Source organism: Apium graveolens, unplaced genomic scaffold (assembly GCF_009905375.1).
Source record: "Apium graveolens cultivar Ventura unplaced genomic scaffold, ASM990537v1 ctg4371, whole genome shotgun sequence".
NCBI classification, from domain to species: Eukaryota; Viridiplantae; Streptophyta; class Magnoliopsida; order Apiales; family Apiaceae; genus Apium; species Apium graveolens.
In genome coordinates, this window is record NW_027418512.1 from 1 (window position 1) to 57,643 (window position 57,643).

Sequence of the window (57,643 nt, forward strand, 5' to 3'; positions counted from 1 at the left end):
AAATTTCATCAACAGTCGTTGACAAATAACTAAATAAGACTATATATCTACAAATCATATGGGCCAATTAGGAATCTGAACAATTACTAAAGCGGAAAGTATTCAATTGGGAATATGAACAATTGTCGAAAAGGAAAGAAAGGTATACTTAGTTCTCTAATATATTCGCGAAAAGGTAATAATAGGGGCTTTAGACAGAAATTAAAGGGACTAGGGTAATAATCTTTATCTTTTGCTTTCTACAACCATGTATTATTCTGGGAATTACCAGATCCAGTAGGTGCAGCTGCTCTATAATATTTGGACTCGGGTACACAGAGTCATACATATCCAAGTATCCATCATCTACCCACATCTGCAAACTATACAAAGTCACCTTCAAAGCACCGGTAGATCTGCGATTATTACCGGAGGGATGATTTTTACGGCAAATTTGAATATTTTTTGGTGAGGTACAATTATTTTCCAGTAATGACAAAGAAAGAAGGATTCGGTTTCAAGACCATGAATCTGGCACGGATTCCGCGCCGACACAGGTACCGCCTATTGAATAGCCGAGTCGGAGCAACACAGCCAGCAATGGGTATGAACCCTTATCAAAGGATTAGAAGAGGCTCAATCTATCATTAATCCTCATCCCAAATAATGGAGTACAAACACTATACTCGCTCTCAACAAAATGTTTTGATTTTACAGGTGATTAGATTTAGGTTTCCATTTTAGGGCTTTCATTTTAGGACTTTCAGTTAGGTATACATCACTAACTGATCTAACTGATTACGGCTTCAATTTAACTTTCTTCCATTTAGTCATAGGTTTTGCATTAAAGGGCGAGTGTATCCTGTGATTCTACCTGTTGAAGATAAAAAAGTTACCGGAAAGGTTTGTTTAATAATCCATCTTGACTTTCAGCCTGAATAGCATTAATGATATATAGCCCGCTATAGTATTAATAATTTCCATTCTTTATCTAGTCATGAACTTTTAGATATAATCTTCAAATTACTTACTTCCATGTGATGATTCTCTTACTATTATCATCATAGAACTTTTGAGCAATTTGCATGTGTGCTTTGTGACATCGGGTAACATAGGTTTCTATAGCTTATCCAATGTAAAAAATCACATACCCGTTGTTTTAATAACTGAATCATCAAAAGCAATAATGCTTTTCATATGCATAGCCTCACTATATACTAATCTGTAAGTTGTAATTATATTTAGGAATTTCAAGTTGCCTCACTTTCTGATGCGGATTAAAGAAAAGAAAATGAAAGAAATCATTTATGAACTTGATTCGTGAAAATTCCATTATCTGCAAATTTACAGTGAATGTGTGCATTGCAATTTGTTATATGAAGTGATTAGTACATGGTCAACATGTCTGCTTCTTTATCTCTTTGTTGCTTCTAGTTAATGTATGCACTAGCCAAAAAGAAGTAACTAATATAAACATGCAGATTCATTTTACACAAACAAAGTTGTAGCCAATGTCCTACTTACCAAAGCATGTTGCAGACGGGCATTCTCTTCTTGCAACACGTGCAGTTCCGCTTCCAGATCACGACTATAAGCCTAGCCAATCATAATACATAAAAACAAACTTTAGAAACAGACTTGGTGCGGCCCTCTCAAAGACCACGGTTTTAATCCAACATATTTACATAGTCATACTTATTTTTTGTGATTATTTCTTCGTAAATAGAAATTATTAACAAAATTATTTTTCTGCAACCACTTAACAAAGCACTAGGTATCACTTTGCACCTATCATATTAATCCTTCACTATAATCATTTCACTGTAAATATACCGTAAATGCCTCATTGCCCTCCGATAAAGTTAAGTATTAACATTAATTTTTCAAATTATACGGGTTTACGCCTGGAAATTTCGACATTTCAACGTGATCCGTTTAAATAGAAAGAACAACCAAAAATGAATGTGGCCGGATCCATTCTAGATTTCTTCTTCATACACTTTACACACACACACAATTACACAAAACTAGATCAACTTGTTGTATGTAACAAAAATAAATACTATTATATATCTCGCATTAATTTCGAAAAATACGAAGAATTACCTGGAAACTACACGTGAACAGGAGCGGAATTCGTGGAGCACTTTCTTCATTGTTTCTGCAAGTAATTCAGAAATTCAAACAAGAATGAAGAATTAAATAATAATAATAAAAAATTATCCTCATAAAAGATTGTATAAGTGAATAGAGTCTCGAAATTGACACCTTATAAATAATAAAAAGGGGCGATTGAGAGATTGAATATGTTGAGACAGCTTCGTGTACAAAGAGAGATCGATCGGATGCAACTCGATTTCACCTCTAAAACCATGCTTCTATGAAATTGCTTGTATATGTAAAAGATATAATCCCTAAGCCGTATTATATAGGCCATGCCGGGGACGAGCCCAAGTCCACTGCCCATTTCCTTATTTTTGAAGCCTGTTAAGCAAAATATGGGCTTAGTAAATTAAGTGGCCCAACTAGCCCAAGTCCAACTTTAGTATGTCCTACTTAATTATTATTTAATCAGTTTTATGTAATTTTTAATTTGTAATATAATTAAGATATAATATATATATTAATAATGAAATGATTAAAAAAAGATTTCAAAAGAAATGAAAATATTAAAAAATGAAAAAAAAATGAAAATTTTAAAATTTAAATAATAATAGGATTGAAAATAAAAATTGAATACACTCGGATTTTGAAAAACTTTTTCTAATCTCTATTAAATACCATCAGATTTTAAAATATTTTTTAAATTCAAATTCAATGCCTCTTTATTTCAATTATCTAAAAAAATCCTTTAAAATCTTGATCGAATACATTCCCGGATTCGGTGCCCCACTCCCCCGGCCCCAGCCCACTCATTGTCTACTTCAATATTTCTTGCATATGGCTATATCACAGACTTTTTTCAAGTATGTTTTGACATTTAAAGTCATATTCTTTAACAAAAATATTTAAAGAATTTTAAATCTGAGTGACAGTTCATGATTTAATAGTTCTGAAATTTTTCTAAAGTAATTTACATAGTTTTAATACAACGTTGATTTTATGGAGTTCGAATTTCGGTGACCGAAAATATGGGTTAATCTGTAATAATCTACTTAAATATCTAAAATAATTATATCAACTATTAAATATTACATACATGATTGCATGTCATTTCTTATTATAATAGGAGTTAAAAACCTAACAAGACGGAACCAGAAATAAAATTTATGGGGACCGACTAATATTTGGAGAAACCAAACTAAATTATTTTATATTTTTTTCAACATTTTACACTAAATTTTTTGTGAACTTAGACAGTCGGCGGATATCAAGACTTTCTCCCGGTGCCCTCTAATTCCGCCTCCTGAGGTCAGATAACAAATAAGAATATCTACTTTTTATCGATGTTCCATGTTAGTATATATAAAAAATCTGGTTAGTGCGTATCTTCCAATCAAACTTTAAAATTTTAGATTGATCCGTTACTCGTTATTATGGCAGCATTTTCTGACATAATTGGTGGGGGAGGGGGTTTTGAGCTTGTCCGAAACACATGTTAAAAAATTATTTTAAGATAGAATAATTAAGCCGAAACAAATAAACATTACTATCTAAGTTTAAATAAAAAACTTTACAATCTATAATGTTAACTGAGGATATAACCTTTAGGTCAATCTCTAAGAATTCTAGCAGAATTAGAATCTGATGACTGCTTCGGAATAACGCATCAACCATATTCACGTCATCATCATACTTACATCTTTAACTATATTTCCTTCCATTGCACTTCTAAGCTTTTCATGACGACGTTGAAGCATTCTTCACGAAAATTAGTGCTTGTACCACTCTGTAGTTAAAAGGAAAAAATCATTATAATCAAAGCACATGCTATAATCAGGTGTGTATACATGATCCAATACTTCATCAAATGAATTTTTACTTTATCTTCCCGGATGATGTTTGAAGCGGCCGTACAACTACAACTAATTTTGACGATACAAGTAATACTATACACATAGCGAAAGAAAAGATGAAAATGACCTTGCACCCTTTTATTACGTTCAATATACTTCTGTTCATTTCATATGCATATACATAGGCAACTTCAGCAACATATCTCATGGATAATCACTTTTTTCATTAAGACAGACCATGGGGCCCTTAAGTTTTTGGCCGAGCAGAAAGTGAGTAATTGGTTGCAGCATAAATGGATAACAAATTGATGAAGTACCATTATACTAATCTTTACAGAAAAGTTCTGTTGCGCAACATAAGGCCTTGGATTCCTGTTTTAAAGAAGATCCCAAGGGCATGATAGTTTTGAAGGAGGGGCTAAGGACAAAAAAGCTAAAGTATAGCAAGGGTGTTGTAATCTTTTACTTGAAGTAGAGGTTTAGTATAAACTGACCATCAATATTTTAATTACGTTCATGTTTGAACTATTATTCAGAAAATAGAAGTTATTATTCCACCAACGTCTCTCTCTATAACTGAATCCTATCTGATTCTCTTGCATTTCTAGCCTAAACTTTCTATTCCTTAACTTGTATACTATTCTAAGAAATCAAACACAAACAAAAACATCAGAAAAACAGAAAACTACATGTCAAGGCATGTCACTGAATTTAATAGTGTTGTCATTGATTTAGTATTTTTATAGCAGAAAATATTTAGCCAGAGGAATATTTGGTTGGCATATAATAGAATTACTTCATCCAAGGTGAAACTCGATAAGTTGTAGTGGGAAAAGTTTCCTCAACTGTATGCACATCAATATCAGCATACAAATTCTTCAGTTTAGTAAGCTTAAGACCTCCAAATTACAATTGTAGGCTGAAATTAATATAAGCACTTTATGGACTCAAATCATCATTTTAACAAATCATACCTTGGCAAACTTTTGTCTGTTGTAAATTAAAATGTTTTACATCTACATTTTACAAATTCAAATTCCAACATTGTCAATTACTCTATGAATTGAAAGGTGTTTATTCAAATACCAAGTATAACAAGAAGATGGAAATTTCTATTTAATTTATTGCATTGTTAGTTTAATTTTACATTAAACAAATACTCCAAGTCCATATTCGACATGAAAGTTTATTCTAAAAATATTGTACGGCCATCATCAGGGGATAGAGTAGCATCTAGATCTGGTACAGGAAGTTAAGAAAACGGTAGAGAAACCAATCAGAGAAGCACATTTATTTAGTGAACATTGTTCAAAAGGAGCCTGTACACATTTAATATTTCTTTGTTGTCTACAACAGAAGACTAGATGGTTAAAATTAAGACCCTGATTACAAGCTAGCAAGGCATTATATTTGAGACCTCATTTATCCACCAAAGTAAATTCCTTCAAAAGTTGTGAAAAGGTTAGACTATATATCTACAGATCATATGCCAATTAGGAATCTGAACAATCGCAAGCGGTATTCAATTAGGAATATGAACAATTACCGCAGAGGAAAGGAAGGAATATCAAGTATTTATATACTATATATGCAAAAAGATAATAAATAGGTCTTTGAAAAAGATTAAGAGACACCTTTTGTTGTCTGCACCCATGCATGTACTATTCCGGGCATTACCGCATCTAGTAGGTTGCAGCAGCTCTAAATAATTGGATGGACATTAATGAAGAATCCACAGTAATAATATTTTGAGCTTCATCTGAGCCAATCATGGTCAGATGCTATGGATTTAGATGGCCTGCAACAGCTTCCTCAAGCAATTGCTGAAAACCAGGGCACTTGTTAAGAAAATTATAAGAAAAAGTTTATAACATGATCAATAATATGATTCTAAAGTAACTTATTATTAGACCTTCCCGTGTTACAGTAAAGCACACCACTTCCATGAATAAGTAAAATATCTATGATTTGATATTGCCGGTAAAAGATATAGCAGACACTAACTATGTACAGCATTCAGAATGAGCTGTGACCAGTCTCCAGTGGAGTAATCTGGAATATGTAACAAAAAAAAATTGATACCTCAGAGAAGCAAATGACTAAATAGGTATTCTGAGTCTCCATATGAGATTTATGAATCCAAATGTGAATATTTAAAAGGTAAAAATTGACTACTTTTGCATCTACCAAATGACGTTTCTTAACCTCCCAATATGGTTGCACGATGACATCAGTAATATGTTGGGTAGTATTTCATTCTAGGGATTTTTTTTTTTGCGAAAATTCTATTGATTTTAGTAGAGCATGAATTTCTATAACAAATTTAAAATAATAGCAAAAAATAAAATCCTAAAAAATAACAACTGCAACAAATATTACAAATCTTGCATTAATTAAAAAAAAATGAAAAAATTACCTGGAAGCAAGATGTCAATGACTCAACAGGGGAGGGGAGGGGAGTCATGGAGCATTTTCTTTCATTGATTCTGCAAGTATTTCAGAAATTTATGAAGTAGACGTTGAAGTTCAATAAAAAATCTAAAAAAATCACAGATAAAGATAGTAAAATAATTCAGTCAATTGTCTAACTATGCCACAATATAATCAAGATTGTATAAGTGAATAGAGTCTGGAAATTGACACCTTCTAGTTCTAGCATAACAAATTACAACTTCAAATCAAAATGAATTGTGGAAATCGTAGGCAATAGATATACATTTATATTTAACTTGTTGTAGGAAAAGTCATGACTAATTAGGCTACTTATAGGACTAATCTTGTGCATCTGTTTTACGTTTAACCATATATATAACATGCATTCTACTTGTATTGATTTGAAAATATAGTTTATTATTTTCATTCCAACAAAATACGGCCAAAATCTTACCAGCATCTTGTAACCCTTTTATTTATCTCAAATTTCTTTCCGTGATCGATGACTGCAATACAATCTTCTGTAGAAAGATAAGCCCGATCCACCTGAAAAATAGATAAGATGTCAACTTCTAAGTCAGAGCCTTCATCTACAAGGCAGTAGATTCAAGTTTTTAAAAAATTGACATGATATCATTCACTTGAAGCTGCTCCATAAGCAATCTAATCTTCAGAATTGTCACACAACAGATAGAACTCAATAGTAAAAAAGAAATGATAGTTATATGCGACCTTACATCAGTCAAAACAAGTTTTTGCATATTTGGCACTTAAAAAAAAGATGTTTAGTTTGGGCTAAGAGACACTTGCATCTATATTATCTACCTTAAAGGTTTCTTATATCTGAAATTGTTATATGTTTTATGAGGAGATTACTGCACCATATTTTCCTCCACTTATCTTAGTTATAATTAAGTTTTTACATCCCTTATTTCGAAGAAGAGTGTAATAAACGGCAGATGATGACAGCTATGCTCATTTATTGTGCACTATGTAGTACAAACTCAAGGAACCCACCCCATAAGACTGTATACCTCATAATCAAAAGTAATTGCATCTCCCTTGTTCACTGAAGCATTTTCGATCAGACAAATTGTCAGATAATTCAATGTTTCCAAATCTTCTATCCTCACTTCACTGTAAACCACATGAATTTGGTCAGTCCAGGTAGCAGAAACAAAAGAGGAGGAGCTAAATACTGTAAATTTCACTACGGAAAAGCTTTCATAGTATCAAGAAATCTAATTAACTAACAGATCGCAAAGTATACATTCTTTCTCTTTTATTATTATGTGGCAAATGATCAAAATAACAGTGAAAAGGGGAAGTGTCTAAATGGCACATCTGAAAAGGCTCCAAGTTTTTGGGACGGTATATCTCATGGATAATCGCTTTTTTCATTAAGACGGACCACTGGGCCTTTAAGTTTTTGGCTGAGCAGAAAGTGAGTAATTGGTTGCAGCATAAATGGATAAAATTGGTGAAGTACAATTATACTAATCTTTACAGAAAAGTTCAAGAATATATTGTTGCTGATGCGCAACACAAGGCCTTGGATTCCTGTTTTAAAGAAGATCCCAAGGACATGATGGTTTTGAAGGAGGGGTTAAGGACAGAAAAGCTATAGTAGCAGGGGTGCCAACCCAGTTTGTTACATTGTTTGATGCTTGTTAACGTGCCCTGGTGCAGCTTCCTTGTCAAGTATAATATCAAATTTGATGATATTCCATAGTAGCCCATCCTTTCAAATATCTCATACACTGTTACATTAATATTTTCATTGTCAATTAGTATTAATTGTTGTACTATTAAACTTTATACTCATGAAATTACTATTTTAAAATGTAATCCCCTGCTCATTTTCTGGCTTCTCTGCAAAACTGGCTATATTTACTACTATATAATATTTTTTATTTAAATACAAAAGGGCACAAATTAGTTGGTGCATGATATTGTAGTTGCTACAACATGAAGATAAATGAGGGTAAAAACTCTATACGAACTATATTTTTATATTACACAAAAATTCTTTTACTGTAAGTAGAGGTTTAGTATAAATAGACCATCAAAGCCTTTTGCACAAAAATTCTTTTACCGTAAGTAGAGCTTTACTCTCTCTCTCTATCTCTCTCTCTATATATATATGTATATGTATCTATGTATATGATAATTCCTACAGCCTGTTTTGAATAGTATCTTCACCCCCTTCCTAGCCTTTTACCCTGAAAGTTGCAAAGAATTACATCTCTTGCCATCATGCTTTCCTGTGCTGCAGAGCTAAATGTACTTCTTTGAACTCTCACATGTAAACAAGCTTCCGCCGGAAGCTTTAACTTTGAATAAGGTTTCTCAAGCTCTAGGCTAAATATTCTACTTGACTCATTAATTTATTCAACTACAGATTCGACTCATTAATATTCAATTGAACTAAATAAAGTAAAAATGTTCAAGCCCATAAAACATAAATTGCTCCCACCATAACATTCAATTAATTACAAAATCACGCTGTGTGTATAAATAAAAAATAGCAGTTAAACCAATAGAACAATATCAGATCAAACACAAATTTATATTAATATATATATTTATATGACTGTATTTATATATTTTTATATATATATATTAATGTATTACTTGGTTTTAAGTAGTATAAGTTTGTAGATCTCTAAATACAGGAAAGAGTGAAAGAGTTTCAGTGGCAAAAACAGTAATTACCCATGGCTAATGCAATCGATATCTAGTCTATATTCTTGAGCATAATAGAAAGATAAGTATGCTGGAGGAAGTGTCACCTGAATAACATTTACAATATATGTAGTTAGATCGCCATTGAACAAAATCAATTTGTTAACACTGAGTTTATAGTTTATACGTATCATTTCAGTGGCAAAAACAGTAATTACCCATGGCTAATGCAATCGATATCTATTCTATATTCTTGAGCATAATAGAAAGATAAATATGCTGGAGGAAGTGTCGCCTGAAATAACATCCACAATATATGTAGTTAGATCGCCATTGAACAAAATCAATTCGATAACACTGAGTTTATAGTTTCTACGTATCATTACGAAATAGTCAGTACCTGGATTATTGTTGCCTTTAACACTTCACCATCTAATCCTAAATAAAGACAGGCAAGGCCCCAACAAATTGGTCCCATGATAAACCTCCAAAGGATGCCGGTAATAGGGACTCCAATCGACCAATTTTCATCTATCTTTTTATTAATTGCCATGAATAAACCTGAAATATGCATAGCAGTAAGCAAAGCATATATATGAAGAGAATCTGGCTATATGTAAGGATGTCTACAACAAATTCAGATATTATATCTAATCAGGAAGAGTCACAGATTAGATTATAATGTGTAATAAATCCGTCCTAAATAACCTTAATTATTTTTTTAATGAAGGCTTGCAGACTTGCAACTGCTATCATCAGGTAATAAACCACTTTCCTTATTAGGCACTGATCTGTTTTTTTACTTGGCCTAATGTCCAGATAATGTGTGTGTGTATGTGGAATTGTATGTAGCTATGAAGAAGTTACACGATGGACTCGGGAATTAGTGCTTTGAACTTACCCAAGCAGAACATGTAAGTGCCCACAGCTGCTTTCGACACAATCAAAATACATTCCTCCATAATGCTTGGCATCTCAAAATGCAACCTGAAGCATAATTTCCATCCAGAAGTTAGCATGATGATAACATAAAAAAACCCATTAATAATATCTAATTTTAATTGTCAAAGGTTCACTGGTTGGCATAATTCACGAAAAGTGTCTATATTTGAGTGTACGCATGTGTATAAGGTATGGGGATTATAGGAAAATCTCTATACACAACTAACAACGATAATTAGAGCTACTATTATCATAGAACTTTTGAGCAATTTGCATCAGGTTACATAGGTTTCCATAGCATATCCAATGTAAAATTCACATTACCCGTTGTTCTAATAACTGAATCTTCAAAAGCAATAATGTTTTTCATATGCAAATCATCACTATGTACTAATCTGCAAATTGTAATTTTATTTAGAAATTTCAAGTTGCCTCACTTTCTGTTGGGGATTATAAGAAATAAAAATATGAAAGAAATTATTTATGAACTTGATTCGTGAAAATTCCATTGTCTGCAAAATTACAGTGTCTGTGTGTATTGCATTGTTATATGAAATGATTAGTATGTGGTCAACATGCCTGCTGCTTTATCCTCTTTGTTGCTTCTTGTATATGTATGCACTAGTCAAAAAGAGAACTAATAATAAACATGCAGATTGGTTTTACAGAAACAAAGTTGTAGCCAGTGTCCTGCTTACCAAAGCATGTTGCAGGAGTGCATTCTCTTCTAGTAACACGTGCAGTTCCGCTTCCAGATAGCGAGTATAAGCCTAACCAATCAGAATATATGAAAACAAACATTAGAAACAGACCTGGCCTGGCCCTTTAAAGACATGGTTTTAATCTAACAAATTTACAGTCATACTTATTTTTTGTGAAATTTCTTCTTGATAGAAAGTACAACAAAATTATTTTTTCTGCACCCACTTGACAAAGCACTAAGTATCACTTTGCATCTTCCATATTAGGCTCAATCGATCATTAATCCTCATCGCAAATAATCATACAAATGAAAATATGATCATGAAGAAATTTACCATTAATAAGGGTCGCTCGCTCCTTAAAAATATATGAGTTTCCACCAGAATAGTCTACAAAAAAAAGGTAATATATCCTAATAAAACTAAGCGGACTCGATCCCTATGGCTTATATAATGGTTAACTAGACACCTCAAGAGAGGTCCCCAAATTCTATTCTCTTTTCGAATAAGGTTTCTCAAGCTCTAGTCTAAATATTCTACTTGACTCATTAATTAATCAAGTCTAGATTCGACTCATAAATATTCAATTGAACTAAATAAAGTAAAAATGTTCATAAATTGCTCCCACCATAACATTCTATTAATTACAAAATCACACTATACGTATAAATAAACAATAGCAGTTATACCAATAGAACAATATCAAATCAAACACTAAATTCTTCGAGTACAACTAACAACGATAAATAGAGCAATAAATCCATGTCGAATGAACATACTCAAGCGCAACAAAACAACACAGTAAGATCGCAGTCAATAAAACAAACAACGTACATGTATATATGATGATCGCATTCAATTAATTAAATCGCAATAAAATGAAGAATTACCTGGAAACTACACATGGACGGGGTGAACACTTTCTTCATTGTTTCTGCAAGTAATTTCAGAAATTCAAATAAAAATGAAGAATTAAATTAAATAAAAAAACATAAATTATACTCAGAAAAGATTGTATAAGTGAATAGAAATTCGAAATTGACACCTTATACTCGATTTCACCTCCAAAACCATGGTTCGATGTTTGGTGAACCTGATAACCTTATAACCTTATAACCTGTTAGAAGTACAAAATGTTACAAGTACAAAATACAAATTAAGATAACAATATAACTTACTTAGGGTTGACAAAATGTCTTCGTCTTGTTAAAGTACAGGCATATCTCTTACAACATAAAGTATTATTTATATTCATAATAAATGTAAATATATAAAAAAATATATTAGAATAATCAAATTTTAACCGGGTTTTTAATCGGGTCAGGCCGAGTACGTCAATATACATATAATTCTGAAATTATTACTTTATATTTTAGTTGGGCCCTTGATAACTTTCTAATTTTTTTTATCTGATACTCTTAGCGAGAATATTACTTTACGACCGTGCCCCAAATTACGATTGACAAAATTTATACCTAAATAAGGTTATAACTTTATCCGATATTACTTAATACAGGTTTAAGTGTAGATATAACAAAAAGATTGCGGTTTACATGATCAGCCTGTACAAATACTCATGCTGGCCGGTGAGCATTTTTTCTGTTAATTAGCTGCATGTCATAACTAAAAAGTTTTAAAATCAATTACAGAAATACCAATTCACATTTCTAAATCCATAAACTCTTCTCTCTCTGAAATTACAACATTTCTATGGTCTATGTTGTTTCAGCAAACACCAAACAAAATATGTTTTCATCAACTACATCTTTCCGAAATATTGCATGCAAATCAAAAAATGTTGTTGGTAACTAATAATATCCATGACAAAGATCTATGTTGGACAATTATTGTTGAAGTTAATAGTAACCAATAATTAAAATAACTTCTCTCTCTCGCATGAGAGTCGGCCGCCCTAATTTCACCTAACCCTATCCGCCCTACCTTCTTTTTCACCCTTTCTACCTATCTCTATCTCCATATTTATCTTCATCCCCTACTTTTATTCACTTTTTCTTTAATAAAATCGAGATTTGTTTTACAAAACTCGAAAAATTCATTACAGTTATTCACTTTAATTTTCAGATATACTAAGGTAAGAGCTTGGATTTTATAATAAAATTCAGTTTTTGCATTCAAAATCTCTGGTCTAACAACATATTACAATTTGGTGTTATTCTGAGATTTTTGAAGACAACAGTCATTTAAGCCCAATATTGATGCCTAAAGTCTAAATTGGATTCAGTGCCCCACTCCCGCGGCCCAAGCCCACTCATTGTCTACTTCATTATTTGTTCCATATGACTATATCACATATATTTTTCAAGTATGTTTTGAAATTTCAAGTCATATTTTTTTTGACAAAAATGTTTAAAGGATTTTAAATATGAGTAACAGTTCATGATTTAATAGTTATGAGATTTTTCTAAATTTATATAGTTTTAATACAACGTTGATTTTGTGGAGTTCGAACTTTGGCGCCCGAAATATGGGTTTATTTCTAATTATCTACTTAAATATCTAAATTAATTATATCAACTATAAAATATTACATACAGGAGCACCCACGTGTAATTTACATGTCATTCTTATTATATAGGAGTTAAAAACTAACGGGACGGAACCAGAAATAAAATTTTCGGGGGACCGACTAATATTTGAAGAAACCAAATTACATTATTTTATATTTTTTTTCAAAATTTAACACTAAAATTTCTGCGAACTTAAACAGTTGACAGATACCGAGACTCCCTCCAGTGCCCTCTAGTTCTCCCTCTCAAAACTAGGTCAAGCTTCTTGCACTAACAAATTGCAGAAGATAAATAAGAATATTAACCAGGTCAAGCTCAATGCAATGAGTGACAGATAAGAATATCTACTTTTTATCGATATTGCATGTTAGTTAATTATTTAGAAAAAATCTGGTTAGTGCGTAATTTCGTATCACACTTTAAAATTTTAGATAGACTCGTAATATGGCGACCCTTTTTGATATAATTGGCGAAGGATGGGTTTTGGGATTGTCTGACACACATGTTTATTTTACGCTATAATAATTAAACTGAAACAAATAAACATTACTATCTAAGTTTGAAAAAGAAAACATTACAATCTATAATGTTAACTAGAGAAATAACCTTTAGGTCAATCTCTAAGAATTCTAGCACAATTATAATCTGACTGGTTTGGTGGTTTGGAATCACGCATCAACCATATTCACGTTTCATCAATATTCACGTCTTCAACTATATTTCCTTCCATTGCGACGTTGAAGCATTCCCCACAAAAAACCGTGCTTGTACTTGTACCACTCTGTAGTTAAAAAGAAAAAATCATTATAATCAAGCACATGCTATAATTAGGTGCAGTATACATGATCCAATACTTCATCAAATGAATTTTTACTTTATCTTCCCAGATGATGTTTGAAGCGGCCGTGCAACTACAACCAATATGACAATACAAGTAATACTATACGCATAGCAAAATGAAAGATGACCTTGCACCCTTTTATTACGTTCAATATACTTCTGTTCATTTCATATGCATATACATAGGCAATTGGGACAGCATATCTCATGGATAATCACTTCTTTCATTAAGCCGGACCACTGGGCCCTTAAGTTTTTGGCTGAGCAGAAAGTGAGAAAGTGGTTGCAGCATAAATGGATAACAAATTGATAAAGTACAATTATACAAATCTTTACAGAAAAGTTCAAGAATATACTGTGCGCAACAGAAGGCCTTGGATTCCTGTTTTAAAGAATAGTTTTGAAGGAGGGGTTAAGGACAGAAAAGCTAGAGTAGTATAGCAAGGGTGTTGTAATCTATTACTGTAAGTAGAGGTTTAGTATAAAAAGATCATCAATATTTTAATTACGTTCATGTTTGAACTATTATTCAGAAAATAGAAGTTATTATTCCACCAGCGTCTCTCTCTCTCTAACTGAATCCTATCAGATTCTCTTGCATTTCTAGCTTAAAATTTCTATTCCTTAACTTGTTTTACTGTTCTAAGAAATCAAGCACACACAAAAACATCAGAAAAACAGAAAACTACATGTCAAAGCATAACACCAAATTTAATAGTGTCGTCATAGATTTAGTAATTTTATAGCATAAAATGACAAATTATAGCATTTAAAAAAGAACTCGCATAAATATTTAGCCAAAGGAATACTTGATTGGCATATAATAGAATTACTTCATCCAAGATGCAACTCGAGAAGTTTTAGTGGGAAAAGTTTCCTCAACTGTATGCACATCAAAATCAGCATACAAATTCTTCCGTTCAGTATCTCTAGTAAGCTTAAGACCTGAATAATAGACATCGACTCCAAATTACAATTAAGCTGAAATTAATAGAAGCACTTTATGGACTCAAATCATCATTTTAACAAATCACACCATGGAAAACTTTTGTCTGCTGTAAATTTATACGTTTTACATCTACGTTTTACAAATTCAAATTCCAACATTGTCAATTACTCTATGAATTAAAAGGTGTTTATTCAAATACCAAGTATAACAAGAAGAAGGAAATTCCTATTTAAATTATGGCGCTGTTAGTTTATTTTTACATTAAACAAATACTATCAGTCCATATTCGACAAGAAAGTTTATTCTAAAAATACTGTACGGCCATCATCAGGGAATAGAGTAGCGTCTAGATCTGGTACAGGAAGTTACGAAAAAGGTACACAAACCAATCAGAGAAGCACATTAATTTAGTGAACATTGTTAAAAAGAGCCTGTACACATTTAATATTTCGTTGTTGTCTACAACAGAAGACTGGATGGTTAAAATTAAGACCCTGATTACAAGCTAGCAAGGCATTATATTTGTGACCTCATTTATTCACTAAAGTTAATTCCTTCAACAGTTGTGAAAAGGTAAGACTATATATCTAAAGATCATATGCCAATCAGGAATCTGAACAATCGCCTAAGAAGTATTCAATTGGGAATATGAACAATTACCGCAGAGGAACGGAAGGAAAACCAAGTATTTATCTACTATATATGCAAAAAGATAATAAATAGGGTCTTTGAAAAAGATGAAGAGACTAAAGTAATTATGTGCACCTTTTGCTTTCTGCACCCATGTACTATTTTGGGCATTACCGCATCTAGTAGGTTGCAGCTGCTCTAAAATAATTGGATGGATATTAAAGAAGAATCCACAGTAATAATATTTTGAGGCTTCATCTGAGCCAATCACGGTCAGATGCTATGGATTTAGATGGCCTACAACAGCTTCCTCAAGCAATTGCAGAAAACCAGGGCAATATGGTTGCACTGATGACATCAGTAATATGTTGGGTAGTATTTCAATTCTGGTGGATTGTATTTGTTGCTGTATATATTTTGTTGAGATTGTTTGACGAATTGATTAAAAGAAAGGTCGGAAAATGCTACAAATGCGGACTGAGTTGGCTCATGATCAGGGAGAACCATATTCAAAACTCAATTTTTTTGAGAAGCATCTACAAGAGAGGCGGTGTTACTTATACCAATTTACAGCAACCTGAGCAGCATGTCTTAAGGGATGAAAAGAGTTCACAGCATTCAAGTGATGGAGAGCGCCTTATACAGGAGGCAGAACTCGAACAATTAGAGAGTGATACCGACAGGTTGAGGACTGAAATTATGAATATCCAAAAGGAACAGGAGAATGCAGATAATTATCTGTTATCTGTTAAAGAGAGGCTGAGAAGGACTGAACAGAAGCAACAGCAGATGTTCATTAGCATGGCCAAAGCATTTCAGAACCCCTTATTTAGCGAGATTCTTATGCAGCAGCTCAGGCCGAAAGAAGCACTGGAGACTGCTGGAACTTCAAAGAAACAAAAGCTGATTGCTCCACAGTGCAACAAAGGTCCAGCGGAGGCATCCTATTATCCTATATATGCAAAAAGATATAAATAGGGTCTTTGAAAAAGATGAAGAGACTAAAGTAATTATCTGCACCTTTTGCTTTCTGCACCCATGTACTATTCTGGGCATTACCGCATCTAGTAGGTTGCAGGTGCAGCTGCTCTAAATAATTGGATGGACATTAAAGAAGAATCCACAGTAATAATATTTTGAGGCTTCATCTGAGCAAATCACGGTCAGATGCTATGGATTTAGATGGCCTGCAACAGCTTCCTCAAACAATTGCTGAAAACCAGGGCACTTGTTAAGAAAATTATAAGAATAAGTTTATAACAAGATCAATAATATTAATCTAAAGGAACTTATTACTAGACCTTCTCATGTAAAAGTAATGCACATGAATGATTACTGAACATGAAAATATGCAAGATATAAAATGATGGTCAACATGTCTGCTGCTTAATCCTCTTTGTTGCTTCTAGTTTATGTTTGCACTAGCCAAAAAGATAACTAATAATAAACATGCAGATTTGTTTTAAAGAAACAAAGTCGTAGCCAGTGTCTTACTTACCGAAGCATGTTGCAGACGTGCATTCTCTTCTTTTATCACGTGCAGTTCCGCTTCCAGATCACGAGTATAAGGCTAGCCAATTAGAATACATGAAAACAAACTTTAGAAACAGACTTGGTGAGGCCCTCTCAAAGACCACGGTTTTAATCTACCGTATTTACATAGTCATGCCTATTTTTTGTATATATTTCTTCATAAATAGAAATTAAAACAAATTTATTTATTCTGCAACCACTTAACAATGCATCTTCCATATTAATCCTTTACGATATAATCATTTCACTGTAAATAAACCGTAAATGTTGCCCTAGGATAAAGTTAAGTATTAACAATAAATTTTCAAATTATATGGGTTTGAGGCTGGAAATTTCGATAGTTTTAACGGATCGGGATCCATTTAAATAGAAAAAATAACCAAAAATGAACGTGTAACGTATCCATTCTAGATTTCTTCTTCATAAACTTTACACACACACACAATTACACAAATCTAGATCAACTTGTTGTATTTAACAAAAATAAAAATATAATAGAATTACCTGGAAATTACACGTGAACAGGAACGAAAATCATGGAGCACTTTCTTCATTGTTTCTGCAAGTAATTCAGAAAATCAAATTAAAATGAAGAATTAAATATAAAAAAAAAAAATTATACTCATAAAAGATTGTACAAGAAGAGGACCTTAAGAATCTCTGCACTCCATGAAATGGTGAGCAGTGAGCCCAACAATTGCTTGCAGGAAACATAAAAACATTTTCAAACTTGAGTTGAAACTGTACGGGGACGGGGACGAGATTCGTGGAGCACTTTCTTCATTGTTTCTACAAGTAATTCAGAAATTCGAATAAAAATGAAGAATTAAACTAAAAAAAAACATAAATTATACTCATAAAAGATTGTACAAGTGAATTGAGTCTTGAAATTGACACCTTATAATTAATAAAAAGGGGCAATTGAGAGATTGAATATGATGAGACAGCTTCGTGTAGAAAAAGAAATCAATCGGCTGCAACTCGATTTCACCTCCAAAACCATGATTACATGAAATTGATTACAATAAACGGGTGCTAATCCCTAACCCTAAGCCGTATTATATAGGCCGAGCAAGTGCCATTTCCTTATTTTTGAAGCCCAGTAAGCAAAACATAGGCTTGGTAAATTAGGTGGTCAACCAGCTCCTATTCAAAGCCCAAGTCCAACTTTTAGTAAATCAAGTGACCCAAGTCCACTGCCATTTCCTTCTTGATGGGCTTGGTAAATCAAGTGACCCACTCCGACTAAACGTGTTTAAAATTTAAAATTTAAAAATTAAATATTAATAAGATTAAAAATAAAAATATTACTTATTATTAAAATACATTACATAATTAAAAAATAAAATATTACAAGAACATGACAATTTAAAATATTACATCTGAAACAAATCTATCTATTATATATCTAATACAGCAACAGGGGTTCGCTGAGCAAATTTAATCATAAATACAATAATTAATGTTCATATAATATTTGTTTTAACCATTAATGTTCATTCATTATTTAATCATAGATACGGTAATTAATGAGCAAATTTAATCATGAATATAATAGTTAATATCCATACAATATTTGTTTTAGCCATTAATACTCATTCATTATTTAATCATAAATACATTAATTAATATCCAAACATTATTTGTTTTAATCATTAATACTCATTCATTATTATATAATTAATACAGATTCATTCATGTAATTTTTATTACCTCAATTAAAACATCATTAATATGTAAGTCATTAAAAATAATTTCTTCATAAAATTTACATACTCTATTAAAAAATTAGTATAAAAAATTTAAATGATAACCATTGCATAAGAATTCATATAATACATAAGTTATCACATCATTAACTTATTAATATCGATTAGTTGTTGCATACTTAATATATATATATATATATATATATTTATAACTAATTATTATAGAGATATATGCATGGATCATATAATACCTAAGTTATGACTTACTAATATAGATTAATAATTGCATACTTAATATATACATATTCATTTATAACTAATTATTATAGAAATACATGTACGCATGTATACATACATACATCCAAACATATGTACGTATGTACGTATATATGTATATATATAATAATTTAGTTAGAGATGTTATATTTTCAGAGCAGGTTCTTAATTATCAGAGCAAGACAATAAAAAATATTATATTACCCTCAGTTTATTTTTCTATTTGGCATGGCGTAGTATTGTCTTATCCTTTTTATTTGCTCCGAAAATTAAAAACCCTCGTCTTCAAATGAAATTTTCCTTAAATTTCCCTTTTAGTTAATGATTCAAATTTTTTTGTCTACAAAAATTGTCCTTATTTTTAACGTAAGTTAAATTCTAAAAACGAGAATACATACATTATTAATTATCAAATTAATAATATAAATAAGTGAATTTTAAATATAAAGTAAAATTAAATATTAATATTAATAGTAATAATTTTAAATTTCATTAAAAAGAAAAAATATTTCATTTTAATAGCAGGTTTATAAAACATATATATTAAAAATTCTAATAATAATAATAATCATTATTTATATTATATTAATAATAATTATAATAATAATAATAATATTATTATAACAAAATAAATAATATTAATACATGAGAAACTTGAGTACAAAATCATGTTATTTATAAAAAGTGGTAGTACATTTAAATTATAATAAATTTTATTTGTACAAAATATTATTGTTCGTCATTAATTTTAATGATATTATCACAGCCTACCAGTGACCTTTAATAACACAGTTGACTGACATATACCATATTTATCACATTAACACTAATATTTAGATCTATTATAAACATTTGCGAATTAAATATTACAAACAAATGAACTAGATAAACTTATATATTAAATATGATTATGTGGATCAGAACCATTGATACCTCTAACTGAATATATATTTATATCTAACCATGTCATACTTTAAGTATTATATTTTTGTATTTACACAAAAATAAATAAATTATGGGCTTTCATATATATATATATACATACATATATATATATATAAATACACACACATATATATATATATGTATATATAATATATACACACACATATATATATATGTTTATGTATGTGTGAATTTATGTAAAAAAAACCTTTAACTTATGGTCTTCATAATCATAAAATATATGATAATGTTGGTTTATATTGGTATTTTACTGCGTCATTATGGCATGAACGGATAATATTAACTAAAATAAATAATCTTGGTAAAGTTTACATATTAAAATACAACCCGAAAGCGCCTAGTATGCCGTGAGATGTGGATTTATTAATATTTTTTGAGAGAGGGGAAAGAGTTACTGAGGTCGGAAATTAAAATTGAAGAATACTAAAATTCAAATAACAATTATAAAATAAAATCTTATGTAAACAAACAACTATATTATGTAAAATTACTAAAATTTCTAAAAAAAATTCATGGATCGTCCTTAACAGTAAAAAACAAGAAATGTCACTACAAGTCTCTACGTTAATTGTAGATAAACACTATTGCACCAATGTCATCAAAATAAAAATCTACTCATATACAAAAATAAATCCATCATCATTAGGAGGGGGGACAACATGAAATATTATCAACAAGAATAACTAAAATAATATCGATTCGCCCAATATAGAGCATGTCCGTGCATTGCACGGGCTATAGAGCTAGTTAATCATTATTATGGAACATTGTGATATGCTCAACCAGATCGAATTGTAGTTGACAATGTTTCTGCCTGTCACAAAGTTGGATAGTCCTTCCGATATACATTTCATTAGAGGCTAAAGATTCTTCGCCTAAGTTTGGAGGCGGTAAGCCATATGTTGCATCATCGTAAGATGGTAAAGCGCCAAAGGGAGTGGCGTATGTGTCTCTCTCATCCTCAACGATCATATTATGTAGTATAATACACGCTCTCATTATTTTAGCGAGATCTTCTTTATCCCAAAATTGTGTTGGATCATGTACAATTGCAAATTGAGATTGCAACACGCCAAATGTCATTTCTACGTTTTTTCGATGACCTTCTTGATATTTGGAGAACAATTTTCTCTTTTCACCCTGTGGGCGTGGAATTGTTTCACGAACGTAGCCCATTCAGGATAGATTCCATCTGTTAGATAGTACCCCATGTTATAGTTGTTACCATTAATATTGTAATTTACCTCAGGAGCACGACCTTCTAGTACATCATCAAATATCGGTTATCGGTCTAACACATTCATGTCGTTATTAGAACCAGCAACTCCGAAAAATGTATGTCATATCCATAGGTCCGATGAGGCAACAACATTAAACAATATTATTGGAACTCCTTTATGACCCCTCATGAACATCCCTTTCCATGCTTTAGGGCAATTTTTCCACTGCAAATGCATGTAGTCAATACTCCCCATCATTCCGGGAAAACCGCGAGCCTTTCCCATTTTTATAAGACGTTGTACATCATTTGAGTTTGGCTTTCGCAAATATTCACTCTCAAAAATTAAAATAATATTGGTAACAAATTTTTTCAAGCATTCAATTGCAGTGGACGTACCAATGCACACATAATCATCAACTGCATCCGTTCCAATTCCATATGCCAACATGCGTATGGCCGCCGTGAATTTTGTAAAGGTGATAGGCCCTTTCTTTCCAATGCATCAACCTTCTGCTGAAAATATGGATCAAATTTTGAAAGAGCATCCACAATTCGAAGGAACACGTGTCTTCCCATTCGAAACCGTCGTCGGAATGTATCTAGAGGGTATACTGGATTTTGAGCAAAATAATCTCTCTCCAATAGTTCATGACCCGCTTCACGGTCTTTGCATATCACTCGTTTAGTCGTGGTTGACGAGCCTTCTTCAATAAATTCTTTAGACATATCAGAGTTCTCATCCGTAGTATATATTTTGATTGCACTGTGAATGAAAAAAATGAGTTGCAGACTATCACAAAGAACAGACATGTTTTATAGGAGATAAAAATAATAAAAGAAAATGGCTAGTTCGAACTAAAAATAAACAAGAACTAAATTACAACGGCTAGTTCCAAATAGAAACAAACAAAAACTAACTTCCAAGAACTTATTCCAAACAGAATCAAACGAACAATTAGTTTCCAACAACTAATTCCAAATAAAAATAAACAAGCAACTAGATTCCAATGGCTAGTTCCACCTGCGTCTTGATTTGACTTCCTCAATAATTTTGGCATAAATCTCTCGTTGAGCCTCTTTCATTATACTAGTATCAAGCGTAAGAAGTTGCATATCTGATTCATTCTCTTTCCTAGCCTCCTCTTTTTCTTAAGTTCATTAAACTCTGCCATTAGATCTAATCTCCTGCATAAACTAGCTTTTATTTCTTCATAATCTTTTTTTTAAGATCATTAAACTCTGCCTTTTTTTCCCCTCCCTTTTAGCTGCTTTTGTACCTTTAGGACGAACCGGTGATTCAACAACATTCTCATCTGTTGGTGTTTCATTCATCAATGATGAGTAGTTCCCAAAATCACTAAATTTAGTTCTCTTTGCACTTCCATTATTTGTCTCTTTAGGCTGTCTCCATTTAGGATGTCTCTTTAGATCATTCCAATGCTTGTCAAAATTAAACTTCTTATTGTATTTAGTTTTATGGAAACCATGAGCTGCCGCAATTATGTTGTCCAAATTTGTACCACTCCCCATTTTTGAGACAGCTTCCTCATAACATGTTCTATATTGCTAAGCCCCTTCATTTATTCGTTGCCACCTTTTTTTGATAGATATTACCCCTCTTTTGATAATACCGTGATTACTTTATTCACAATAGTTACAAATTTGATCCCAAAATTCACCTTTTTTATTCGCCCCGATCAAGGGATCAATCGACACATTCAACCATGCGCTAATTAAGAGTTTATCTTCAGGAGGTCATTTCACTTGTTAGGGGAATGACAAGGGTTTGGAAGGTGGTACTGGGTTAACGATATATGAAACTAATATCATATGACGTATGTTTAGTTGATTGCTATAATTGATATTGATAGTATATTAATATCATGTTTGGTTGATTGTTGCAATTTATATGAGTAATTTTAAATATTTTTAAGATTATAATTTTAAATAATTTAAATAATAAAACATTTAATATTTTTTTTATATTTTTTAATTGCTAACTTAATTTTGTATTATAAAATTACACGTAGTATATAAATTATTATAATTATTATTTTAAATTTCTTATTGTGTGCTATTTTTCGGCTGTAAATATCATTTAATATTATTTTTTCAATAGTCATTTTTAAATTAATATTTATAAACTTAGGGGTGTATCCTTATTTAATAAATTTTTTAGGTTCAATAATTCACTTTGGATATTAGAAATATTTAAAAACTAGTTGCCCTCCTATCTCTCTCTTTCGCAAAATCTTAATTCTTATTTTTTCGATTGGTTAATGATAAACACTGTTTTGATAATTTTTCCTAATTTTTATTTACTTCAAATAAATCTATCTCTTCATTAAGAGTTTTAGTTCTATGTATAGGTTTTCTTAACTATATATTGTGTTTTGTTCTCTCTCATTGTGAGAGTTTAGTTTGTTTGTTTTGTTCTCTGGAATCGTACATCTACAAAATTTCGTATATTGGTTCATTGATAGGGGTCCTATCAGATTACGACTATTATTAATTGTTCGAATGCGTTTCGACACGTCAAATTTCTGTGTTCTCACAATTTCAACAGATTGTTGGATTGTCTTTATAAAATGATGTATATGTCAACTATGCGAGCGAGAAATATACAACAGTGAAAGATCCGATCAACGATCGTAGTTTTGTTCAAAAAGACTATGATTTGATTTATCTTGATACGTATTTATTCAGTTTTAATTATTATTATATTTTTTTTTGGATTTTAATTAATAAACTAATTGAATATCCAATTTTTTTTAATAAATGACAGCTAATTTAACAATCTTGAACATTTTTTTTTAACGTAGGTAACCGGCGGCCGCTACCCATCGGGTGCGCACTAGATAAACCTTACGGGCTCCTAAAGTTCAACAACTTCCATTTAGATTTTTGAAATATTAAAATAATAAATTAATAATTGGTACACTGATATAGAATTTAGGATTTTAGAAATCAAACTCCAATTAAAATTCTAATATCTAATTTAGCAGTTTTTAATTTTGTAGGGTTCAAAATGCCCCGTTAAAATTTTAAAAATATTAAAACTTAGTAAAATGCACAACAATCCAATTAGAAAAAATTGGGGAAAGCGTTACTTAAAGCGATCTAACTTAAGTAACGTTTAGCATAACAAAAAAAAATTAAAAACCTCAAACACAAGTTCATCTAGCGTCATGGACAAAAAAAGGAAAAAAATAGTATTAATAACAACCAACACGCTAAGCAATTTAGTGTTTTAGCTAAACATTACCATTTTCTGCGTTTCTACATACTATTTTGGGCTGTTTTTACATGCGTGCCATTTTAGACATTTTTCTACGCATGTACCATATAGGGCTAACAACAAATATACTTGGTGTTATTATTATCTTTACATTATGAGAAGCAATTTGTACTTCAGGAATGTGAAAGAAAACATTATACTTGAACAAGGTACATAATCTGACTGCAGGTTGGGTTTTTAAATCTTGTTAACTTTCTTGACTTTTAATTGTCAATAGGATTGTTGATTAGTGAGTTGAAGACTTTTACTTGGTCAGGTAAAACGCCGTTCAGGTAAGAATAAATTCTACGAACTTCAGCAGAATTGGAATTTGACGTAGGTTCAGAAGGAATATCGTCTATGTCAAAATCTCTACGAATCCGCAAAATAACATTTAGTTCAATCTCTAAGAATTCTAGCAGAATTAGAATTGATGACTGCTTTGGAATAATACATAAACCGGTCCCAAAAGTCCCCCGCCTAGTATGTCGACATCATCGTCAATATTCACGTCTTCAACTACCTTTCCTTCGATTGCACTTCTAAGCTTTCCATGACAACGTCGAAACATTCCCCACAAAAAATAGGGATTATACCACTCTGTAGTAAAAAAGAAAAGATCATTATAATCAAGCACATGCTATAATCAGGTGGTGTATATATGATCCAATACTTCATCAAATGAGTTTTCACTTTATCTTCCCTCATCACAGAGACCAACTAAAACTAATATGGCAATACAAGTAATACTATAACCAAGCGAAATGAAAGACGACCTTGCTCCCTTTTATTACGTTTAACATACTTGTGTTCATTTAATATGCATATACATATGCAGTTTGGACATATATCATGGATAAGCACTTTTTTCTTTAAGCCAGGCATTAATCCCTATTTAATTTATGGCGCTATTAGTTTAATTTCATATTAAACAAATACTCTCTAAGTCCATATTCGACAAGAAAGTTTACTCTGAAAATACTGTACGGCCATTATCAGGGGATAGAATAGCGTCTATATCTGCTATAAGAAGTTAAGAGAAAAAAGAAGTTAAGGCTTATGAGAATATGTGGTCACATGGAATAACATAAGTTTTGCTACAGAAACTTATGAGACCAGTTTTGTACCCAATGGGAACGTTAACCTTTTACAATGGAAGAAAGTGAGAACTAGGCCCAGTACACTGGAAAACTGCAATCTTACTATCTGTTGTTCAGATAAAATTAAATGAACTTTAGTCATGGTATCTGGACTAGGAAAATGAAGGAGCCTGTACACATTTAATATTTCTTTGGCTACAACAGAAGACCTCACATATCCAGTAAAGTAAATTCTTTCAATAGTTGTGAAAAAGTAAGACTTTATATATCTACAAATTCTATGCCAATTTGGAATCTGAACAATCTCCAAAGCGGTATTCAATTGGGAATACGAACAATTACCGCAGAGGAAAGGAAGGAATACCAAGTATTTATCAACTATATACGCAAAAAGATAATAAACGGGGACTTTGAAAAAAATGAAGAGACTAAAGTATTATCTGCACCTTTTACTTTCTGCACCCATGTTTCTGGGCATTACCGCATCTAGTAGGTTGCAGCTGCTCTAAATAATTGGATGGACATTGAAGAAGAATCCGCAGGAATAATATTTTGAGGCTTCATCTGAGCCAATCACGGTCAGATGCTATGGCTTTAGATGGCCTGCAACAGCTTCCTCAAGCAACAGCTGAAAACCAGGACACTGGTTCAGAAAATTATAAGAAACAAGTATATAACAAGATCAATAATATTAACCTTAAGGAACTTATTACTAGACCTTCTCATGTTACAGTCATGCACACCACTTCAATGAATAAGTAAAATATGTATGATTTAATATTGTCGGTAAAAGATCTAACAAACATTAACTATGTAAACCATTCAGAATGAGTTGTGACCGGTCTCCAATGGAGTAATTTGGAATACGTACCCAAAAAAATTGATACCTCAAAGGTACAAATGACAAAATGATAAATATGGTATTCAGAGTATCCATATGAGATTTATAACTCCAAATGTGAATACTTAAAAGGTAAAAATCAACTACTTTTGCATCAACCAAATGTGATTTATGCGTCTCGATGATGGGTAAGACACTATGTTTCTTAACCTCTCAATATGGTTGCACTGATCACATAGGTATTATGTTGGGTAGTATTTCAATTCTAGTGGGACTTATCTATTTTTTTTTGCAAAAAATCTATTGATTTTAGTTGCATGAATTTCTATAATAAAAATAAAATAATAGCAAATAATAATATCTAAAAAAATAACAACAAATATTACAAATCTTGCATTAATTTAAAAAGAATGGACAATTACCTGGAAACTATATGTCAACGGGGGAGGGGATTCATGGAGCATTTTCTTCATTATTTCTGCAAGTATTTCAGAAATTTATGAAGTAGAAGTAGCAGTTCGATAATAAAATTAAAAAAAATCACAGAACAAACTTAAAGATAGTAAAATAATTCAGTCAAATGGTCTAACTGTGCCACAATCATATGTATACACACACAGTATACACACACACATAGATAATCAAGATTGTATAAGTGAATAGAGTCTGTAAATTTCATATTCCTCCCTTCTATATATCTAAAATTGATATACGTTTTATGAGGAGGTTTACTGCACATATTCTCCTCCACTAATCTTAGTTCATAATTAAGTTTTTACATCCCTTAATTCGAAGAAGAGTGTCGCTAAACGGGAGATGATGACAGCTATGCTCATTTATTGTGCACTATTGAAGTAAAAAACTAAGTACTAGGGAACCACACATAAGACTATACCTCAGATTCAAAAGTAATTGCATCTCCTTGTTCAGTGAAGCATTTTCGATCAGACAGGTTGTCTAGATAATCCAATGTTTCCAAACCTTCTATCCTCACTTCACTGTAAAACCATATGAATTTAGCAGAAACAAAAGAGGACGAGCTAAATACTGTAAATTTCACTTCGGCAAGCCTTCATATATCAAGAAATCTAATTAAGCAACAAGATCGCAAAGTCTACATTCCTTCTCCTTTATTATTATGTGGCAAATGATCAAAATAACATTGAGAAGGAGAAGTGTCTAAATGGCACATCTGAAAAGCCTTCAAGTGTCACTTATGTAAAACATAACGCACACATGTGTTTCAACTATAACTTAAATGTATTGTGCATGTACTAAAATGTGGCAGTAATTTACACGTGTCAGTATGATCATTTTTCTCTCATATTGTGTTGATAAAAGGTAAACGCACTTAACTTTATTTCACCTACTTAAAACAAATGAAATGCTTTCAAAGAATATTAAAACAGCGTTTAGCATAAGCCTCTTCTACTTTTAAGTAAGTAATATATTCCCTTAGAAACTAACAGTGAGAGGGAGTTGAAAATGTAGCATTGTACTCAGTAGCACCATTTTGGTGATATGCAAAAGATTACTAAATGACATACATACATAGCACGAAAACGTCAACCATTTACAAATAGCAGAGGTTTTAATAGGTACTTAAATGTCACTGCCAACTTAGCCCAGTCCTGTTTCTATGATCTTTGTTTTATTTCATGTCACAACACATTACAACCAGTGACAGAGTATTTAGGTTCAAAAATGTCAGTGCATACCAGATATCCGAAACAGACAAATATGTATGGTAGCCAAATGAGAAACTAAAGGCTGCTGTCAATGTTCCGGATGTGCGATATCATGTTGAGATTCCCACAAGATGAAAGAGAAACCCTAAGTCAAAACTCATAACTATGGAAGACAAAGAAAGAAAGCTGTCAACAAATTCATATTAATATATGTGGATTGATAATAATCACCAACATTCATGTACCCAAGAAACCATTTGCCTACAATTTTTACTGTCCTGCCATTTCTATACCTACAAATATGATCTTAGATGTGAAAACATATACACAGGCAAACTACAAAAGAGATAATACAACTTCACCAAGTACGAAATGTTTCTATAACCATAGGTTCATATCATCTCAAAGTTATCAAACATGTGGAGGCGTCCAAGGATCCAATCAGCATATAGCATTTGGAAACTTGCAACACAATCACTATCTTTTGCTGTCATATAATTTATTTATTTTTAAATACCGATTAAGGCCGTGTTGGTAAAGGGAAAAAAACAATATATCTGCAAAAAAGTACTTTTAAATAAACCGTGCGTAACTAGGATATACTTGTCATGTAAATTAATAGGAAAATACATCAAAAGTTAACCTGTAGGGCCACTGCTTTAAATCTTCCTCTGAAGTCTTTTGCGGTAATCCTTCTGTTTCTTGGGAGGAGGATTATGATCAACTCTCCATCCTTCGTTTCTTGCATGACCATTTGCTTCAACTGAAGCGGATGAGCAAAACTAGAGAAAATTTTAAAACCTGCATCAAGTTATCGGTACTATGATTTCAAATAAAAAGACTGCAACGTGAATATAACGATAATTGGTATATACCTTGGGAAAACAAACAGAGATTCCTCCTCGCTTGCATTATAAGGCCTGGGAACCTTCAGAAAACATTTAGGAATATAATTAAGATTACGCCCGGTATTGTATATTAAGCAGCATAACTTGATTACTCAATCACTCACTCAACAAATACATTAACAAATACATAAGGCACATTTTAAACTTAAAACTATTCTCCGCCCTTTTGTTTATAGTTTCTAAAGTACATTTTTTGGTCATTCTGTAATGCACCACAACCCAGAAATTATATTCTCAAGAAAATTCTATCATGGATCACTTACAGAGAGATATTTCAAAGAGCAAGTTGTCAATAGAAGCACTTAAACAGCAAGCCAAAAAAACAACTTAAGACTACAACCTAATTAACTACATAGATTGCAATTACCAGCAAGAAAGTCTGCACATAACCATTATACACTTCAATGCCAGAGGGCACAAGAGGCAGTAGTAGTGCAAGAAAGTCTACATGTTGTACACTTTAATTGTTGTACCACACAACAGGGAGAAGTGGTGTATGTTTTGAGAAACATAATTGTGGAAAAGTTTCAATATAATTTGTCATCCAAAGTTAGATGAGTCAAATTAGTTTGCCTAAACTCTTGATCGGAACATCGAATATTGGGTATTATTCTCTTAAAAGATTTTTATGTATGTTCTGCGTTTTACCGAAAGAAAATAGTGATTCATGTATTTGTGTAATGAGAAATATAAATCTTTTGCGATGCTGGTGTATTGTGTCAGAAATCGGATTACAGCTTATGAGTCGAATCCAAAAACATCAAATATAAGCAGAAGTGGAGCTGTGAGGTTGGTAAGAATAAGGTACTAAGATTTATAGAAGGGGAAGAAATAAAGGAGCCTGTACACATCTAATAATTCCTTGTTCTCTACAACAGAAGACTAGAAGGTCAAAATGAAGACCCTGATTAGAAGTTATCAAGACATTATATTTGAGACCTCATTCATCCACCAAGGTAAATTTCATCAACAGTCGTGGAAAAATAACTAAATAAGACTATATATCTACAAATCATATGGGCCAATAAGGAATCTGAACAATTACTGAAGCGGAAAGTATTCAATTGGGAATATGAACAATTACCGAAGAGGAAAGAACTAAGTTCTCTACTATATATGCAAAAAGATTAATAGGGGCTTTAGAGAGATATTTAAGGGACTAGAGTAATTATCTTTATATTTGCTTTCTGCACCCATATATTATTCTGGGAATTACCAGATCCAGTAGGTGCAGGTGCTTTAAATAATTGGACTCGGGTACGGAGATTCAAATATATCCAAGTATCAGATTTGGCACTTTGAAAGACTTAGAACCTGGCAACACCATTTGGCAGTTGGCACAAATATGGGGACACGATATTTTTTTAATTTAAATTCATTGAATATAATAGGTAGAGTTTGGGGGCCAGAAACAAAGCTAAAATTTTTATTAGGTTATATATGCTTCTATCATGTTTCAATGTTCTATTTCTTGTAATATTTTCCTTATTGACATTTATTTCCAAGTATTACTTATAACCAAAAATGAATGTGGACGGTATCCACTGTAGATTTCTTCTTTATACACTACACGCATATCTACAGTTCTACTTGTGGTGGTTGACTTTATTGTCTTCCATCCCCCATTCATTTTTCCCCATCCCTCCATCATCTACCCACATCTACGCATATCTACAGTACAAATAATGCATTATAAATAATACAGTTTCAAGACCATATATCAAGTAATGCAGTACAAATGATGCAGTACAAAGTACAAACACTATACTCGCTCTCAACAAAAATCAAATTGTAAACTGAAATTATAAACTATTAATTAAAAACTCCTTTTCTTGAATTTGATTTTCTACTCTCAATTTATTTATACTGTTTTAATTTTGCAGGTGATTAGATTTAAGTTTCCATTTTAGGGCTTTCAGTTAGGTATACATCTCTAACTAGTCTAACTGATTACGGCTTCAATTTATCTTTCTTCCATTTAGTCATAGGTTTAGCATTAAAGGGCAAGTGTATCCTGCGATTCTACCTGTTGAAGATAAGAAAGTTACTGGTAAGGTTTGTTTAATAATGATAATCCATCTTGACTTTCAGCCTGTATAACATTAATGATATATAGCCCTCTATAGTATTAATAATTTCCATTCTTTATGTAGTTATGAACATTTAGATATAATCTTCAAATTACTTACTTCCATGTGTTGATTCTTTTACTATTATCATAGAATTTTTGAGCAATTTGCATCAGGTTACATAGGTTTCCATAGCTTATCTAATGTAAAAATTCACATTACCCGTTGTTCTAATAACTGAATCTTCAAAAGCAATAATGTTTTTCATATGCATATCATCACTATGTACTAATCTGCAAGTTGTAATTATATTTAGGAATATCAAGTTGCCTCACTTTCTGATGGGGATTATAAGAAAAAAAAATGAAAGAAATTATTTATGAACTTGATTCGTGAAAATTCCATTGTCTGCAAAATTACAGTGTCTGTGTGTATTGCATTGTTATATGAAATGATTAGTACGTGGTCAACATGCCTGCTGCTTTATCCTCTTTGTTGCTTCTTGTTTATGTATGCACTAGTCAAAAAGAGAACTAATAATAAACATGCAGATTGGTTTTACAGAAACAAAGTTGTAGCCAGTGTCCTGCTTACCAAAGCATGTTGCAGGAGTGCATTCTCTTCTAGTAACACGTGCAGTTCCGCTTCCAGATAGCGAGTATAAGCCTAACCAATCAGAATATATGAAAACAAATATTAGAAACAGACCTGGCGTGGCCCTTTAAAGACATGGTTTTAATCTAACAAATTTACAGTCATACTTATTTTTTGTGAAATTTCTTCTTGATAGAAAGTACAACAAAATTATTTTTTCTGCACCCACTTGACAAAGCACTACCCACTTAAAAATAATCATACAAGTGAAAATATGATCATGAAGAAATTTACCATTAATAAGGGTCGCTCGCTCCTTAAAAATATACGAGTTTCCGCCAGAATCGTCTACAAAAAAAGGTAATATATCCTAATAAAACTAAGCGGACTCGATCCCTATGGCTTGTATAATAGTTAACTAGACACCTCAAGAGAGATCCCCAAATTCTATTCTCTTTTCGAATAAGGTTTCTCAAGCTCTAGTCTAAATATTCTACTTGACTCATTAATTAATCAAGTCTAGATTCGACTCATAAATAATTCAATTGACCTAAATAAAGTGAAAATGTTCAAGCCGATAAAACATAAATTGCTCCCACCATAACATTCAATTAATTACAAAATCACACCGCACAAATAAATAAACAATAGCAGTTAAACCAATAGAACAATATCAAATCAAACACTAAATTATTCGAGTACAACTAACAATGATAAATAGAGCAATAAATCCATATCGAATCGAAGATACTCAAGCGTAACAAAACAAAATAAAATTATACAGATAATTTATAAAATTAATTAAATCGCAATAAAATGAAGAATTACCTGGAAACTACACATGGACGGGGTGGAGCACTTTCTTCATTGTTTCTGCAAGTAATTTCAGAAATGAAGAATTAAATAATAAAAAACATAAATTATACTCAGAAAAGATTGTATAAGTGAATAGAAATTCGAAATTGACACCTTATACTCGATTTCACCTTTAAATTTGGTGAATTTGGTCAGTCAGGATGCCCAAAAGGCCCGGGCTTGGACCTTTAAATTTCAGAACCCGTTAGATTCTCAAGGCGGATTTTACTGATTTTTTGGGCTGTATTGAATTGGATTGGATTGGGCTTTTTCTAATTTAAATTAAATCGAGTTTTATTAGAAATTCTAAAGACTATATAGGTTAGCAACTAAATTATTACAAAAATGTATTATTTTGCATAAAATATTTTATAAAAACACAACTTTATTGAAAAAATTTAAGTTGGGGCAAAAATGGACGTGTTTATAAAATATTATGTTTTATAAATGTTATATATATATATATATGTCTTTAAAGTGTTAGGAAATGAATAATACACAGAGGGGAGGGGGTGAATGTGTTTTACTGTTTTTATGCTTTTCTTGAATGTTTTGGTTAATCAAAGTAAATTAAATCTTATAGTGAAACGTGTTCATGCAGAATTTAAGCTTGCAGAAAATAAAGAACACGGATATTCAAAACTCACTTAATTTTATATTAAAATTAAGACTGTTTTGCTACAAAATTTCTAGGCTCTTTGTTGATAAAGAGCTTAGCTTCTCCTTAAGAGTGTTACAAGAAATTTGATCTGAATGGTTACAACTGACTAAAAGACCAGTGTTAACTTTATAACTTAGTTAACTGCTCGTTTAAACAGTGTACAATAAGACATGCTGTTAGTTTTTCTAAACTATCACTTGTCATTGCTATTTATAGAAAAAGTAGATCTTCCAATTCTGGCCTAGCATATCTTTAGCATCCTGTGTTCACTTTGATCTTCCTTTGTCAGTTAATCTTTACCATTGATCTTGCACATTCTTCAAGCTTCTTTTTGTACACTTGTCAATCCAGCTGGTTGGATTCTTTGTTGATTGTTTATCTTGAATATTGAACTGGTCTACGATTCTGTACTTTGAGAATTTTACTCGATATCTCCAGTTTAGGCACATAGAGATCTTGACATCTCGATAAGTATAATGACTTATCGAGATCTCTAATACTCTATATTTAGTTTGGCCTGTAGAGGTTTTCAGTTCTCTATAAGAGAATTTTAGCTTGTCGAGATCTCTAGTTTTCACATCTTCACTTTGACTTATCGATAACTCTTAGTTCTCTAGTAACTTCTTGACTTGTCGATATCTCAAAGTTCTCTAGTCAAATTTAACTTGTCGATATCTCAGAATTCTCTAGTGAATTTTGACTTATCGATATCTCTGAGTTCTCTAGTGGAACTTGACTTATCGATAACTCTGAGTTCTGTAATGAATGTAGACTTGTCGATAACTCTGAATTCTCGAGTGAAGAAATGACTTGTCGATATCTCTAACCTTCATGTCTTCTTGACTTGTCGATATCTCTCTGAGTTCTCTAGTAGCTTTCCTGACTTCTATATAAGCTATTATGGAGTTCTCGAATGACTTCTCTATAACATTAAATCTGTGACTTGTAGAGATCTCGACTTAGAATATTTTTCTTAAAACAGCTTTATTCAACTCCAAGCTTCTTCATAATTCTTCTAAGGCATGATCTTCTTCCAGATAGAATTCTTAGGCTTGATACTGTTTATAAAAAAAGGCTCCAATCTGCTCCTTTGATATTTTTACAGACTTTAAATGTTACAAGTACAAAATACAAATTAAGATAACAATATAACTTACTTAGGGTTGACAAAATGTCTTCGTCTTGTTAAAGTACAGGCATATCTCTTACAACATAAAGTATTATTTATATTCATAATAAATGTAAATATATAAAAAAAATATTAGAATAATCAAATTTTAACCGGGTTTTAATCGGGTCAGGCCGAGTACGTAAATATACATATAATTCTGAAATTATTACTTTATATTTTAGTTGGGCCCTTGATAACTTTCTAATTTTTTTTATCTGATACTCTTAGCGAGAATATTACTTTACGACTGTGGCCCAAATTACGATCGAAAAAATTTATACCTAAATAAGGTTATAACTTTATCCGATATTACTTAATACAGGTTTAAGTGTAAATATAACAAAAAGATTACGGTTTACATGATCAGCCTGTACTAATACTCATGCTGGCCGGTGAGCATTTTTTCTGTTAATTAGCTGCATGTCATAACTAAAAAGTTTTAAAATCAATTACAGAAATACCAATTCACATTTCTAAATCCATCAACTCATCTCTCCGTGAAATTACAACATTCCTATGGTTTATGTTGTTTCAGCAAACACCAAACAAAATATGTTTTCATCACCTACATCTTTCCGAAATATTGCATGCAAATCAAAAAATGTTGTAGGTAACTAATAATATCCATGACAAAGATCTATGGTGGACAATTATTGTTGAAGTTAATAGTAACCAATAATTAAAATAACTTCTCTCTCGCATGAGAGTCGGCCGCCCTAATTTCACCTAACCATATCCGCCCTACCTTCTTTTTCACCCTTTCTACCTATCTCTATCTCCATATTTATCTTCATCCCCTACTTTTATTCACTTTTTCCTTAATAAAATCGAGATTTGTTTTACAAAACTCGAAAAATCCATTACAGTTATTCACTTTAATTTTCAGATATACTAAGGTAAAAGCTTGGATTTTATAATAAAATTCAGTTTTTGCATTCAAAATCTCTGGTCTAACAACATATTATAATTTGGTGTTATTCTGAGATTTTTGAAGATAACAGTCATTTAAGCCCAATATTGATGCCTAAAGTCTAAATTGGATTCAGTGCCCCACTCCCACTCCCGCGGCCCAAGCCCACTCATTGTCTACTTCAATATTTGTTCCATATGACTATATCACATATATTTTTCAAGTATGTTTTAAAATTTCAAGTCATATTTTTTTTGACAAAAATGTTTAAAGGATTTTAAATCTGAGTAACAGTTCATGATTTAATAGTTATGAGATTTTTCTATATTTATATAGTTTTAATACAACGTTGATTTTGTGGAGTTCGAACTTCGGCGCCCGAAATATGGGTTTATTTCTAATTATCTACTTAAATATCTAAATTAATTATATCAACTATAAAATATTACATACAAGAGCACCCACGTGTAATTTACATGTCATTCTTATTATATAGGAGTTAAAAACTAACAGGACGGAACCGGAAATAAAATTTACGGGAGACCAACTAATATTTGAAGAAACCAAATTACATTATTTTATATTTTTTTTCAAAATTTAACACTAAAATTTTTGCGATCTTAAACAGTTGACAGATACCCCGAGACTCCCTCCAGTGCCCTCTAGTTCTCCCTCTGAAAACTAGGTCAAGCTTCTTGCAGTAACAAATTGCAGAAGATAAATAAGAATATTAACCAGGTCAAGCTCAATGCAATGAGTGACAGATAAGAATATCTACTTTTATAGATATTGCATGTTATATTATTTAGAAAAAATCTGGTTAGTGCGTAATTTCGTATCACTTTAAAATTTTAGATAGACTCATAATATGGCGACCCTTTTTGATATAATTGGCGAAGGATGGGTTTTGGGATTGTCTGACACACATGTTAAAAAATTATTTTACGATATAATAATTAAATTGAAACAAATAAACATTATTATCTAAGTTTGAAAAAGAAAATATTACAATCTATAATGTTAACTAGAGAAATAACCTTTAGGTCAATCTCTAAGAATTCTAGCAGAATTATAATCTGATGACTGGTTTGGAATCACGCATCAACCATATTCACGTCTTCAACTATATTTCCTTCCATTGCGACGTTGAAGCATTCCCCACAAAAAACCGTGCTTGTACTTGTACCACTTTGTAGTTAAAAAGAAAAAATCATTATAATCAAGCACATGCTATAATTATGCTATAATTAGGTGCTGTGTACATGATTCAATACTTCATCAAATGAATTTTTACTTTTTATTACGTTCAATATACTTCTGTTCATTTCATATGCATATACATAAGCAATTTGGACAACATATCTCATGGATAATCACCTTTTTCATTAAGACGGACCACAGGGCTCTTAAGTTTTTGGTTGAGCAGAATGTGAGAAATTGGTTGCAGCATAAATGGATAAGAAATTGGAGTACAATTTTAACAATCTTTACAGAAAAGTTCAAGAATAAACTGTTGCTGATGCAAATAGTCTTTCTCTCTCTCTCTACATCAGAAAAACAGAAAACTACATGTCAAAGGCATGTCACTGAATTTAATAGTGTTGTCATAGATTTAGTATTTTTATAGCAGAGAATGACAAATTATAGCATTTAGAAAAGAATTCGCACAAATATTTAGCCAGAGGAATATTTGGTTGGCATATAATAGAATTACTTCATCCAAGAAGCAACTCGAGAAGTTTTAGTGGGAAAAGTTTCCTCAACTGTTTGCACATCAATATCAGCATACAAATTCTTAGGTTCAGTATCTCTAGTAAGCTTAAGACCTGACTAATAGACATTGCATCCAAATTACAATTGTAAGCTGAATTTAATACAAGCATTTTATTGGACTTCTCCAGTTGTAAATTAAAACGTTTTACATCTACATTTCACAAATTCAAATTCCAACACTGTCAATTACTCTATGAATTAAAAGGTGTTTATTCAAATACCAAGTACAACAAGAAGATGGAAATTCCTATTTAATTTATGGCGCTGTTAGTTTAATTTTACATTAAACAAATACTCTACGCCCATATTCGACAAGAAAGTTTATTCTAAAAATTCTGTACGGCCATCATCAGGGGATAGAGTAGCGTCTACATCTGGTACAGGAAGTTAAGAAAAAGGTGGACAAACCAATCAGAGAAGCACATTTATTTAGTGAACATTGTTAAAAAGGAGCCTTTACACATTTAATATTCCTTTGTTTTCTACAACAGAAGACTAGATGGTTAAAATTAAGACCCTGAATTACAAGCTAGCAAGGTATTATATTTGAGACCTCCTTTATCCACCAGAGTAAATTCCTTCAACAGTTGTGAAAAGGTAAGACTATATATCTAAAGATCATATGCCAATTAGGAATCTGAACATCGCCGAAGCGGCATTCAATTGAGAATATGAACAATTACCGCAGGGGAAAGGAACGAATACCAAGTATTTATCTACTATATATGCAAAAAGAAAATAAATAGGGTCTTTGAAAAAGATGAAGAGAATAAAGTAATTATCTGCACCTTTTGCTTTCTGCACCCATGTACTATTCTGGGCACTACCGCATCTAGTAGGTTGCAGCTGCTCTAAATAATTGGATGGACATTAAAGAACAATTCACAGTAATAATATTTTGAGGCTTCATCTGAGCCAATCACGGTCAGATGCTACGGATTTAGATGGCCTGCAACAGCTTCCTTAAGCAATTGCTGAAAACCAGGGCACTTGTTAAGAAAATAATAAGAAAAAGTGTATAACAAGATCAATAATATTAATCTAAAGGAACTTATTACTAGACCTTGTTACACTAATGCACACCACTTCCATGAATAAGTAAAATATCTATGATTTGATATTGGCGGTAAAAGATATAGCAGACACTAACTATGTACACCATTCGGAATGAGCTGTGACCAGTCTCCAGTGGAGTAATTTGGAATATGTAACCAAAAAAAAATTGATACCTCAGAGAAGTAAATGACTAAATATGGTATTCTGAGTCTCCATATGAGATTTATAACTCCAAATGTGAATACTTAAAAGGTAAAATTTGACTACTTTTGCATCCACCAAATGACGTTTCTTAACCTCCCAACATGGTTGCACTGATGACATCAGTAATATGTTGGGTAGTATTTCTATTCAAGTGGATTTGTTTTTGCAAAAATTCTATTGATTTTAGTAGAGCATGAGTTTCTATAATAAATTTAAAATAATAGCAAAAAAGTAAAATCTAAAAAATAACAACTGCAACAAATATTACAAATCTTGCGTTAATTAAAAAAGTGAAAATTACCTGAAAACTATTTTCTTTATGGAGCATTTCTTCATTGATTCTGCAAGTATTTCGGAAATTTATGAAGTAGAAGTAGAAGTTCGATAATAAAATTTTAAAAAAAACACAGATTAAGATAGTAAAATAATTCAGTCAAATTGTCTAACTGTGTCACAATCATATGTATACACACACATGGATAATTAAGATTGTATAAGTGAATAGAGTCTGGAAATTGACACCTTCTAGATAACAAATTACAACTTCAAATCAAATGAATTGTGGAAATCCTAAGCAACAGAGATACATTTATATCTAACTGTTGTAGGAAAGTCATGACTAATTATGCTACTTATCTGACTAATCTTGTGCATCTGTTTTACGTTTAACATATATATAACTTGCATTCTTCTTTTATTAGGACATCAATAATATTGTATTGATTTAAAAATATAGTTTATTATTTTCATTCCAACAAAATACGGCCAAAATCTTACCAGTATCTGGTAACCCATTTTTTATAAATGTATCTAGTAGGTTGCAGCTGCTCTAAATAATTGGATGGACATTAAAGAAGAATCCGCAGGAATAATATTTTGAGGCTTCATCTGAGCCAATCACGGTCAGATGCTATGGCTTTAGATGGCCTGCAACAGGTTCCTCAAGCAACAGCTGAAAACCAGGACACTGGTTCAGAAAATTATAAGAAACAAGTATATAACAAGATCAATAATATTAACCTTAAGGAACTTATTACTAGACCTTCTCATGTTACAGTCATGCACACCACTTCCATGAATAAGTAAAATATGTATGATTTAATATGTCAACGGGGGAGGGGATTCATGGAGCATTTTCTTCATTGTTTCTGCAAGTATTTCAGAAATTTATGAAGTAGAAGTAGCAGTTCGATAATAAAATATAAAAAAAATCACAGAACAAACTTAAAGATAGTAAAATAATTCAGTCAAATGGTCTAACTGTGCCACAATCATATGTATACACACACAGTATACACACACAGTATACACACACACACATAGATAATCAAGATTGTATAAGTGAATAGAGTCTGGAAATTTCATATTCCTCCCTTCTATATATCTAAAATTGTTATACATTTTATGAGGAGGTTTACTGCACATATTTTCCTCCACTAATCTTAGTTCATAATTAAGTTTTTACATCCCTTAATTCGAAGAAGAGTGTCACTAAACGGGAGATGATGACAGCTATGCTCATTTATTGTGCACTATTGAAGTAAAAAACTAAGTACTAGGGAACCACACATAAGACTGTATACCTCATATTCAAAAGTAATTGCATCTCCTTGTTCAGTGAAGCATTTTCTGAAGCATTTTCGATCAGACAGGTTGTCTAGATAATCCAATGTTTTCAAACCTTCTATCCTCACTTCACTGTAAACCATATGAATTTTGGTCAGTCCAGGTAGCAGAAACAAAAGAGGACGAGCTAAATACTGTAAAATTCACTCCGGCAAGCCTTCATAGTATCAAGAAATCTAATTAAGCAACAAGATCGCAAAGTCTACATTCCTTCTCCTTTATTATTATGTGGCTAATGATCAAAATAACATTGAGAAGGAGAAGTGTCTAAATGGCACATCTGAAAAGCCTTCAAGTGTCACTTATGTAAAACATAATGCACACATGTGTTTCAACTCTAACTTAAATGTATTGTGCATGTACTAAAATGTGGCAGTAATTTAAACGTGTCAGTATGATCATTTTTCTCTCATATTGTGTTGATAAAAGGTAAACGCACTTATCTTTATTTCACCTACTTAAAACAAATGAAATGCTTTCAAAAAAATATTAAAGCAGCGTTTAGCATAAGCCTCTTCTACTTTTAAGTAATATATTCCCTTAGAAACTAACAGTGAGAGGGAGTTGAAAATGTAGCATTGTACTCAGTAGCACCATTTTGGTGACATGCAAAAGATTACTAAATGAAATACATACATAGCACGAAAACGTCAACCATTTACAAATAGCAGAGGTTTTAATAGGTACTTAAATGTCACTGCCAACTTAGCCCAGTCCTGTTTCTATGATCTTTGTTTTATTTCATGTCACAACACATTACAACCAGTGACAGAGTATTTAGGTTCAAAAATGTCAGTGCATACCAGATATCCGAAACAGACAAATATGTATGGTAGCCAAATGAGAAACTAAAGGCTGCTGTCAATGTTCCTGATGCGCGATATCATGTTGAGATTCCCACAAGATGAAAGAGAAACCCTAAGTCGAAACTCATAACTATGGAAGACAAAGAAAGAAAGCTGTCAACAAATTCATATTAATATATGTGGATTGATAATAATTACCAACATTCATGTACCCAAGAAACTCTTTGCCTACAATTTTTACTGTCCTGCCATTTCTATACCTACAAATATGATCTTAGATGTGAAAACATATACACAGGCAAACTACAAAAGAGATAATACAACTTCACCAAGTACAAAATGTTTCTATAACCATAGGTAAGTATCATCTCAAAGTTATCAAACATGTGGAGGCGTCCATGGATCCAATCAGCATATAGCATTTGGAAACTTGCAACACAATCACTATCTTTTGCAGTTATATAATTTATTTATTTTTAAATACCGATTAAGGCCATGTTTGTAAAGGGAAAAAAACAATATATCTGCAAAAAAGTACTTTTAAATAAACCGTGCGTAACTAGGATATACTTGTCATGTAAATTAATAGGAAAATACATCAAAAGTTAACCTGTAGGGTCACTGCTTTAATCTTCCTCTAAAGTCTTTCGCGGTAATCCTACTGTTTCTTGGGAGGAGGATTATGATCAACTCTCCATCCTTCGTTTCTTGCATGACCATTTGCTTCAACTGAAGCGGAGGAGCAAAACTAGAGAAAATTTTAAAACCTGCATCAAGTTATCGGTACTATGATTTCAAATAAAAAGACTACAACGTGAATATAACGATAATTGGTATATACCTTGGGAAAACAAACAGAGATTCCTCCTCGCTTGCATTATAAGGCCTGGGAACCTTCAGAAAACATTTAGGAACATAATTAAGATTACGCCCGGTATTGTATATTAAGCAGCACAACTTGATTACTCAATCACTCACTCAACAAATACATTAACATAGACATAAGGCACATTTTAAACTTAAAACTATTCTCCGCCCTTTTGTTTATAGTTTCTAAAGTACATTTTTTGGTCATTCTGTAATGCACCATAACCCAGAAATTATATTCTTAAGAAAATTCTATCATGGATCACTTACAGAGAGATATTTCAAAGAGCAAGTTGTCGTTAGAAGCACTTAAACAGCAAGCCAAAAAAACAACTTAATACAACAACCTAATTAACTACATAGATTGCAATTACCAGCACGAAAGTCTGCACATAACCATTATACACTTCAATGCCAGAGGGCACAAGAGGCAGTAGTAGTGTAAGAAAGTCTACATGTTGTACACTTTAATTGTTGTACCACACAACAGGGAGAAGTGGTGTCTGTTTTGAGAAACATAATTGTGGAAAAGTTTCAATATAATTTGTCATCCAAAGTTAGATGGGTCAAATTAGTTTGCCTAAACTCTTGATCGGAACATCGAATATTGGGTATTATTCTCTTAAAATATTTTTATGTATGTTCTGCGTTTTACCGAAAGGAAATAGTGATTCATGTATTTGTGTAATGAGAAATATAAATCTTTTGCGATGCTGGTGTATTGTGTCAGAAATCGGATTACAGCTTATGAGTCGAATCCAAAAACATCAAATATAAGCAGCAGTGGAGCTGTGAGGTTGGTAAGAATAAGGTACTAAGATTTATAGAAGGGGAAGAAATAAAGGAGCCTGTACACATCTAATAATTCCTTGTTGTCTACAACAGAAGACTAGAAGGTCAAATTGAAGACCCTGATTAGAAGTTATCAAGACATTATATTTGAGACCTCATTCATCCACCAAGGTAAATTTCATCAACAGTCGTGGACAAATAACTAAATAAGACTATATATCTACAAATCATATGGGCCAATAAGGAATCTGAACAATTACTGAAGCGGAAAGTATTCAATTGGGAACATGAACAATTACCGAAGAGGAAAGAACTAAGTTCTCTACTATATATGCAAAAAGATGGGCTTTAGAGAGATATTAAAGGGACTAGAGTAATTATCTTTATATTTGCTTTCTGCACCCATATATTATTCTGGGAATTACCAGATTCAGTAGGTGCAGCTGCTTTAAATAATTGGACTCAGGTACGGAGATTCAAACATATCCAAGTATCAGATTTGGCACTTTGAAAGACTTAGAACCTGGCGACACCATTTGGCAGTTGGCACAAATACGGGGACACGACATTTTTTTAATTTAAATTCATTGAATATAATAGGTAGAGTTTGGGGGCCAGAATACTTACAGTTTATTCTTAAACGGCTGAAATTCACTTACACATATTTATTGTTTAATCTCTTATTTATGCTTTTTTAATTTGAGAAAGTATATAAGCCCTTCTGATTTTTCATTTTTACTTTACGCTTTCTTGAAATTTCAAAGTTTTGCCCAATGCTTTGCCCAATGCTTTGCCCAGAACCTTACTCATTCAAGAAAGGGGAACTACAATTCACAAATCACCTCATTGGTTGATGGAATTCAGAGATGATAAAGGAGTCAGAAGATTTTTCAGACTTGAAGACCAACTCAAGATTGCCAGCAATGAAACTCTCAAAGAAATGCAATCTAAGTTGGATATCAGTGATGAAGATGAAGCTGAAGCTGAATTCTTCAGACAACTCCAACTCCAAATTGAGGAAAATGACAAAGGGCTAGGAAAGAAAACCAGGGATCAAAGAAGAAAAAGATGATTTGCTCAGGCTAGAGGAGCACCCTTGGAAACACTGTAAATCTTCAATTACCTTCTAGTACATACACTTTTGCAGCACTTTTAAATTTCTACTTAGTTTCAGTTCATATATTTGTTAAGTGTTTTGTTATCATCAAGTTAACCTTGAATTTATGTCTACAATTCTTATAGACATAAATAGGGGGAGATTGTTAGGAATATATGTGCATTAGTTTGATGATATGTTTAACAAAACACTTAAGTAGAAATCTAGTGTTTGTAGCCTCAACGGATAAGACCACTTTGGCTATCCGTTGATGGTGTAGCTTTACTTAGAAATAAGTCTAGTGTTGTAGCACATTTCAGTCTCTGAATTTGAGATATAATTCTTAAATGTTGAGGGAAATTATAAGTCATGTTGACTACTAAAGAATATGCAGATAGGAAGACCAATTGTAAATATTTCATGCCTTGTAATTTTGTATAAATGAAATGGTGTCAACGGATAACTTAAAGACCTTCAACGGATGAGAAACAAAGCTTCAACGGATGTCTCTAAAGCTTCAACGGATAACATCCTTCAACGGATGAGTGCATCATCGGATAGAGCTTCAACTGCTAACACATCAACGGATAAAGCTATCAACGGATGAAGGCTTCAACGGATGTTCTGTTAAATAGCAGTTGACAAGTGGTAGTTGTACCTACAAACAGAGGCACATGGGTTGACAGAGACAACTGAGATGTGGTAGCCTATTTCAGGAACATCAGAAAAAGCAGTCGTTCTACTCTAGCATAAAGAGGCAATAGTCAACAATGCACTGGAGTAAAATGGAGAAGAAACAAGTGGAGAACTTATTTTATTATTGTATTTTTTATCTTTGTCTTCACTTGTAAACTTGGTGTTATATAAACCAAGTAGCAGCTAGTAATTAGAATAGAATTTTTCCAGAGCTGTTTAGAAAAATCTTGAGAAAAATTATCTAGTTTGTACTAGGATGCAGCTGTGATCAACTTCTTGAATCACAGATTTTCTGAAATACCATCTCTGGTGGAACAACAAATCCACCAGAAAAGTTTTTAAGGTCTGTTGTGTTCTGTACTTTTGTGCTTGAATATATATCTGTCTGTATTAGCTTAAAGCAATTCACACACTTGTTTATCTTAAACACACAGCCTTTGAAACTGCTCAAAACTTGAAAAAGTTTTGAGATTTACATTCAACCCCCCTTCTGTAAATCTCATTGTTAGTTCACTAGGAATAACAGTTCTCGAATGACTTCTCTATAACATTAAATCTGTGACTTGTAGAGATCTTGACTTAGAGTATTTTTCTTAAAACATCTTTATTCAACTCCAAACTTCTTCATAATTCTTCTGAGACATGATCTTCTTGATCTTCTTCCAGATAGAATTCTTAGGCTTGATACTATTTATAGAAAAGGCTCCAGTCTGCTCCTTTAACATTTTTATAGACTTTAAATGTTACAAGTACAAAATTCAAATTAAGATAACAATACAACTTATTTAAGGTTGACAAAATATCTTAGTCTTGTTAAAGTACAGGCATGTCTCTTACAACAATCTTTCCCAATTTGTGAGAAGATTGCTTAACACAAATTCATGCCTGTTAACAAGACTAACTCCAAGTTTGAAATGATGGAGTATAGAATTAATACATAAGCTTGATAGAATTAAAACTTATACAACATAAGATTCACAAGGTTCAATGATTACAAGAATCAGGTACAGACAGTTTTTACGTCTGCTTCTTCTCTGAGTTTATCCTTCAAATGATCAAGAATTTAAAGTTCTTCTATGATAAGTGTTCCACTTAGAGCTTCTACAAGTTTTTGTCTTGCTGCCTTTGGATAACCATTGTCCAGAACCTCTAAGCAGAATCTTGAGAATCCACCAGCTTTGATGTTCAGAAATCTCCCATCTTTAGAAATTTTGCTCATTCTTTTTGCTTTCAACTCTTCAAATCTTTTTATGTACATCTCTATTTCTTTATCATACTTCCTCATTCTCTCTTCAGCTTCAGCCTCTTCTCTTTTCTTTGTTTTCTCCCTTTCAATCAACCATTCAGCTAGAACTGATCTTCATGCCCTTAAAACAGTATCCTTGTCCTTTATCAAGCTCATTATTCTCTTAATTTCTATGGTTGAAAGAGAGTCCATTAATTTGCTGCTAAGAAAGGTGAATGATCCATCTTCATAGAAAATTATTACTTCCCTAAGAGATACAATCCAAATTTTGACTATTTCCTCCGCAAGTTGTTGAAAATAGTCTTCATTTGAGATGCACCAATTTAGAGGTAGAAATTCAGATTGCTTGAAACAGTTCCAGATGCCCCTTTCAGTGACTTCCACATTCTTTGCAAGCTTGACTTTCTTAGGCTTTCTCCCAACAGGTTTGTGCTTGAATTTTAATGAAGGTCTGGCTAAAGATAGGGTTGTCATTTTCTTGAGATTTGTCTGGCATGTGGTGATTGGGATTTTTAGAAGAGAGTTGGCTGTTTGTTTGTACAAAAACTTTGGCTTTGAGGTTTGAGGTGGTTGTGTTTGGATTTTTAGGGTTTTCTGAGTTTCTGAATCATCATGAGGCTTTCTGCTCTTCCTCTCACATCTTCTCCTCATTTCTTCATCTTTCTTGTCATCCTCCTTCTTCTTCTCTCCACCCTTGCTGCCCGATGGCTTACTGGACTGAATTGGATTTGAGCCAGAAGGATTTTGATCATCTTTCTTATGTTCATCATCATCCAAGTTATCCTTGTTGATTTGTGTTTCGGGCAAGTTGGCTTCTGCATTTTCCAGATATCTCCTCAGTAGCTTTATCATTTCCATATCATCATTGTTCTTATTTTTCTTAGCTCTTAAACTAGTTCCTAGGATCATGATAAGCTTCTTGTTGCTCATGACACAATGTTTGGGGATCTGAAAATGTTTGAAGTAATTGGTGTTTGGACAGATGTATGTTATACCCTTGTTTGGATGTAAATAAGCTTCAGGAAAAGCAGCCATTTGAGCATTCCTCAATTCAGTCAATAGCAAGGTATCTTCATGAGTTATAACTTTGACTTTGCTGATGAAGATATCTAACTTAGATGCCCTCCTTGAGACAAGGTAATTTAGAGACACTTGCATACATATGTCTGTCCCTGAGTTATTTGCATTGATATCTATTCTCTTGTGCAGAAAGTTGTCCTGATTTCCCATGATCACTCTTATGAAATTAATTGTCTTGTCCAGGACCTTTTTGTATGTGAAGTGATTGTCGTTGAGAGAAGCTTTTAAAGCCGTGAGTAGTTCATTAAACTCTCTGCTCAGACTAGGTCCTTCAACAGCCCTAATAAGTCTCTCCATGTCAAGATCAACTTCTTTAGATTTCTTTTCATGACCCTGGACTTGTTGTTGACATGACCTTGATCGTGTCAACCTAGCTTTTATCTCCCCCTTAGTCTTGTTGACAGACATTAGAAGGGGAGTAGGAATTTCAGGCCTGACTTGTTCAGGCAAAGAAGGTAGTGGTATGTTGAGTTTACCCATGATGGCTCCCAAGGCTACAGAATTCTGCATTTGAAGATGCTTATGGGAGTCCACCAGGGTTTTGATATCTGTTTGTTGGCTCTTGACAAGAGATGTCAAGGCCTGAACTTGTGCAGTGAGAGAAGAGTTGGAGTCTTGCAATGCAGTGACTTGACCTTGTAGAGATTGAATCTGTAGATTTGTTGATGTAGATGCAGGTTGATGGGAGCTTGATGTAGAGATAATAGTGGAAGACCCAAATGTAGCTTGCATAAATTTCTGAATTTCATCCATGACCAAGGGAGAAGGAGTGTATCTTGCAGAGTGCATCTGATCTAGCTTCAACCTTGTGTCATTAGAGTTAGTGATATGATTTTGAACTTGCTTGTGCAAGGCAACAAATGAGTCCTTTAGTTGTGTCATGCCCTTATCTACTCCACTGAGATCATATTTAGACATTTGTTCTGAGAAGTATTTGAATTAATTTTTGATCTCAGTTTGGAAGAGAATGAGTTCATCCATCTTTTCCCTCACAATCTTCCTGATCCTGTCTTCATAACCAGTCAATTTGACTTCAAGAGCTTTACCAAAGAGGTGAAAAGCCTTGAGTTGAGCTTTGTGCACTTTTACTCGAGATCTCCAGTTTAGGCACATAGAGATCTTGAACTGGTCTATCATGAAGTCAAAGTGAAGATGTTTATCATGAATATTGAACCGGTCTATGATTCTGTACTTTGAGAATTTTACTCGAGATCTCCAGTTTAGGCACATAGAGATCTTGACATCTCGATAAGTATAATGACTTATCGAGATCTCTAGTACTCTATATTTAGTTTGGCTTGTAGAGGTCTTCAATTCTCTATAAGAGAATTTTAGCTTGTCGAGATCTCTAGTCTTTACATCTTCACTTTGACTTATAGATAACTCTTAGTTCTCTAGTAGCTTCTTGACTTGTCGATATCTCAGAGTTCTCTAGTCAAATTTAACTTGTCGATATCTCAGAGTTCTCTAGTGAATTTTGACTTATCGATATCTCTGAGTTCTCTAGTGGAACTTGACTTATTGATAACTCTGAGTTCTCTAAAGAATGTAGACTTGTCGATAACTCTGAGTTCTCTAGTGAAGAAATGACTTGTCGATATCTCTAGCCTTCATGTCTTCTTGACTTGTCGATATCTCTCTGAGTTCTCTAGTAGCTTTCCTGACTTCTATATAAGTTATTCTGTAGTTCTCGAATGACTTCTCTATAACATTAAATCTGTGACTTGTAGAGATCTTGACTTAAAGTATTTTTCTTAAAACAACTTTATTCAACTCCAAACTTCTTCATAATTTTTCTGAGGCATGATCTTCTTGATCTTTTTCCAGATAGAATTCTTAGGCTTGATACTGTTTATAGAAAAAGGCTCCAGTATGCTCCTTTGACATTTTTACAGACTTTAAATGTTACAAGTACAAAATACAAATTAAGATAACAATATAACTTAATTAGGGTTGACAAAATGTCTTAGTCTTGTTAAAGTACAGGCACGTCTCTTACAACATAAAGTATTATTTATATTCATAATAAATGTAAATATATAAAAAAATATATTAGAATAATCAAATTTTAACCGGATTTTTAATCGGGTCAGGCCGAGTATGTAAATATACATATAATTATGAAATTATTACTTTATATTTTAGTTGGGCCTTTGATAACTTTCTAATTTTTTTTATCTCGTACTCTTAGCGAGATATTACTTTACGACCGTGCCCCAAATTACGATCGACAAAATTTGTACCTAAATAAGGTTATAACTTTATCCGATATTACTTAATACAGGTTTAAGTGTAGATATAACGCTTTAAATCAATTACAGAAATACCAATTCACCTTTCTAAATCCATCAACTTATCTCTCAGTGAAATTACAACATTCCTATGGTCTATGTTGTTTCAGCAAACACCAAACAAAATATGTTTTCATCACCTACATCTTTCCGAATATTGCATGCAAATCAAAAATGTTGTTGGTAACTAATAATATCCATGACAAAGATCTATGTTGGACAATTATTGTTGAAATTAATAGTAACCAATAATTAAAATAACTTCTCTCTCTTGCATGAGAGTCGGCCCGCTCTAACTTCACCTAATCCTAGCCGCCCTACCTTCTTTTTACCTTTTCTACCTATCTCTATCTCCATATTTATCTTCATGTCCTCTTTTATTCACTTTTTCTTTAATAAAATCGAGAATTATTTTACAAAACTCGAAAAATCCATTACAGTTATTCATTTTAATTTTCAGATATACTAAGGTAAGAGCTTGGATTTTATAATAAAATTCAGTTTTTGCATTCAAATCCCTGGTTTAACAACATATTACAATTTGGTGTTATTCCGAGATTTTTGAAGACAACAGTCATTTAAGCCCAATATTGATGCCTAAAGTCTAGGTTGGATTCAGTGCCCCACTCCCACTCCCGCGTCACAAGCCCACTCATTGTCTACTTCAATATTTGTTCCATATGACTATATCACATATTTTTTTCAAGTATGTTTTGAAATTTCAAGTCATATTTTTTTGACAAAAATGTTTAAAGGATTTTAAATCTGAGTAACGGTTCATGATTTAATATTTATGAGATTTTTCTAAATTTATATAGTTTTAATACAACGTTGATTTTGTGGAGTTCGAACTTCGGCGCCCGAAATATGGTTTATTTCTAATTATCTACTTAAATATCTAAATTAATTATATCAACTATAAAATATTACATAGAGGAGCACCCACGTGTAATTTACATGTCATTCTTATTATATGACCGAACCAGAAATAAAATTTACGGGGGACCGACTAATATTTGAAGAAGCCAAATTACATTATTTTATATTTTTTTTTCAAAATTTAACACTAAAATTTACGTGAACTTAAACAGTTGAAAGATACCGAGACTCCCTCCGGTGCCCTCTAGTTCTCCCTTTGAAAACTAGGTCAAGCTTCTTGCACTAACAAATTGCACAAGATAAATAAGAATATTAACCAGGTCAAACTCAATGCAATGAGTGATGACAGATAAGAATATCTACTTTTTATCGATATTGCATGTTAGTTATATTATTTAGAAAAAATCTGGTTAGTGCATAATTTTCTATGACACTTTAAAATTTTAGATAGACTCGTAATATGGCGACCCTTTTTTTTTGACAAACAAGAGATTTTATTAAACCGATAAATCAATTCTCAGTACATTTTTAACCACATAGAAATAGAAATCCTATCGAAAACTCGATCTAGGAAAGAATATGACAAACAAGCTAGCTCGTGCGTCGCCATATTAGCAGACCGTTTAACAAAAAAACAAAGACACTGTTTTTAAATCCTCCAACATCTTACGACAGTCTTGAATGACCTGACCAAAAGGAGATAGCAGAGGAGCCTTGCTACGGATTGCTTGGATGGCTGTCAGACAATCCGACTCCACCAATACCTTGCTCGCTTTGATCCAGCTGAGGGCTTCTTTTATCGCCAACGCTTCAGCCATTGTGCTCGAAATCATGCCAGCCTTGTACTTCGTCTTCGCTTGGATTAGTTCCCCTTGCTCGTCCCTAACAATTAGACCCAACCCTGTAGAATTATACTCATTAAACACCGCTGCATCCACCCAGATCTTCATATAATCAATCTGTGGTGCAACCCAGACTTCCTGACCGTCTCCCTCAACATAGCAAGGAAAACGCGATTGAGGTTTACTCTTCTGGGCTATACTCCATTGTAGAAGAAACTGCTTTGCTTGTGCAATAACGACATTCAAACGAGTAAAATTCTTGTTCCAGGTTAGCTCATTTCTGGCTTTCCATAACGACCAACACACTGCGGCGATTTGAGCTCTTTTTTCATTGTCACAGACCTCCAAAATTCTTTGCCACCACTGATAAAAACTCATGTTACCACTAAGAGGCACTTGAGGAATAATTTGTTTCCAACATTGAGTTGCCAAGTCACAGGAGCCTAAGATATGCTCCACTGTTTCCTCCCCCTCGACGACAGACTTGACAAACTGGGTTGACATCCATATTTTTCTGCAGCAAATTAACCATGGTAGGCAAACAATTGGATAGAGCTCTCCACATGAAGTTGAGGATCTTTGGAGGTGCCTTTATCCTCCAAGTCTTTCTCCACGTACTACTCTGATCCTCCATTCTCCAGAGATTTTCTGTTCTTGGCGGGGGAGGGGTTTTGGGATTGTCCGACACACATGTTAAAAAATTATTTTACGCTATAATTAAACTGAAACAAATAAACATTACTATCTAAGTTTGAAAAAGAAAACATTACAATCTATAATGTTAACTAGAGAAATAACCTTTAGGTCAATCTCTAAGAATTCTAGCAGAATTATAATCTGATGACTGCTTTGAAATCACGCATCAACCATATTCACGTTTCATCAATATTCACGTCTTCAACTATATTTCCTTCCATTGCGACGTTGAAGCATTCCCCACAAAAAACCGTGCTTGTACTTGTACCACTCTGTAGTTAAAAAGAAAAAATCATTATAATCAAGCACATGCTATAATTAGGTGCTGTATACATGATCCAATACTTCATCAAATGAATTTTTACTTTATCTTCCCAGATGATGTTTGAAGCGGCCGTGCAACTACAACCAATATGACAATACAAGTAATACTATACACATAGCAAAATGAAAGATGACCTTGCACCCTTTTATTACGTTCAATATACTTCTGTTCATTTCATATGCATATACATAGGCAATTGGGACAGCATATCTCATGGATAATCACTTCTTTCATTAAGCCGGACCACTGGGCCCTTAAGTTTTTGGCTGAGCAGAAAGTGAGAAATTGGTTGCAGCATAAATGGATAACAAATTGATGAAGTACAATTATACAAATCTTTACAGAAAAGTTCAAGAATATAATGTTGCTGATGCGCAACAGAAGGCCTTGGATTCCTGTTTTAAGAATAATTTTGAAGGAGGGGTTAAGGACAGAAAAGCTAGAGTAGTATAGCAAGGGTGTTGTAATCTATTACTGTAAATAGAGGTTTAGTATAAACAGATCATCAATATTTTAATTACGTTCATGTTTGAACTATTATTCAGAAAATAGAAGTTATTATTCCACCAGCGTCTCTCTCTCTCTAACTGAATCCTATCAGATTCTCTTGCATTTCTAGCTTAAAATTTCTATCCTTAACTGTTTTACTGTTCTAAGAAATCAAGCACACCCAAATACATCAGAAAAACTGAAAACTACATGTCAAAGCATGACACCAAATTTAATAGTGTCGTCATAGATTTAGTATTTTTATAGCATAAAATGACAAATTATAGCATTTAAAAAGAAGTCGCATAAATATTTAGCCAAGGAATACTTGATTGGCATATAATAGAATTACTTCATCCAAGATGCAACTCGAGAAGTTTTAGTGGGAAAAGTATGCACATCAAAATCAGCATACAAATCTTCCGTTCAGTATCTCTAGTAAGCTTAAGGCCTGAATAATAGACATCGACTCCAAATTACAATTAAGCTGAAATTAATAGAAGCACTTTATGGACTCAAATCATCATTTTAACAAATCACACCATAAAAAACTTTTGTCTGTTGTAAATTAAAACGTTTTACATCTACGTTTTACAATTCAAATTCCAACATTGTCAATTACTCTATGAATTAAAAGGTGTTTATTCAAATACCAAGTATAACAAGAAGATGGAAATTCCTATTTAAATTATGGCGCTGTTAGTTTAATTTTACATTAAACAAATACTCTCAGTCCATATTCGACAAGAAAGTTTATTCTAAAAATACTGTACGGCCATCATCAGGGAATAGAGTAGCGTCTAGATCTGGTACAGGAAGTTACGAAAAAGGTACAAAAACAATCAGAGAAGCACATTTATGTAGTGAACATTGTTAAAAAGAGCCTGTACACATTAATACTTCGTTGTTGTCTACAACAGAAGACTGGATGGTTAAAATTAAGACCCTGATTACAAGCTAGCAAGGCATTATATTTGTGACCTCATTTATCCACTAAAGTTAATTCCTTCAACAGTTTTGAAAAGGTAAGACTATATATCTAAAGATCATATGCCAATCAGGAATCTGAACCAATCGCCTAAGAGGTATTCAATTGGGAATATGAACAATTACTGCAGAGGAACGGAAGGAATACCAAGTATTTATCTACTATATATGCAAAAAGATAATAAATAGGGTATTAGAAAAAGATGAAGAGACTAAAGTAATTATCTGCACCTTTTGCTTTCTGCACCCATGTACATTAAAGAAGAATCCACAGTAATAATATTTTGAGGCTTCATCTGAGTCAATCACGGTCAGATGCTATGGATTTAGATGGCCTACAACAGCTTCCTCAAGCAATTGCAGAAAACCAGGGCATATGGTTGCACTGATGACATCAGTAATATGTTGGGTAGTATTTCAATTCTGGTGGATATATTTGTTGCTGTATATATTTTGTTGAGATTGTTTGACGAAATTGATTAAAGAAAGGTCGGAAAATGCTACAAATGCGGACTGAGTTAGCTCATGATCAGGGAGAACCATATTCAAAACTCAATTTTTTTGAGAAGCATCTACAAGAGAGGCGGTGTTACTTATATCAATTTACAGCAACCTGAGCAGCATGTCTTAAGGGATGAAAAGAGTTCACAGCATTCACGTGATGGAGAGCGCCTTAAACAGGAGGCAGAACTCGAACAATTAGAGAGTGATACCGACAGGTTGAGGACTGAATTATGAATATCCAAAAGGAACAGGAGAATGCAGATAATTATCTGTTATCTGTTAAAGAGAGGCTGAGAAGGACTGAACAGAAGCAACAGCAGATGTTCATTAGCATGGCCAAAGCATTTCAGAAACCCGTCATTTAGCGAGATTCTTATGCAGCAGCTCAGGCCGAAAGAAGCACTGGAGACTGCTGAACTTCAAAGAAACAACAGCTGATTGCTCCACAGTGCAACAACGGTCCAGCGGAGGCATCCTATTATCCTATATATGCAAAAGATATAAATTGGGTCTTTTGAAAAGATGAAGAGACTAAAGTAATTATCTATTTATCTGTACCTTTTGCTTTCTGCACCCATGTACTATTTTGGGCATTACCGCATCTAGTAGGTTGCAGGTGCAGCTGCTCTAAATAATTGGATGGACATTAAAGAAGAATCCACAGTAATAATATTTTGAGGCTTCATCTGAGCCAATCACGGTCAGATGCTATGGGATTTAGATGGCCTGCAACAGCTTCCTCAAACAATTGCTGAAAACCAGGGCACTTGTTAAGAAAATTATAAGAATAAGTTTATAACAAGATCGATAATATAATCTAAAGGAACTTATTACTAGACCTTCTCATGTAAAAGTAATGCACCACCACTTCCATGAATAATAAAATACTTATGATTGATATTGCCGGTAAAGATATAGCAGACACTAACTATGTACACCATTCAGAATGAGCTGTGACCGGTCTCCAGTGGAGTAATTTGGAATATGTAACCAAAAAACAATTTGACTACCTCAGAGAAGCAAATGACTAAATATGGTATTCTGTCTCCAAATGAGATTTATAACTCCAAATGTGAATACTTAAAGTAAAAATTGACTACTTTTGCCTCCACAAATGACGTTTCTTAACCTTCCAATATGGTTGCACTAATGACAACAATAATAGTTGGGTAGTATTTCAATTCTAGTGGATTTTTTTGCGAAATTCTATTGATTTTAATAGAGCATGAATTTCTATAATAAATTTAAATAATAGCAAAAAAATAAAATATAAAAAATAACAACTGCAACAAACATTACAAATCTTGCATTAATTAAAAAAATGAAAAAATTACCTGGAAACTAGATGTCAACGACTCAACCGGGGGGATTCATGGAGCACTTTCTCATTGATTCTGCAAGTATTTCACAAATTTATGAAGTAAAAGTAGAAGTAGAAGTTCGATAATAAATTAAAAAAACATAGATAAAGATGGTAAAATATTCAGGTCAAATTGTCTAACTGTGCCACAATCATATGTATACACACCATGGATAATCAAGATTGTATAATGAACAGAGTCCGGAAATTGACACCTTCTAGATAACGAATTACAACTTCAAATCAAAATGAATTGTGGAAATCCTAGGCAATAGAGATACATCTATATTTAAGTGTTGTAGGAAAGTCATGACCTAATTAGGCTACTTATCTGACTAATCTTGTGCATCTGTTTTACGTTTAACATATATATAAACTGCATTCTACTTGTATTAGGACATCATAATATTGTATTGATTTAAAAATATAGTTTATTATTTTTCATTCCAACAAAATACGGCAAAATCTTACCAGCATATGGTAACCCTTTTTTTTTATCACAAACTTCTCTTCGTGATCGATGACTGCAATACAATTTTCCGTAGAAAGATAAGCCCGATCCACCTGAAAAATATATAAGCTGTCACCTTCTGATCGAGCCTTCATCTACATCTACAAGGCAGTAGATTCAAGTTTTTGAAAAATTGACATGATATCATTCCATATGAAGCTGCTCCATAAGCAATCTATCTTCAGAATTGTCACACAACAAATAGAACTCGAAGTAAAAAAGAAATGATAGTTAATGCGACTTTACATCAGTCAAAACAAGTTTTTGCATATTTGGCAAGTAAAAAAAAGAGTTTAGTTTGGACCAAGAGACACTTGCATATATATTATCTACCTTAAAGGTTTCTATATATCTGAAATCGTTATACGTTTATGAGGAGATTTACTGCACATATTTTTCTCCACTAATCTTAGTTCATAATTAAGTTTTTACATCCCTTAATTCGAATAACATTGTCAATAAACGGGAGATGATGACAACTATGCTCATTTATTGTGCACTATTGAAGTAAAAAACTAAGTACTAGGGAATCCCACACATAAGACTGTATACCTCGGATTCAAAAATAATTGCATCTCCTTGTTCAGTGAAGCATTTTCGATCAGACAGGTTGTCTAGATAATCCAATGTTTCCAACCTTTTATCCTCACTTCACTGTAAACCACGTGAATTTTGGTCAGTCCAGGTAGCAGAAACAAAAGAGGAAGAGCTAAATACTGTAAATTTCACTACAGAAAAAGCTTTCATAGCATTAAGAAATCTAATAAACAAATAAGATCGCAAAGTCTACATTCTTTCTCCTTTATTATTATGTGTCAAATGATCAAAATAACAGTGAAAAGGGGGAAGTGCCTAAATGGCGCATCTGAAAAGGCTCAAGTGTCACTTTCAACTATTATGCAGCTATGTTAACAAATTCATATTAATATATGTGGATTGATAATAATCACCAACATTCATGTAACCAAGAAACTCTTTGCTACAGGTTTTTAATATCCTGCCATTTCTCTACCTACAAATATGATCTTAGATGTGAAAACTTATACCAGGTAAACTACAAAAAAAGTAATATATCACTTCACCAAGTACAAAATGTTTCTATAACCTAAAGGTTTGTATCATCTAAAAGTTATCAACATGTGGAAGCCTCCGTGGATCCAATCAGCATATAGCATATGGGAACTTGCAACGTAATCACTATCTTCTGCTGTTATATAGAATTTTTTTTCTTTCTAAATGCCGGTTAAGGCCTTGTTTGTAAAGGAAAAAAACAATACATCTGCATAAAAGTACTTTTCAGATATTGAACGGAACATCAAATATTGGGTATTATTCTCTTAAAATATTTTTATGTTGTGTCTGCGTTTCACTGAAAGGAAATAGTGATTCATGTATTTTGTGTAATGAGAAATATAAATCTTTTGCGTGTTGGGTGTATTGTGTCAGAAATCGGATTAAAGCTTTTGAGGTCGAATCCAAAACATCACACAAATGTAAGCAGCAGTGGAGCTCTGAGGTTGTAAGAATAAGATACTAAGATTCATAGACAAAGAAGAAATAAAGGAGCTGTACACATTTAATTATTCTTTGTTGTCTACAACAGAAGTCTAGAAGGTTAAATGAAGACCCTGATTAAAAGTTAGCAAGACATTATATTTGAGACCTCATACATCCGCTAAGGTAAATTTCATTAACAGTCATTGACAAATAACTAAATAAGACTATATATTTACAAATCATACGGGCCAATTAGGAATCTGAACAATTACTAAAGCGGAAAGTATTCAATTGGGAATATGAACAATTGCCGAAGAGGAAAGAAAGAAATACTTAGCTCTCTATTATACGCGAAAAGATAATAAATAGGGACTTTAGACAGAAATTAAAGGGACTAGAGTAATAATCTTTATCTTTTGCTTTCTGCACCCATGTATTATTATGGGAATTACCAGATCCAGTAGGTGCAGCTGCTCTATAATAATTGGACTCGGGTACGCAGAGTCATACATATCCAAGTATCCATCATCTACCCACATCTGCAAACATATACAGAGTCACCTTCAAAGCACCGGTAGATCAGCGATTATTACCGGA

At 32.5% G+C, this 57,643-nt stretch overlaps 4 protein-coding genes and 5 long non-coding RNA genes across 13 annotated transcripts; all 9 read right to left on the reverse strand.

The window, feature by feature from the left end:
• Positions 1-1,455: 1,455 nt before the first annotated feature.
• LOC141701788 (uncharacterized) lies at positions 1,456-5,688 on the reverse strand. The gene is made up of 5 exons (XR_012566902.1): positions 5,570-5,688; positions 3,780-3,868; positions 2,248-2,463; positions 2,086-2,140; positions 1,456-1,575 (listed from the first exon to the last, which is right to left on the reverse strand). It is a non-coding gene; the product is annotated as an uncharacterized LOC141701788 (long non-coding RNA).
• A 1,778-nt stretch (positions 5,689-7,466) lies between these two features.
• On the reverse strand, positions 7,467-10,767 carry LOC141701783 (auxin efflux carrier component 5-like). The gene is made up of 6 exons (XM_074505424.1): positions 10,694-10,767; positions 9,955-10,040; positions 9,454-9,614; positions 9,272-9,348; positions 9,084-9,160; positions 7,467-7,505 (listed from the first exon to the last, which is right to left on the reverse strand). Exons 1-5 carry the CDS (start codon positions 10,714-10,716, stop codon positions 9,157-9,159), a joined length of 351 nt encoding a protein of 116 aa, XP_074361525.1. The 5' UTR covers positions 10,717-10,767; the 3' UTR covers positions 7,467-7,505; positions 9,084-9,156.
• Positions 10,768-11,586: 819 nt separating this feature from the next.
• Positions 11,587-16,598, reverse strand: LOC141701785 (uncharacterized). Its single transcript, XR_012566900.1, has 4 exons — positions 15,779-16,598; positions 13,831-14,005; positions 11,742-11,813; positions 11,587-11,630 (listed from the first exon to the last, which is right to left on the reverse strand). It is a non-coding gene; the product is annotated as an uncharacterized LOC141701785 (long non-coding RNA).
• Positions 16,599-17,680: 1,082 nt separating this feature from the next.
• On the reverse strand, positions 17,681-18,185 carry LOC141701786 (uncharacterized). Its single transcript, XR_012566901.1, has 3 exons — positions 18,074-18,185; positions 17,826-17,965; positions 17,681-17,735 (listed from the first exon to the last, which is right to left on the reverse strand). It is a non-coding gene; the product is annotated as an uncharacterized LOC141701786 (long non-coding RNA).
• Positions 18,186-20,874: 2,689 nt separating this feature from the next.
• Positions 20,875-21,303, reverse strand: LOC141701787 (uncharacterized). Its single transcript, XM_074505425.1, has one exon. The coding sequence runs from the start codon at positions 21,301-21,303 to the stop codon at positions 20,875-20,877; it is 429 nt and encodes a 142-aa protein (XP_074361526.1).
• A 164-nt stretch (positions 21,304-21,467) lies between these two features.
• Positions 21,468-21,797, reverse strand: LOC141701781 (uncharacterized). Its single transcript, XM_074505422.1, has one exon. It carries the CDS (start codon positions 21,795-21,797, stop codon positions 21,468-21,470), a length of 330 nt encoding a protein of 109 aa, XP_074361523.1.
• Positions 21,798-25,589: 3,792 nt separating this feature from the next.
• Positions 25,590-43,153, reverse strand: LOC141701784 (uncharacterized). 5 transcript variants are annotated; one of them, XR_012566896.1, is made up of 11 exons: positions 42,973-43,153; positions 41,730-41,782; positions 41,499-41,655; positions 40,040-40,154; positions 39,499-39,604; positions 39,234-39,408; positions 38,758-38,797; positions 37,985-38,170; positions 36,461-36,611; positions 32,655-32,699; positions 31,825-31,898 (listed from the first exon to the last, which is right to left on the reverse strand). It is a non-coding gene; the product is annotated as an uncharacterized LOC141701784 (long non-coding RNA). The 5 variants fall into 5 exon arrangements; XR_012566895.1 differs by lacking the exons at positions 41,499-41,655; positions 41,730-41,782; positions 42,973-43,153 and adding an exon at positions 40,886-41,420; XR_012566899.1 differs by lacking the exons at positions 39,499-39,604; positions 41,499-41,655; positions 41,730-41,782; positions 42,973-43,153 and adding an exon at positions 40,886-41,422.
• A 6,886-nt stretch (positions 43,154-50,039) lies between these two features.
• LOC141701782 (uncharacterized) lies at positions 50,040-51,181 on the reverse strand. The gene is made up of 2 exons (XM_074505423.1): positions 50,522-51,181; positions 50,040-50,117 (listed from the first exon to the last, which is right to left on the reverse strand). The coding sequence occupies exons 1-2, from the start codon at positions 51,179-51,181 to the stop codon at positions 50,040-50,042; spliced, it is 738 nt and encodes a 245-aa protein (XP_074361524.1).
• Positions 51,182-51,475: 294 nt separating this feature from the next.
• On the reverse strand, positions 51,476-53,542 carry LOC141701789 (uncharacterized). The gene is made up of 2 exons (XR_012566903.1): positions 53,406-53,542; positions 51,476-51,645 (listed from the first exon to the last, which is right to left on the reverse strand). It is a non-coding gene; the product is annotated as an uncharacterized LOC141701789 (long non-coding RNA).
• Positions 53,543-57,643: the final 4,101 nt, after the last annotated feature.

Coding starts and splice junctions, on each gene's coding strand:
- LOC141701781 (XM_074505422.1), bottom strand. CDS start 21,797: ATGTTGGCATATGGAATTGGAACGGATGCAGTTGATGATTATGTGTGC.
- LOC141701782 (XM_074505423.1), bottom strand. CDS start 51,181: ATGTCAACCCAGTTTGTCAAGTCTGTCGTCGAGGGGGAGGAAACAGTG. Junction 50,118..50,521: donor TGCTATCTCCTTTTGGTCAG/GTCATTCAAGAC, acceptor GCAATTTGTTAG/TGCAAGAAGCTTGACCTAGT.
- LOC141701787 (XM_074505425.1), bottom strand. CDS start 21,303: ATGGGCTACGTTCGTGAAACAATTCCACGCCCACAGGGTGAAAAGAGA.
- LOC141701783 (XM_074505424.1), bottom strand. CDS start 10,716: ATGCACTCCTGCAACATGCTTTG. Junction 10,041..10,693: donor CACTCCTGCAACATGCTTTG/GTAAGCAGGACA, acceptor ATTATGCTTCAG/GTTGCATTTTGAGATGCCAA. Junction 9,615..9,954: donor CACTTACATGTTCTGCTTGG/GTAAGTTCAAAG, acceptor TGCATATTTCAG/GTTTATTCATGGCAATTAAT.